This window comes from Oncorhynchus keta, chromosome 29 (assembly GCF_023373465.1).
Source record: "Oncorhynchus keta strain PuntledgeMale-10-30-2019 chromosome 29, Oket_V2, whole genome shotgun sequence".
In the NCBI taxonomy this organism is placed as follows: Eukaryota; Metazoa; Chordata; class Actinopteri; order Salmoniformes; family Salmonidae; genus Oncorhynchus; species Oncorhynchus keta.
Genome location: NC_068449.1, coordinates 9,825,352 through 9,896,442, shown reverse-complemented (window position 1 = coordinate 9,896,442; position 71,091 = coordinate 9,825,352). Strand labels below are relative to the sequence as shown.

The window sequence follows — 71,091 nt, the reverse complement described above, 5'->3', positions numbered from 1 at the left end:
CCGCTCATGGAACGCTTCACTGCGCACGCAGAGAACACCTCTGGGAAAATGCGCGCGCTCAACCATTCAAAAGACCGCTAAGCGGAAACCACTAGAGGTGGAGACAATAGACCAAACACGCTCACCGGCCAAATTATTCCCCGAATCAGTCTCAGCAGAGAAGGGTAACACAGACTAACACAAACGACTCAGAAGCACCTATCGACACTAAAGGTCAACGATCTGGGTCAATTGGGACTTTCACTGCTGGCGAAACGCAGTGATAGGAGTGAAGAGATGTGGGACCGGCGCTGCTCATGCTGTAGGCTTGGTTTAACTTTAGCGCAAGTACTGAATTTACCCTTAGCCCTGAGAACAGGACATTCATTTTTTCCAATGACCTGAACAATGACAGGAGTGGTATTTGACTTAAGTAAGCTTTACCACAGGAGCCAGGCTCAACCCTAGAGGAATGAAGCTCTGCCCGTAAACCAGAGGGTCTCAGTGGGCCAGGCCAAAATCTCTTGAACGTCCCCACTCCCTCCAAATACGGGGCTCTGCAAAGCCACTTGTGTGTCAAAACATACTCATCCGCCAAAACCACAGCTTCGGAGACAGTCTACATTTTTCGATCTTTAATATACGTGGCTATACGATCAGGGATTGTGTCCTTAAATTGCTCTAGCATAATCAGATCACACAGCCCCTGGAAAGTCGTAACCGCAGAGGCGGAACCCCACATTTAAACTGAAGATAACTCTTGCGCAAACTCAACATGTCTGTTTATCAGCCTTTTTTATAGTTCTAAATCGTTGACGTACGCCTCAGCCCCAATTCATAAATCTGTAACAGCCATTTTAACCTTATCATAGCTGACACTGTCAGAGATCAAGGAATAACAAAAATAGATTTATTAACTAAAGTAAACTATATACAATTAACAATGGTGAGTGGTTGCATGCATAGACAGTGCCAAAACAAACAAACCACAAAATTCCACAAACAAATATACAACGTCTGCATGGAATCTCCTCAAAGACTGGGGGAAAGGTGTACCTACACCACCCGATGTCACAGGAAGGGCATAAAGATCACCAAGGACAGCAACCACCCGAGCCACTGCCTGTTCACCCCGCTATCATCCAGAAGGCGAGGTCAGTACAGGTGCATCAAAGCTGGGACCGAGAGACTGAAAAACAGCTTCTATCTCAAGGCCATCAGACTGTTAAACAGCCATCACTAACATTGAGTGGCTGCTGCCAACACACTGACTCAACTCCAGCCACTTTAATAATGGGAATTGATGGGAAATTATGTAAAATATATCACTAGCCACTTTAAACAATGCTACCTAATATAATGTTTACATACCCTACATTATTCATCTCATATGTATACATATATACTGTACTCTATATCATCTACTATATCATCTACTCTTTCTACTGCATCCTTATGTAATACATGTATCACTAGCCACTTTAACTATGCCACTTTGTTTACATACTCATCTCATATGTATATACTGCACTCAATACATCTACTGTATCTTGCCTATGCTGCTCTGTACCATCACTCATTCATATATCTTTATGTACATACTCTTTATCCCCTTACATTTGTGTCTATAAGGTAGTAGTTTTGGAATTGTTCGCTAGATTACTTGTTGGTTATTACTGCATTGTCGGAACTAGAAGCACAAGCATTTCGCTACACTCGCACGAACATCTGCTAACCATGTGTATGTGACAAATAAGATTTGATTTGTTTATCCCCGGGACACGCCCGGGCCCAAGTGTGTCCCATTTCGCTGACGACCCTCCCGGCTCCGCCCACCGACATCCTGTGTCAAGTCTGAGTGTTCCTCACCTCAAATTCAACTGTCAGAGTCAGTTGGAGAGCCAGGGCGCACTGCCTTCCTATCATAGGCCTGCAGTAACTAAAGCTTAATAATAGTCACACCATACCTTCACAAATGTTTCTAAAATGTATTATGGTAATATCAAAAGTCAAGCTATTGTTTATAGGGAAAGTATGTGCAGAAGAGTGAATTTAAACCAGAGAAGAAAAAACCCACTACCCTCCCCTGTGCCGCTCCGCACAAAGACAACCTCCCCCCGCCAAAAAAAAGAAAACTCACCCCTATTTTGGAACACCCATGTCCTTTCATTACAATTCGAGCTGTCCCTTAGCGGAAGACTTGCTTATGTCAACAATGGCTTCCCCATGCATTCACGGTCTTTGTATTTCTGAATATCAATCATACACCCAACATGTGTTTTCGTCATCAAAACAACGGGATTCGGTCTTCGCCATGCTTGTCACCTCCGGTTCATTATGGGATCACGCAACATTGTTGGCCGTTATTTTTTTATAGCCTATGTAGACATCACCTATCATAACGATGAAGATACACAATATTCTAAAAGCAAAGCATATATTAATCTCTACAACGCACATTTCATGTTGCAGCAGGCTGACGACAAAACCGATGTGTCACTGCCAAGTACTGATCAACGTAATGATTCAATTGAAATCACAGGACAGTACACATGTGCCTCTGGTTGAAGAATCCCTGCATGAGAAAGTAGTGCTTACTGTGTTGTGTGAATCAGAAAGGATGTTACAATTCTATGCTATAATCAGTGCATAACTGAGATGGTTCAACAGAAAGTCATACAGAGAGTAAGACACAGATAGAAATCAAAAACTTTATTACAAAAATAAGTTACACTCACCTCCATTTTACAGTATAAAACAATTTATTTGCAGGAATGCAAAAAACGTTGTTGGCCACCAACAATGGTTTAAAACTGCTAACATCTTTTCAAAAGGTGGTTGTAATGATTTTATTGAGGGAGTTAACTGTGTACAAAACCGGATGAATAGTTCGGTATCCTTTTTGCTATACATGGAATACAAATCATAGCTGCAGTATCCCTTTGACCACAATGACAACGATCCCCCACCCCCCTGAAACAGCTACAGGCACACGGGCAATTCATTTCAATCAAGTGGCTTAACTAAATAGTAGCTGGCTTAGAGTTAGAGGGGGACTGTTCAAGATTTCACATGATTGGGACATTTCTTTTAAACTAAATGGGGGGGTGTAACTGACTGAACATAATTATGTTCTATTCTTTTATTTTTTTTAAATCCATTGGAGTGGCAAAGGGACACTGCAGGGCTTTTTCAAAGTCAGTTAATGCCTTCGTTGATGTTCAAGCCTTTACAAAAGTAACATTTTCCAAACTATACAACCAGTAACTACAATAATCTGAATAAGCAAGGCAGCTAATTCAGTTAAAAATAGGATAAAAGCAGGGCTTGTTCAGGCTCATCATATGCAATTATTTTGCACGGCCAGTTTGACTGTTTGCAGTGTCAGAACTGCAACAAAATTACTATATTACATTAAGTACTTTCGGTTGTTCTGCTGCTCTTGTGCATATTTTGTAGGAAACAAGCCCTGCTTTCATCAATATAGTTTCCCTATTTACAGTACAGGCAGGGTAGTTTAAACCTCTGTACTGAGGTAGTTAACCAACCCTTTAAAAGACAAGTTCTGAAAAGAACCACTTTCCTGGAATGCCTGACTTATCCATGCCTGGTGGTCACACCCAAAACCTGCAGATGTTCTCTTCAAACATCCAAATCAAACGATTAAGATTAACATGGATATTCCGACAATAAAAATTCCGATTAGCACAAAAATATACAATAGCATCAAGCTCCTTTGAGCCACTTCAAACTAAAACTTAAAAAGTGCAAATTCTTCAATAATTATCTAAAATGGCATTGGGGGAGGGGATGGGGGGGGTGTGTGAATATGTGTGTGTGTGTGTGTGTGTGTGTGTGTGTGTATCTAAATAATCTGGTGATTGTTTAGGTGGCAGTTTGGGGGAGATGCTTCTGTAAGGCTGGAATATTGGACCATTTCGCTGACTTATCCATCCGTATCCGTTGCCGCTTCTGGTGTAACCCAACACAGTAGGTCAGTCTTCATAGTGACAGGTCAGGATCGGCCTCGAGCCCTTTTCCCTGTTGGCCAAGCAACAGATACAGAATATAATCATCACTAATGACATTCAATCATTTAACATTATATAAAACTAGTTCAGGGTAATCCTAATATGCAGACTTAAATATATGCTAATCTAAATATACAGAGGAACAGACCTTTCAGAGTTGGTGCTCTGAAAGGTGACATCAGTCAAGGCAGTTGTCTTCAAATGTTGAGAATAAGCATACTTGCCCATCAATGGACACAAATCTGAGGAAGTCTTCTAGTCATGTATATAATAACCTAAAATGTCCAAAGTGTCCAATCAGATCTTAGCGGTAAACTATCAGCGTAACCAGAGTTACTCCAGGATAGAATATAAGTATTTCATCATTTGGACATAAAGCTAAAGACATTTGCGTACATTTTTTCAATTTAATGTGAGGGACATCTAGCCCAGCTTTCAAAAGTAAAAATGGGTCCATCTGTATGACTGATTCCTTACTTTTCTAGGCTTCTCACACACCTTGGGTCAATTTATGCCAAATAAGGAAGACAAATGCAGGTAAAAAATAATATTTGTATAAAAAGGTAATTCATGTTAAGGGGAAAAAAGTCCTGTCCAAATAGTATGTTTGCATTTAACATATAGCTGATGGCAAAGATTTGCTTTGACTATTAACACAGCTAGTCCCCATTTACCCAGTGCCCCTTTGGTCCCCTGCACACCTCTGCTTGATCCAGGGCCACTTCCTCCTCGCTGGGAGAAACCCCCTAGTCTGCCCCTGGGCGTGATGGCTCCACGGCCCCGGGAAGATAGGACACCACCACCACGGGCTCCGCCTCGGGATCGTCCTCGGCCGGGAGATTGGAAGTCCTCATAGCCATAGTAGGGGTCTTCATAGCCGCCCCGGTAGTTGTGGTAGTCGTAGCCATAGTAATCGTAGTAATCGTCATAGCCGTAGTAGTCAGGGGGGTAGGAATAGCCACCACGGCCACCGCCTCGTCCTCTGCCTCTTGTGGGAGGTGGCATCTGGGGTGGGCCGTAGAAATAGTAATCGTCATACCTGTGAAGAATGGGTAGGCGAGAGGATATACACTTGTTTAGTAACCATACAGGACACGAGAATTTTATGTATTTCATGTTTTAAACTTCTCTGTTCAGTCACTCAAGAGAACTCAATGATGAAAGGCCGCCCAACAATGTAACTATAATGAAGGTCTCGAATAACTGCAAATCAATGGTTTGCTTACATTTGCGTTTTAGCCGCTTGCCTCTGGGCTTTGCGTTCTTTCCTCTTCTGATCAGGTGGCTTGGCGAAGACTATTTCAATGTGCTCTCCCTCCAGGTCTTTCCCATTCAGGTCGGCCAAGGCCTGTCAAGATGCAAGTTTAATAACTTTTCCAAAAAAATTGCCATTTTTACCACAATTTCGTGATACTCTCATTAGAGAAATATAAAGACTCCAGCCTGTACCTTGACTGCTCCGTCTCTCTCCTCAAAGTGGATAAAGGCATAGTCCTTCAGCTTCTTCACCCGCTCCAACTTGCCAAACTGACTGAAGGCCTTTTCAAGTATTTCCTCCGTTACAGTACTCGCAAGGTTCCGGACAAACAGCACTTTCACCTGGGAGGGGAAAAGTAGTGGTGGGTTATCAATCCCGTAAATCCGTTTCTGGCTCTCAGACACGGGTGGTTACCTCTATTCTTACTCCTTGGTCAACAGCCTCCAACACTAATCAGTGTTCGTCTACAAGTTTATGGATAGACAGAACAAAGATCAAATCACAATTTATTCACAAGCTAAATGAGCCATGTTATCTTTGCATACCTTGGCCATGACTTCAGGATCAGGGTCTTCTATGGGGTCGGCCCACTCCACAGTCACCACATTCCCCCACACCTTGACCTTGCCACTCATCAGCCTGCGGCGGGCCTGAGCTGCAGTTTTGTGGTCTTCGTATTCCAAGAAGCAAAAGCCTCTGTTCTTTTTCTTGTCATCTGGCTGATGGTACAGTATGACATCGTTAAGACCCTCTGTTGAAAGAGGGGCAGAAGGGGAAAGGCATAAAGGGTATCCTAGCGGAACAGTGACCAGTGCACCAGACAGCTCGCACTAGCTCCTCCATATGCAATGCCAAGTCAAAAAATGGAACTCTGAGTACCTTACTGAAAAGCATACAACAGTTGGCACCAGAAGAGAATATTTCACATTCAAGACTTTATGCAATCAAAGAATGTTCCCTTCAGTTTACTCAAAACATTTAGTGTCTCCTTTATTTGACACAGCTGTTCTCTTTGGACATTAGTCTCGAGAGACTGTTGATTTGTGCCCAGTTAAGTGTCCAGTCAGATCTTAGCGGTAAACTATCAGCGTAAACAGATTTACTCCAGGGTAGAATATATGCATTTCATCATTTGGACACAGAACCATCATATTGGCAATGAACTATTACATTACAAAACATAGCCCTCACATAACTCTTAACTCAGAATAAACGCAATCTAACACACTAGTGCAGGCCTGCCAATCCTTGTCCTGGAGGGCCCAAGCACTGTTTTTCATCCTCTTCTAATCAGGGACAGATTCAGACCTGGGACACCAGGTGAGTGCAATTAACTGCCAGAAACAAACAAAAAAGGTGTTTTGGCCCTCCAGGACCAGGATTGGGCAGCCCTCTGCTTGAGTGCTTGATCATGATTGGTGCATTCAGTGATAGTAAGGCAACATCTACAGACAGTTGTCAAAGTTACTGCTAAGCCAAGGAAACGATCACTTTTGCCAAGACAACATGACTGGCCCTTCAAAATGTCCAGAGGATCATTCAACCTTACCTGTGACTTTAGCAAACTCTTCCACAATCTGATCTTTTGTTTTACTCTTGGGGATGGAACCAACAAACAGTCTATTATTGGCCACAGAGATGCACACGCCAATATGTTTGCCGGGTCGAATTTCATTGTTGTTACACTGTGGGGAGAGGATAAGAGAGTTCATGACATGGTTGGGTGGGCTTAAATTCTCCATTCCCACTGTTCTGTCAGGAGAGAAGTTTACCACAAGTGTTTCATACCAGCTTGACAGCCTCCTGTGCTGCCTCTTTAGTGCAGAAAGTGACAAAGGCGTAACCTCTGTTGAGGCCACTGAGTGGATCCATCATCAGACGCAGGTCCCAAATGGGCCCAGCTTTCTCAAACAGAGGTACCAGCTCATCCTCAAATAGATCTCTGGGGATCTTGCCAACAAAAATCTGAGATGATAGCAAAATGGAGGTTATCTTGGTGTGAAAGAAACATTGTTAAAATAAATCTCCAAAATACAGAATTAATGTGTCCAGTCAGATCTTAGCGGTAAACCATCAATGCAACTGAAGTCACTCCAGGAAAAAGTACACGATTTCATCATTTGGACACAGAATGCAGAAACACCATCCACACTGAGGAAAACTATTACACACTAATCGAACACTATTTAAATATTGTAGAGACATACCTCTGTACCGATCGTGGGCTGTGTCCCTGAGTGATCCGACTCCGGGGGAGGGCCTCCATACTTCCGCTGACCCGTTGTCACGTCAAGTGTGTAGCCAGTTCTCTCCAGCAGGGCCTGTTCATTTAAATAACATAATTCAGGTCAAACACCCTCCAAAGAACAACTGCACGTCATAAAATAATGATACCGTTATAAAATCTCTACGATCGCTTATTTCAAGAATATTTGTTAAAACCATACTTTGATTTTGGCCTCATCTGGTCCTTTGCTGGAGTCTGAGACTTTGGTCCCCTGTTTCTCCCTCTGTCTGTATGTCTTCATAACTCCACAAAGAAAGGCACTTTTGTTCTGTTGAGTAAAAAAATAACAAATTTAAATAAAAAAACAATAATCAATACATATACTTTATAGCAGTGTTTCCCAACCCTGGTCCTCAAGTACCCACAACAGTACATATTTTCATTGTAGCCTGGACAAACACCTCATTTAGCTCATTCAGGGCTTGATGATTAGTTGAGAAGTTGAATCAGGTATGCTACTTCAGGGTTACAATAAAAATGTGTACTGTTGGGGGTACTCAAGGACCAGGGTTGGGAAACACTGCTTTAGATGGTGAAATGGCAGCATTTCATTTAAAGACGCACAGTGCAGTCTAATCATTTACATTTGAGTCATTTAGCAGACGCCCTTAACCAGAGCGACACGGTAGTGAGCATACATTTTCATACTAATTATGCAGCTGACCCAACTTCTACTACGCCGCCCCCCTCCAAACATACCTGGACATGCGAGAGGTCGCTGTCCTTGAACTGCAACAGAACTTGCAGAGCACCTTCTTCGTTGAACTCTTTCAGAGCCTCGATCGCTCTATCATCTAAGTCACTGTGAGATACTAAACCTGAGGAGACACCAGAAAACATCCATTACTAGCAGGAACAGAACTACGGGATATCTTCTCAAAACGGATCTAGCCGCAATGCATGTTTGGAGGTATCAAAGTTCTTATTTTTGTGGCGATAACTGCGTTGGGGATCTCTGAAATTTTGAATAATGCAGTCATACTTCAGATAATATTGTCAGAATTTTTTTTTGACAAAGTGCATTGAGTAACAGCACCTTCAACCCTTGCAGAACTAATCACAACAGATGTGATGTAACAGTCCTCTGCGTTCCTAATGAGCGTGTCCACATTCTGCTCTTGGAAGACCCATCACCTGTCCCAGCCACCGACAGCTGCTGCCATTGTTCTTGCATGCGCCCATCTGGCTGAATTCTCTGCCTGAGACTGTACAGAGAGACCTCCGCCGAACTGTGGCCTAACTCGCCGCTCATCTGTGCTGATACACTTGAATTCTTAAACACAACACTGGCCGTGTCGCCAGTGGTCTCTGCCCGGATGTACCTCTAAGACAACGGAAATGTAGACATGACATTTATTTCACACCGATATTGGTGGTGTCCAAATTCTCTTTTTTCATAACACTGCAGTACCCATTTTGGTAGGAAACCACAAAAAGTTGCTTGAGGATCCCAATTCCCACATTCAAAATGTAATGTAATACATGACAGCACATGCAATAGCAAAATTTTAATTATGTATACAAATATGCTGGGTATTCAGTGTGCCTTACCTGCTATGTAAATTTCATCTAGTTTTTCAGCAACTTTCTGTGGTAAACCAGCTTCTAATAAAGTCTGGAAGTGTTCAGAATGGGTAACTGCAGCAGTGGTATCCATTGGTTCTTCTGGACCATTTCCATTAATATGTTCTGTGGCCATGTCTCCAGAAATCTGTGCAAATGCAATGAGCCAAATTAATGCTGGGTCAAGTGCAAGGCTGTTGAGAGCTTTTTGGGGATGTCATGTTCAACAGGCACACATGGGTCCATGTGGTCCCTTACAGTGGAATCAGGTCACATTTTAATTACAATATTTGATTTTGCATGTCTATCAAATTTGATAATGCTGACACTTATGAATACCATTATTATTATTTTAAAAGTTTAACTGCATACGTTAATTTCATTTCCATTTGTGAGGAGTTAGCTAGGCTACATTGAAAAACGTGTGTACACGCAATTACACATTTCCCGCCTTTGACTAGGTTTGAAGAACACATTTGCACAACACGCTAACTAACATTTACAAGGGCTTGGCCTGATTGATAAATTAGTCTAATGATTGCTGACTTCAGCACTAACTAACGTTATAGTTTGTACACGTGTTCCTTCGGCAGTGTAACTACCACCAGTTTCCGGTAGCTAGCAAGCCGGTCAACAAGCATGTGTACAGGAGTATACTACGTGGTCGACTAACTATTAACAATGGTTATAACAAATGTTTGATACGTTGTCTCAAGCCACTGACGCTGTATTAACTAGTAAGCAAACTTAGCGAGCATAAATGTAAGTCAAATTGAACTCCCGTTATTTCAGTTCATGCCAAGTCTTCATTGCAGCCAATATCTAACTAATCCATTTAGCTGGGTTGCTAAGTAGTTATCTATATCAACCAAAAACGCATAGTTAGCATTGTGGCCTAACGTTAGCCAACGTCAACTAGCTAGCTGCGTTATCCAAATACTGTATATAGCCCAACAACTCAACGTTAGCTAGCTAACCAACGTTAGCTAAATAATAGTATGCGGTACTAACTAGCTAATGATAGTCCTCACGCTGTCAAGTCGCAATAACAAACCTTACTAGCTAAGCATGCCAGTTTGCTACGTTGGCGGGATTAACTGAAATGTTTTATTAGCCAACATTGGTTAGCTGAAGAACTAGCTCGCGAGTTGCATTAAAACTGTGGCAGAAGGCAATCCTCTTGAAGTTTGCACGCTCACGCGTTACTGTTAGCTCCTTGGCAGGCTGGGTTAGCCCGTGACAATGAACATGTGTCATTCCTGATCTGTCAGAATTAGCTCACTTGGCTAAATGAGCTATCTAGCAACATTAAAAATACGATAGCTCATATGTAACTTGCTGGTTGACATAATTTGGCTCGAATGTCATAGGTTAATGTTACCAGCATCTTTGGTTTAACAGAGGCCTTCTTGTAGTATGCTAGCTAGCTTCGTGGTTTGTCAACGTGCCGCCACATAGGGAGAGTCCATTTTCAAAAAGCCGGTCTGTAGAACCCGTCCCAACCACCAGTTTACACATTGTTTGAAACACCACAAGCTCACAGACTTTAGCTATACATTGTACTATGATCACGTGACCAGTTAGTAGTATTCATCATACCTGCCGATGGATCACCAACTTGTATGGTGTTGATTGTTTCGGAAGGAAAATGTGAGAATTAAAAGAGGAAAAAGTGTAAAAACTCCCGGCACTGGTCCGGCTCCACTCATTCACTCTTGAGGATGTAAAATGGCTGCCACGTTCATGCGGTTTCTACTAGTTACCACAGCCACAAAGTAAACATGATTTAAAAATGGATTTCGTAAACATGAATTAAAACAAAAAACTGATTTTGGGGTTTAATTTAAGGTTAGGGTTAGACATCCGGTTAGCACTGTGGTTATGTTTAGGTTCAAAATAACATGTTAAGAATAATAATTATAGAACAAGGCGGGGTTTATGACTTTGTGGCAGTGGTAACTAGCGAATACCCGTTCACGCCGCGAGTTTTTTTTCTCATCGATGGGGTTTCTTAGACACCCATGCACGGGCTTGCCTAGTCGAGTAGCAGATGATCAAGGTTTTGTATGGAAGGCCATTCCCGCCACGATTTTTTAAAACGTCGATAGTATGTCAATGTTTAGACAGTAGCTAACTAAAAATTTAGAGATAGCTTCTTCATTTGTAGCATTATGTGGCGATTTCCATCTACCCATGCTGCAGAGATCAACATAGCAGGGCTGCCAGCAGACGAGCTGGCATATGCCCCAACACTTTGGATTCAGTTTAATACAACATATTGACAAGCGTTGGTTAAAAGGGACAAACGACTATTGAGATTGATTTGTCACATGATTTGCCAACTCGTGCACAATTAATATGTGATTCAGTTAATTAGGCTACTGAGAACAATCAAATCTGCAGGTAGGCAAGAAAATACTTTTCTCTCCAATTGCCTCTGCCCACTGTAAACAAAGCGGTAACATCAAATCAAATGTATTTATATAGCCATTCTTACATCAGCTGATATCTCAAAGTGCTGTACAGAAACCCAGCCTAAAACCCCAAACAGCAAGCAATGCAGGTGTAGAAGCACGGTGGCTAGGAAAAACTCCCTAGAAAGGCCAAAACCTAGGAAGAAACCGAGAGAGGAACCAGGCTATGTGGGGTGGCCAGTCCTCTTTTGGCTGTGCCGGGTGGAGATTATAACAGAACATGGCCAAGATGTTCAAATGTTCATAAATGACCAGCATGGTCGTATAATAATAAGGCAGAACAATTGAAACTGGAGCAGCAGCAGGGTCAGGTGGACTGGGGACAGCAAGGAGTCATCATGTCAGGTAGTCCTGGGGCATGGTCCTAGGGCTCAGGTCCTCCGGGAGAGAGAAAGAAAGAGAGAATTAGAGAGAGCATATGTGGGGTGGCCAGTCCTCTTCTGGCTGTGCCGGGTGGAGATTATAACAGAACATGGCCAAGATGTTCAAATGTTCATAAATGACCAGCATGGTAAAATAATAATAATCACAGGCAGAACAGTTGAAACTGGAGCTGTAGCACGGCCAGGTGGACTGGGGACAGCAAGGAGTCATCATGTCAGGTAGTCCTGAGGCATGGTCCTAGGGATCAGGTCCTCCGAGAGAGAGAAAGAAAGAGAGAATGAGAGAGCATACTTACATTCACACAGGACACCGGATAGGACAGGAGAAGTACTCCAGATATAACAAACAGATAACAAACTGACCCTAGCCCCCCGACACAAACTACTGCAGCATGTATTTATAGCCCAAACATGTATTTACAGCCTAAAATCGGCCCATTTATTTGTGTTAATAGAAAATGTGAATGTCATCCAATTTGGTTTTGTATTAAAATGTATCAATCCGGGGCCTAGTGTTTAGAGCGTTGGGCCAGTAACCGAAAGGTTGCTGTATCGAATCCCCGAGCTGACGATGTAAAAATCTATCGTTCTGCCCCTGAACAAGGCAGTTAACCCACTGTTCCCCGATAGGCCGTCATTGTAAATAAGAATTTTTCTTAACTGACTTACCTAGTTAAATAAAAGGTTCAATTATAAAAAATAAAAAAAATGATTGGAATTAAATAGACAAAATCGTGATGACATACTGTGTGAGCAACTTACAGCAACAAAGGCCTACAGGACTCTAACCTGCATAAAGCAAACTCCGCCATGTTAGTTCTATTTTCCAATCAGTTGTTGCCAAAAATGTTTTAAACAATATGACCTGGTCAGAAATAATCTGGTCCCATCATAGCCCATATAAAACTGGTTTACAGCTGATTTATTACTATATCATACCCTCCAACTAGGGTCCAGAGTTTTATCTGGTTAGGTTAGCCCAGTGGTTTTCAAATCTCTTCTAGGGACTTTCACAATTTCGTGTTAGATGTTCACCTGATTCACCTAATCAAGGGTTAGCTGACAAGTTGAATCAGGTGTGCTAGTTCTGGAATAAATCAAATACATGAACTGGCTGAGGATGCCTGAGGAGAGGTTTGAGAACCACTGGGTTAGCCTAGCAGACCAGGAAAAACTCTGAGCCCCCCTGTCTGCACAACACATATTGCAGGAACTATAAAATGTGAGATGATGTATCCTGACTGTTTATTGAAATACCCCCCTCCCCCACCATATCTTGGACCTGTGGTGCCACCTCTGAAATCACACAATGTTACAAATGAAGAAACATCCTATAAGTATGCTCTACCACCCTCAAATTCAACTCTGGACCTTGAAACCAGTTGTACCCCACTAATTAGGGACTGATTTAGACATGGGGCAACAGGTGGGTGCAATTCATTATCAGGTAAAACAGAAAACCTGCAGGCTCCGGCCCTGGCAGGGTAAGAGGTGAATACCCCTGCTTTACTCTCTCGAAAATGTCAACTTAGTATCTCAACATTTTGAGATAGTATCCCGAAATGTTTACTCGCGTATCTTAAAATTTCTACTTAGTATCTTGAAATTATGAGATTGTATTGACCTAAAAAAATGACATTAAAAAAAATGTGCTGGGAATGGGCTTCCATAGTTCTGTCTAAAAGGGATGCAGCTTTTGTCAAATTTGACTTTTCGTAGCAGTTTTAGGAGAACTTACACAGCAGGTTAGGAGAATTAGCGTAGCAGATTTGGTTAGGAAAGGGTTAGGGTTAGCTAAAAGCCCCCAAAAATCTATTTACAATGTCAATTTGACAAAATCTGTACCCCAAATCAAATCCAAATAAAATGTTATTTGTCACATGGTGTAGACAAAAAGTGTAATGCTTACTTACAATTCCTTTTCCAACAATGCAAAGTTAAATATACATATAGAAAAAAGTTGAACTAGTGAGACTAGGAATAAATACACAGTGAATAACAAATAAAAATAACGAGTAAAAATAACATGGCTACCGAGTCGATGTACAGGGCTACAAGGTAATTGAGTATGTGTAGATATGGGTAAAGTGACTAGGCAACACGATAGATAATACACAGTAGCAGCAGCATATATAGTGAGTGTGAAAGTGTGTGTGTGTCATCTAGACATGACCGAATTAACCTCAATCCTTTTCATTATCTTTTAAAAACTAGTTGGCTGTGTTTGATACTATTGGTATATGCTATTTTCAACTAAATTACAATGTATGTGTCAGTCAGGTTTTTAAGCTACACAGTTCAGATCCTATTGAAATTCACTCAATATTATTTTGAAGAATAATCAGACACTAATTCCTGCAAACCTCTGAGGTGTAGAGGCCAATATTATTGTCTCAGTCTAACTGTCCTGGTAATGCAGGGTTGTATTCACTAGTGCAAAACTTTAAATGTTTCGCAACAGAAAATAAAAACAATTGATTCTTATTGGACAAATTCAGGTAGATAACTCCTGGTTCCAGTCTGTTTTCATCTGTTTGGTGCTGTCACGCCTTGGTCATTGTATTTTGTGTTTTCGTTATATATTTGTTCAGGCCAGGGTGTGACATGGGTTTATTGTGTTGTCGTATTGGGGTTTTTGTAGGCATTGGGATTGTGGTTGATTAGGGGTGTGTCTAGTTTAGGCTTGGCTGCCTGAGGCGGTTCTTAATCAGAGTCAGGTGATTCTTGTTGTCTCTGATAGGGAACCGTATTTAGGTAGCCTGGGTTTCACTAAGGATTTCGTGGGTGATTGTTCCTGTCTCTGTGTAGTTGTTTCACCAGACAGGCTAGGCTGTATTAGGTTTTCACATTCTGTTTGTTGTTTTTGTATTTATTAAGTTATTTCATGTATCGTCATTTGTTTCATTAAAGACGTGAGTAACCACCACGCTGCATTTCGGTCCGACTCTCTTTCGACGAACGAACGCCGTTACAGGTGCCTAATGAATTACGATCCTGCTTCTAGGGAGGAGTTGAAATCATCCTTGGTTGACAGGAGAGAGAACCGTAGTTAAACACCCTTGACAATCCCCTTTTCCACCAAAGCATGTCACCCTCTTCATTGGCTTGTTCTCACAAACATCCGATGTAAACAAAGAAGTTCAACCAAACAAGCGATCAGGCAAACAGTGTTCATTCCAGAGACTGCCACTCTTATCACGAAATCCTGTATAGTTTGACTGTTTCATTCGATTTGTTGATAAATAGCTGTGATAGTCGTTGGCCCTAAAAAAGTTGGAAACAAAAGTTGCTATGCTTCTGACAACAGTCAATCAAGACAACTTGTGGTTTGGTTTTTTAAAGATTGTGCTGCTAAACCAGCACTTGTGAGCACACTTATGCTTTTAAATCCTCTTACTGAGACCTTTTCTCAGTAGTCTAATGGCTGGCTGTATCACATTTGTATCATAGCCTCTATATACTGTCATGATCACATGACATCCTCCACCACAAGCTGATCACAAACCATGAGAAGTTGACTTGAATGCCCAGAGAGTTACATATTTTGCCAGAACCATTTGAGCATGCCCTTTGCTTATTCATAAGGTGTGGAGCCTGAGCAAAGGGCATGACCAATGTCATTGTGCAGGGCCCTTGTCATTTATGAGCTCTAGGCTCACCATAAGACGGGACCCTAAGAATGATGGGTTTGTAACTAATTAATTCACTAGGCAGACGGAAGCCGGACATGCTGCATTAATTAAGCAAGCCATCTTTGTAAAATATGCTATTCTTTCTACATATGTCACCCATGGATGACTCATAATCAATTTGTGTAGCTTGAAGGGGTGGTTGGAAGAAGTTTCTGAACTTCCTAAATATTCACATATGGCCACTGTATGTCTCCACATCTCAGTGGTAAATTTATAGGCAGGGAAAGCTGACCTTGATAGTGACCTGACTCTACAACACACGTATCTATTCAATCTCCCATTCAAGGGTCTGATTTCCACTGTCCCTCGGGAATAGGGATCCTTGCACGAATGGAGCTAAACATATATGTTTGTACTACTTTAGTTATGTTTTATACTCTAGTTATTACAAAGCATTGGTACCTATGATCTAGTCAGTTGTGTAGAGAAAGTGAGAGATTAACTATTTTAAAGTATTGTAGGATAAGTAGATTTGATTAATATGTTTCACTCCAAAAATCATGATATTCTGTGTTATTAACTAGCTAGACCATTACTCTCCGTAACTTACAGTTTAGGCTGTGCATTTGTCATTTAAATGAAGATTTGGAAGAAGGGCTCTAGCTAGTTCTTTTGATTTCTTTTCAAGTGCCCTTCAATCTTTTACATTACATTCAAAAACATAGTAGCCTGAAAGTCAAAGAGCTCAGCTCTATTACATTGAATGAATGTGTTAGCTCTGATCAGTGGTGGAAAAAGTGCCCAAACGTCATACTTGAGTAAAGGTAAATATACCTTAATAGAAAATGACTCAAGTAAAAGTGAAAGTCACCCAGTAAAATACTAGTTGAGTAAAAGTCTAAAAGTATTTGGTTTTAAATATACTTCAGTATAAATGTAATTGCAAAAATATACTTAAGCATCAAAAGTTAAAAGTATAAAATAATTTGAAATTGCTCATATTTAGCCAATGAGACAGCACAATGGAGGGCACCCAGGACCCATTTCCCATCCTCAACGTACATACGGACAAGCAAGGCGAATGAACCCGCGCCAAGTCAGGTGGGCCCTTTTCTTCACCAGATTCGATTTCACACTGACATATCACCCAGGTTAAAAAAAAACAATATCAAAGCCGATGCCCTGTCCTGTCTCTACGATTCGGGAGAGGTTCCTGTCTTGAGTGCACCCATAATCCCGCCCTCTCGAGTCGTTGCCCCCGTGCTCTGGGATGTAGATATAGACATTCGCCAGGCCCTGGAGAGGGAATCCACCCCTGCCACTTGTCCTCCTGAGTGCACCTATGTTCCCACAGGGATAAGGGATAGGCCATTAACCTGGGCGCACACAGCTGTCATCGCTGGACATCAATGTAGACTCCAGCGCGCCGTCCGCCGTCAGAAAGAGCAGGCGGATTCCCACTGCAGTGAGGCTCCCGTGTTTCATCCTGGTGATTGCGTCTGGCTCTCCACCAGGAACCTCCCTCTCTTCTCCTGCCCTGTAAGAAGCTGAGTCCCTGGTTTGTGGGGCCGTTCAAAGTCCTCAGGAGGGTCAGCGAGGTAATTTACAGATAACTCCGGATCTTTCATGTTTCCCTCCTCAGGCCGGTGTTTGCTCAACCCCGACGACACCCCCGCACCTCCCTTGGACATCAAGGGGAGCCCCACCTATGCCATCAGATCACTCCTGGACTCCCGACGCCGTGGGGGTCGGCTCCAGAACCTGGTGGAATGGGAGGGGTACGGTCCAGAGGAGCGGTGTTGGGTTCTGGTGGACGACATTCTAGATCCCAACATCAGCCGAGATTTCCACCTTTGTCGTCCGGACCGGCCCGCTCCTCGCTCTCGGGCCCGTCCTCCTGGCCGGTGTCGTCTTGCGCCTGGAGCCGCTTGTCGGGTGGGGGGGGATACTGTCACGTCCACTCCTCCGCTCGACGTCGCCGGTCTACTAACCACCGGTCCTGGCAAGCCATCTTTACACACACCTGGCAACCGTCAGTCATCAGTCACACCTGGTCTTCATTAATCCCTTGTTTACCTACCCTTTATATTGCACTCTTTTGGTATCAATCATCACCTAGTATTGTATGTTTCCATGTCAGATGTGTAATGGAACAAGACAAAACAAATGGATATATGAGAAATGGAGTGGCGATAGCTAGAAAGCTGGTGATGTTGATCGCCGCCCGAACAAGGAGAGGAGCCGAGACATAGCCCCCCCCCCCCTTGACGCGCGGCTCCAGTGTTGCACGTCGACACCCACAGCAGTTCGGGGTCCAAAACATCCGCAACCTGAACCCAGCACCTCTCCTCCGGACCGTACCCCTCCCACTCCACGAGGTACTGAAGGCCCCCTGCCCGACACCTCGAATCCAGGATGGAACGAACGGAGTACGCTGGGCCCCCCTCGATGTCCAGAGATTCCTCAGATTCCTGGAGCGGACGAGCCTCCACCGGCCCGAGGAGAGACACATGGAATAAGTGGTTAATACGGTAATCAGAGGGAAGCTGTAATCTGTAACACACCTTGTTCTCCCTCCTCAGGAATTTTAATGGCCCCACAAACCGCGGATCCAGCTTCCAGCAGGGCAGGCGGAGGGGCAGGTTTCGGGTCGAAAGCCAGACCCAGTCCCCCGGTGCGAACACCGGGGTCTCACTCCGGGTGCCATCTCACCCCAGGGCACGAACGCCGCCCACTCCCCCGGCCGGTCCTGGCAATAGGACCGCAGAAACCTGCCCACATCCTGGTTGACTCTCTCTACCTGCCCGTTACTGTCGGGTTGAAAACCAGAGGTAAGGCTGATCGAGACCCCCAGACGTTTCATGAACACCTTCCAGACTCTCGACTTGAATTGGGAACCCCGATCAGACACTATATCTTCAGGCACCCCGTAGTGCCGGAAGACGTGAGTAATCAGGGCTTCCACAGTCTGTAGGGCCGTAGGAAGACCGGGCAGAGGGAGGAGACGACATGACTTAGAGAAACGATCCATAGTAGTGGATAGTAGTGTTTCCCTGTGAAAGAAGTAGATCGGTTAAAAAATTTCCAGACAGGTGTGACCAAGGTCGTTATGGAACGGGTAAGGGGTGTAGCTTACCTCTGGGCAGGTGTCTCGGAGCCTTATACTGGGCACACACCGAGCAGCAGGAAACATGAACCCTCACGTCCTTAGCCAAGGTGGGCCACCAGTACTTCCCAGTCAGACAGCGCACCGTCCGACCTATCCCCGGATGACCAGAGGAGGGTGACGTGTGGGCCCAATAGATCAACTGGTCACGGACAGCAGACGGAACGTACATATGCCCGACAAGACACTGGAGGGGAGCAGGCTCTGTATGCAACGCCTGCTCAATGTCCGCGTCCAGCTCCCACATGACCGGCGCTACCAGGCAAGAGGCCGGGAGTATGGGAGTCTGATCCACGGGACGCTCCTCTGTGTCATTCTTCGAGAAGAAAGCACAGGGGCGGAGTTTTGGTGGCGTACCCAAGCGCTGTGAGAGCACGCCTCCTATCCCAGCCTCGGACGTGTCCACCTCCACTATGAACGCCAAAGAGGGATCCGGATGGGCCAGCAAGGGAAACAGTAAGTAAACAGAGCTCTTAGCTGCCCAAAAGCTCTGTCCGCCTCAGCCGACCACTGTAACCGTACGGGACCCCCCCTTCAGCAGTGAGGTAATGGGAGCAGCCACCTGGCAAAAACCCCAAATAAATCTCCGGTAGTAATTGACAAACCCTAAAAATCGCTGCACCTCCTTTACCGTGGTGGGAGTCGGCCAATTACGCACGGCTGTAATGCAGTCACTCTCCATCTCCACCCCTGATGTGGAAATGCGATACCCTAGGAAGGAGACGACCTGCTGAAAGAACAGGCATTTCTCTGCCTTGACGTACAGGTCATGCTCCAACAGTCATCCAAGTACCTTGCGTACCAAGGACACATGCTCGGCGCGTGTAGCGGAGTATATCGGAATGTCATTGATATACACCACTACACCCTGCCCGTGCAGGTAACTGAAAATCTCATCTACAAAGGATTGGAAAACTGATGGAGGATTCATCACCCGTACGGCATGACTAAGTACTCATAATGCCCTGAGGTGGTACTAAACGCTGTCTTCCACTCGTCCCCCTCCTGGATACGCACCAGGTTATACGCACTCCTGAGATCCAGTTTCATGAAGAAGCGCGCCCCATGCATTGACTCAATCGCCGTGGCGATAAGAGGTAGCAGGTAACTGTACCTCACTGTGATTTGATTGAGACCTCTATAATCAATGCACTGGCATAGACCTCCATCCTTCTTCACAAAAAATAAACTTGAGGAGGCGGGTGAAGTGGAGGATCAAATACTGTAATCCTGGCGCAGGGATTCAGAGACATGTCTCCATAGCCACCGTCTCCGCTTGCGACAGGGGATACACATGACTCCATGGAAGCGCAGCGTCTTCCAGGAGATTTATCGCACAATCCCCCCGTCGATGAGGTGGTAATTGAGTCGCCTTCTTTTTACAGAAGGCGAGAGCCAAATCGGCATATTCAGGGGGGATGCGCACGGTGGAGATCTGGTCTGGACTTTCCACCGTGGTAGCACCAACGGAAACCCCTACACACCTCCCGAGCACTCTCACGACCACCCCGTGAGAGCCCTCTGTTGCCAGGAGATAGTGGGGTTATGCTGAGCTAACCAGGGAAGGGCTAGTACCACAGGAAACACAGGAGAGTCAATGAGGAAGAGACTGATTCTCTCCTCGTGACCCCCCTGCATCACCATGCCCAAGGAGATGGTGGCTTCCCTGATTAGCCCGTACCCTAATGGTCGACTATCCAGAGCGTGAACCGGGAAAGGTCTAACTACAGGAATAATGGGGATCCCTAAACTAAGGTCTAACGCTCTGTCGATAAAATTCCCAGCTGCGCCTGAATCGACGAGTGCCTTATGCTGGGGGAAAAAAATCTGGGAAACAAACAGGTACAAACAGGTGGTCAACAGAGGACTCTGGATGAGTGTGGTGCAGAAACACCTGCGGTGACGCCAGAGTGCCCTGCCTGTTGCCTCTACTCCCAGAGGAACCGTCACGACACCGACCAGCAGTGTGCCCTCTGCGGCCACAGATGGTGCACGTGATGGCTCCTCCTCCAGTCTCCCTACGCGCAGCCCCTCCCAACTCCATGGGCACCGGAGCAGGGTTGCTAGAAAATGGCACCGACAGAGCCCCCTTTGGACGTCCGCGAGTGACCAGCAGGTTATCCAACCGGATGGACAATTCCACCAGTTGTTGAAAGGAGATGGTGGCATCCCTGCAGGCCAGCTCACGTCGGACGTCCTCGCGCAGGCTTCACCGATAGTGGTCGATGAGGGCCCTGTCGTTCCAGCCTGCTCCGGCGGCCAAAGTCCAGTATTCCAGGGCGAATTCCAAAGCCCTCCTCGTCCCCTGCCTCAAATGAAAGAGCCGTTCCCCCGCCACTCTACCTTCGAGCGGATGGTCAAAGACGGCCCGGAAGCGACGGGTGAACTCCCCATGAGATGAGGGCAGACACTCTCTCCCTCTCCGAGGGAGCTGGGTGCACAGTGGCCAGGTAAAGGTCCAGTTGTAACAGGAATCCCTGGCACTGTGCTGCCGTCCCATCATACTCCCTGGGAAGGGAGAGATGCATCCCACTGGGACTGGTTCCGGACCAAACAGGAAGAGGTAACGCCGGTTGCGCTGGTCGAGGCACTGGGGAGACTTCCTGTCTCTCCCAGCAGTCCATAGTCTGGACAACGCGATCCATCATGGCACCAAGATGATGTTACATAGCCGAATGTTCCTGGACTCGCTCACAGACTCCTCTAAAACGGGGTCCCTGCTCCTGCTGACTCCATTGTTCGGTGTGTAATTCTGTCAGAGGTGTGTACGGGAGGTAAAGTCAGATGCAGGAGAGCAGAGTGTAATAAACAGGCAAACCTTAATTCCGGTCCAAAAATGACAGCATATAAGAACAATAACGTGCCAAAAACATGGAACATAGCAAAAGTATAGCGCCTGACAAAATGCACATAACAATAAACAATTACACACAAAGACATGGTGGGGAACAGAGGACTAAATACATGCAGAAATTATGGAATGAAAACCAGGTGTGTAATGGAACAAGACAAAACAAATGGATATATGAGAAATGGAGTGGCGATGGCTAGAAAGCTGGTGACGTTGATCGCCGAACGCTGCCCGAACAATGAGAGGAGCCGACTTCGGTGGAAGTCGTGAAACCCTGGTCCGTGGTCAATGATGCAAAGAACACCTCTTAAAAGAAGAGCTCTAACAGCGATCGAAGACATCAGGGTTTAGTTCCAGCAACTCCAAAAGCTCTGCCTACTGCTGGGCATATTAAGGGATGACAGAGCCTGTCCTGCTTCATACTGTCAGTACCTCACTGATCAAAGAAAGTCTTTGGAAGTCTGGGAGCCAGAAGCAGTGCTGTTGTCTCCATGTCAGGACCAGATGTTTACCCTTGCTAATGGCCAGTCCCAGGGGGGGCACTTGTGTAATCACAGGTGACCTTAGAATTTCTTCCCAGGTGACCTTCGAATGAAAGCTCCCGGTACTTTAATGTCGATGTAATGGCCAACTGCTATCCACTATTAAATGGCACCTGGCTTTACAGGTACGAACACAACTCAAATTAGATTTCATCAGGAACAGGCTGTTCCCGGCAAGGGAAGCATATTCCCTTCTTTATCTAAAGAGGCTCTCCATGTGCTGGCAGAATGATAGGCCACTTCATAACTCTATACTGTGTCTCCTCCACCAGTACTCAGATTTACTGGATAACATTTGGGATGTAGGGAACCATGTATTCAACAGAACGAAGCCAAACCAGATTCATTCATCTAGCATTACTTTCACACCTCTGATGATGTCCCTGTGAGTTGGGCTGGCTTTGTAACCTTCTCCAAGCACAACATTAGCAAGCAACATAGTTGAAGCATACCTTGTTTAGGAAAGCCTTTTTAAGATACAAGATTCGTGGTCGTGCTAATGTCCACTTCACAGTTATAGGATATAGAGAATTTGTTCTCCATGACTTTGGCAAAAATACCAATAATCCATACATGTAATTACTAATTTCATTCAGACCCAATGAGGTGAAACTTAAGTAGACACTATCATTGAGCTTAGTGAAAGCTGTGATGTAGAGGACAAAAGCTTCCCTTAATTGAATTAATCACAACTATACTTATCATCTGAAAGGACGTGTATGGAATTTGAGGCAAAGGCTGTTGAAACAGTTTGATGTATGAGATTTCGCATTTGAGTCCTCTACTCTCTGGCTGGAGGTGATGTAAAATTAGAGAGGTTAGCTATTTTCCCCTTACACTGACAGCCTCAATCCAGCATGGACAAGTACATGGACACGCTATGCAGTCAAAGCCTTGGAGACCTACAGATGTAGGATCTTAATTTGATTACTATTTTGTTTTTGGGAATTTCCCTGTAGTGCAGGAAATGGAGATTAGTAGTGTATTTGATCTTTAAAACGTTTTCTAAAAAGTTTGTAATTTCCACTATGAAATTTCAAACTTGAATTGCCGAAAAACGTTTGTTTGTTAATTATAATCCACATAATCATTCAAACTTCCTGTTGCTGCAGGATTATTTTCCTACTGTCACAAAATATCTCAAATTAAGATTCTACATATTAAGCCAATGAATGAGGCCTTGGGAGAAGATCTTTGGGAGGGGCAGGAGTAACCACAACATGATGTTGCAGAGAGACAGAGTTTTGTAATGTTCATCATCACAATTAGCCTCTTAGTAGGTGTTTATGACATGAAAGCAGACAGCTTTGAAAGTTCTCTATTTAGTCTGTTTGTTGATACTATTTATTTTCATTGAGAGGTTTATAGAACTGGGTCATTCTACAAATAGAGTGCCTTTTTGGTAGCCTAGTGTAAAAAATCTAGATCATAATACCGTAAGCCTCTCAGCTGCGGTAGGATCGATTGTCTTCATTTTAGGTTCAAAAGAAGCTCGTCGTCCTCTCACATGGTACTGGCAACTTTACATTCCACTGTGTTTTGTATAATTTTTTGTTGTTGTTGTTTTTGTGTTTTGGAATGTCCGGTATCCCTGGGATACCATGCTGTCACAAAGTAAGTGATGTAAAACACATCTGTAGAATGAGTTCATTACACCCATAATGCTCATTGACTGGACATTCCAAGTAACCTTAGGAATTATGCATCACAATCAGTGGAGGCTGATGAGGGGAGGACGGTTCACAATAATGGCTGGAACAGAGCAAATGGATTAGCACATGGAAACCATGTGTTTGTTGTATTTTATACCATTCCACCTATTCTACTCCAATCAAATTTCAATCAAATGTATTTATGAAGCCCCGTTTACATCAGCCGATGTCACAAAGTGCTGTCATGACGTTGGCCTGGGGGTAGGTTTATCACAGTCATAAACACCCCCCCCCCCTTTCCTCTCTCTACCCTACTGATGTGACATTTGAAAATCCCTTGGTTAACATAGAGATTCTGGGAACATCAGAAAGTGGGGGGAAATTAACCATATTTTTGTAATCCGACCAGTTGAACATATGCGTGGGTACTTAATGAATATGATGTCAGTTCGGTTGTCATCTGAGATATTCTCATCAATGATAGGGTGACAAACTCTACAGTGGAAAGTGTACACATTATAGTTATCGGATTCACATGGAATTATTGTTCAATTTAAATGTTAGAATATAAAATGATTGGTGAAAAGATTAAATGTAATTTTAGCTTCCAAATGAGAGATTTGGGTTTTCACAAGGTTAGGGCTCTGCTCAATCAGTGGCCCGCCCCTGTGAACAGACATGGGTTATAAAACTATGAAAACACACCCTTCTCCCTCCACTATATAAAGCCTTGACGAAAATGTAACCTCCTGTTCCGGGTACATTAGGATGACGATCCGATGTCAGAATGGTTCAGATAATAACTACAGAACGAAGCCAACCTCAGCGTGAGCTTTGGTTGCGAATGGTATGAACTTTGAACTCTTATTAACTACAGAAGTGATACCTCCTAGCCATTGAGTTAGCAACAACAGCTAAAAACGTGGGCTAGGAAAGGACAGACAGACTATCCCGTCTACCACCCAACGACGACACTACAACGTTTCCCATTCACCTCCAGAGACACTCTTCAAAGGACTGTTGGGCAACACGGCCATCCATCTACCACCAACCTTAAAATGGATCACCTTAAAATGAATCACTAATAACATTACATAAATAAGAATCTTCAGAAATTACTTTGTCAAAGCAACAAAATAACTAGGACTTTACAATGATGGTGAAAACATGGAAAAATGTTAGGGTTAAGTGGGTTAAAATCTTCCTAGAAGACACATAGCATGCACAGAAGGAAATGTCAAAATGCTGAATTGTGGCATTTTAGAAGTCTTTATTCATATTACAATCTGATTTACTGAATTTTCCATGTCTATATTAAAGGGAACTTAATTTAATATAACATGCTTTTAAAATTAAATATTTGTGCACAATTTCTACAAACAATATCAAAGGGACACTAAAGGCACTCATTTCGTGGAATGATCCATTAATAAGATTGATTAATGCGACAGACACTTAATGGTCCAATCAAAATGGACAATTTTCAAAAAGGCCCCACATTTAACTACTGTATCCTCCTAACCACCAATGAGACAAGAGAAAAATATGTTCAATAGATTGCATCATGTAAGGGGATGGATGTAATTATTTATCATCCTAGAGCATCTGATCGAAAACAAAGTAAAGGGTTTCAGACCCAGTGCTTATTTATTTTCGACCATATCAACATGTTAACTATTGCATTCTCTGTGACCTGACCACACACAAATCTCCCAGTGTTCATAAAAACTCTGGTCCTGTCCGTGGAAGTAAACTGGCATTCATCTGGCAAGGGAAAGTAACTACATGTAGAGGAATGATTGGGCATGCAAGACAAAAATGGCACCCTATCATGTTAGAGTGATGAATCACTAATCTCACTTGCCCTCTGGCTGTTTGTGCTTGTTTCGAGTTTCAATGTCACATGCACAAGTACAATGAAATGCCTTTCTTGCAAGCTCTAACCCCAACAATGACAGATTGTTAAAACATTGTTTTCAATAACAATGTAATACTAAAGATAACAAGGCAGAACAAAAACACACAAGATATAAAAATAAGAAGAACATGATAAAGTAAGTAAGCATACTATATACAGGGTCAGTCAGTTTCAGTACCATATTTACAATGTTCAGGAATACTGGAGTGATAAAGATAGATACACTATATATACAAAGGTATGTGGACACCCCTTCAAATGAGTGGATTCGCCTATTTCAGCCACACCCGTTGCTGACAGGTGTATAAAATCGAGCAATGACATTCTAGACAATTCTTTGCTTCCAACTTTGTGGCAACCATTTTAGTGAAGGCCCTTTCCTGTTTTAACATGGCAATGCCACCGTGCACAAAGCGAGGTCCATACCGAAATGGTTTGTCAAGATCGGTGTGGAAGAACTTGACTGGCCTGCACAGAGCCAGTCAAGAACGCAGACTGCAAGCCAGGCCTAATCGCCCAACATCAGTGCCAGACCTCACTAATGCTCGTGGCTGAATGGAAGCAGGTCCGCCCACCAATGTTCCAACATCTAGTGGACGCTGTTATAGCAGCAAACGGGGGACCAACTCCATATTAATACCCATGATTTTAGAATGAGATGTTCGACAAGTAGGTGTCCACATACATTTGGTCATGAAGTGTATGTCACTTTATATTTTATGATGACTTTTTTGGGTGGTGGTACCCCCTAAACCCCCTGGGCTCTGTACAGGGCACAAAACAACCACTCAGAGTTTAACAGGTTAAGAAGAGATGCTGGACTGTTCTGGAGTGGCCGTCGAAGAGTCTAGGTCTGAATCACTTCCATAACCTATGGCGAGATCTGAAAAAAGCATTTGGGGTAGGGAACCCCTGAAATATTGAAGAGCAGTTTGTGGCTGAAAAGTGGGTCAAATTGTCAGTAGAAAGATGCAGCAAGCTCATTGGTGGCTGTTTGTCTGCAGTTCTCTTGGCTAAAGGCTGTGCAACCAAGTACTAGCTCAGGGGTGCCAATAATTTCGTCCATGCAATTTGTCTTAAAATTTTTAACTCTGTTTAGACATTTTTTATTGGTGAAATCTTGAAAAATCCAATAACAAGGTGTGGTGCACAATTTTTTTATTTTTAAATTTCAACTTATTTTAGAAGAAATGGAGAAACTCTATTCATCAAATATCCTCAGAAAACCCACATAGCAAAGAATCCCACACAAGTAGGCTACTCATCCAGCGACAATTTATATCGCATTAGTGGTCGCCATATTCATTTAAACCGTAGGTTTGCAGTTGCACACTATTGACTGAAGAGGTTGAATCTCTTTACTACTGCTGGGAAATAGCCAATGTGTGTTTTCATCCGAATTAGCCTGTTGGGAGTCTTTGTATGGTCATTTCCATGCATGTGCGTGCACTGCGCATAGGAACACATAGGTTACTGTATTATGCATATACTTGTATGACATGGCGGGAAAGTTCCGTCTGTCCCCAATTCGCAAACGTTCCCATGTTGCTAACCTCCCACGCCATGGAGGAATGTCACCTTTAATTCTCCAGGAGAGAGAAAGCCTACTGTCACTCCAAACGATAAATTGCCTCCCTTATTGGGCAGCAATTGGACAGTGCCAAACTCCCACGGAGTGCGCACTCGTGCATTCCTCTGAAGTGATGGAGGTCCATCTGACCTGTCCTTAAGACGATATTGCTGACTTCAGACACATTTGAGAGTTCCATCACAAAAAAAACATTTATTTGGATACTTTCAAAGGATGAGACGAAATGTGTTGTGATGGATAAACGATGATTGAACCATTCAGAAGGTATGTGCCCACATTTATAGCTTGATATATGTTGGTTGCTCTTTCATTATTTTTGGTAGCTTACCATAGGCTATAACCTATTTTTTATGTGTTTTTTTTTAAGGATAGTTTCATTTTATCATACCGAGGCTATGATAGGCTATCATATTATCAAATAACATGTTGGTCATTAATAGGGACCAGCTTCCATTTTAATGCTTTTGTTTTGCTTCTTCCTCTAATCTTTGAATGCATTATGGCATTGCAAGAGGAAAATTGTAACTAATAACCTCTACAAAATTAGCTTCTTGAGTTTAATGAGAGATATCAGGACACCAGGTACAGGTGCTGCAGGTGTTGCAAAGTCTATAATTGAAAAACTTGGGGCCCCAAACGTAAACTTTAAGACTATAACAAGTCAAAACAACTGTATGTTCAATATGTGCAAATGAAAAATAGTTGAGGAAAGGTCAAATAACACCCAGCACAAAGATTTCATATTTATCAATGGGTGTGAGTGAGCAATGGAATAACGGACAACAGGATGAAGGGTGATGGCCTTGTATGACTGATCCCTTTAGCACAGGAATCGCTGAGTCACATGCCACTCACTTATGGACACAATGCTCCACAGAGTATGTGGCACAGTATTACCATTATTGTTATCCCACAGACAGGTTTTGATTGATTTCTAAACTTAAATAATGTTGGTGTATAACTCAGCTCAGCCACTACCTTGACAAAGCGAAAGTTTAAGCCACAGGATGTGATAACAGCACAGGTATGCTATTTCTAGTCAGCTGGGTGGCTAAACCTGAAGAGCCACTAGTTGAAATGACAAAGTTATAGAAAGACAACATTCAATTATTTGAAGAACCACTGATTGCATGTGACGGATATAAATACTTAATTTGAAAAGGAAATTGCTGAACATGAAACTATTTGAATTCTGTTCATATTAGGCTTCCTTCTCTCAATGGATGCACACACATCAGGCTAGACATTTACATTCAAGATATTTACATTTAGAAATGCTTATAATTGCCTTTCCAATTAAAAACTGTGACAGACCCATCCCCGTGTTGTGGTTTGAGCAGGGATGCCCATGGAAGTAATGAAAATAATGCTTTTTGTATTTCATCCCACGTACATTGTATGTCCGTTGTTCAAGCATGACAAAGCCATAATACCATTTGCATAAGTAATGTGATCTGCAGCCATATAAATAAGCCAGACTCCAGATATGTTTGTCAATTAAATTTTCTTTTCATAATTTTTTTTGTACCAACAGCTGTTTGGAAGTGTCACTGACTGAAATTGGTCCTTTTTAACATGGCCTTCATGAAAAACCAATTTGCCTCCGTATGCAAAACATCCAGCTACTCCCTAGTAGGCAGTAATAAAGTCCTGAGTGTTCCCTATGCTCCTAAATTGAATTTAGGGGCGAAAGGATTACATTTAGAGCTTCATGCTGAGTATTAACTTGACATTGATGTCATGGGGCTGCAATGACACAGTTAGAATACTATGCTGAGCATAACAGCCTCCAATATGACCGTGAATCACTGATTCCCTGATCATTTCTGCCACCGTGTGGAGAAGTGATCTACTCATCGAGAAAATGTGTGATTTTGAATACAAATAACCTGTATCATGTTATAATATACTCTAATCAATGTTTTGTCACACAAAAATAATAAACCAAATATTATGTTTTTTTTCCCCCCTTCGCAGTGGCTCCAAATATAAGGGAAGGCACAGTAGGGAAAGCATGGTAGTAAGAAAGAGAAAAGGATCTGGATTAGGGACACAGACACAGTAATGGAGAAGGAGGAGTATGGTAGATAGTTCTGGAGCCTATGAGTTTAAATAAACTGCATGTCAGGACCAGAAGGCTCCTTCAAAATGGAACCAAAGACTGATATTGTGTTGGTAGTGATCTTTCTCAGCATCGTGACCCTGATCACTGCCTTAATGAACAGTGCAGTCATATTGACGATCATTAACACAAAAAAACTCCACCTGCCCGCAAACTACCTGATCTGCTCTCTGGCTGTCACTGACTTCCTGGTGGCCATCTTGGTGATGCCCCTTAGCGTCATCTACATCGCCAAAAAGAAGTGGCTGCTGGGATGTGTCGTCTGTGAGGCATGGCTGAGCGTGGACATGACCTGCTGCACCTGCATCTGTGTGCCATCGCACTGGACCGCCACTGGGCCACCAACTGCCACCAACGCCCTGGAGTAGGCCTGCAAGAGAACCCCGCGCCACGTTGCCATCATGGTTACCATCACGTGGACCATCTCGGTCCTCATTTCAGTGCCGCCTCTGTTATGGAGGCCCAGCGGAGATGACAACTTCGGCAATTACACCAAGTGTCTCATCAAGCATGACCACATCGGCTACACCATCTATTCCACCTTCGGGGCCTTCTACATCCCAATGGCCATCATCCTCATCCTCTACTACCAGATCTTCATCGCAGCCGGACCTTGTACCACAAACAGAGCTTCTCGGAGAGCCAGCAGCCACAACTGCCTCAGCAGCTGTCGAACCAACGTCTCTCTGTGCGTCTGAGCAGTCTGCCTTGGACCCCACGCTAAACACTGAGCTAAATATACTAAATATACTCAAATATGACCGGGGGGGACCTGTGATGAGAGAGAAATGCTGCCCGCACACTGGGCCTCATCCTGAGGACTTTTATTGTATGCTAGCTGCCTTTCTTTGTTAAGGAGTTACTGGTGGGCCTCCGGGTGTTTCATGCCTCAGCACAGGTGTCAGACTTTCTCACTTGGCTAGGAATACGTTAACTCACTCATCCACCCCTTGCTCTACACCAGCTTCAATGAGGACTTCAAGCAGGCCTTTAGGAAACTGCTCCGATGTAACAAGTGCAAATATGACTGCTTTCTTGGATATGTCTGGGCTGATTGTTTTTTTTGTTTTTTTTTACCCCCTTTTTCTCCCCAATTTCGTAGTTTCCAATTATTAGTAGTTACTATCTTGTCTCATCGCTACAACTCAAACACAACCCAACCAAGCCGCACTGCTTCTTAACACAGCGCAGATCCAACCCGGAAGCCAGCCGCACCAATGTGTCGGAGGAAACACCGTGCACCTGGCGACCTTGGCTAGCGTGCACTGCGCCCGGCCCGCCACAGGAGTCGCTGGTGCAAGGATATCCCTACCGGGCAAACCCTCCCTAACCCGGACGACGCTAGGCCAATTGTGTGTCGCCCCACGGACCTCCCAGTCGCGGCCGGCTGCGACAGAGCATGGGCGCGAACCCAGTCTCTGGTGGCACACTGCGATGCAGTGCCCTAGACCACTGCGCCACCTGGGAGGCCCCCTGGGCTGATTGTTGATTGGCTGTAAACAATATATTAAAGAAGCCATATGTTTTATACATGAAGAATACATTTTCTTTTGGAATAAAATCTGGTTTCATTCTAACTGAGACAATTGTATTGCTCCTTTATCCAGAAGAGTTCGAAACAGATAATTTACAATAAGTATATACAGTGCATTTAGTTGACGATATGTTAATAAAAACAAAAGTAATAAAATACTAAAAGCAATTAGTCTTAATGCTTTACAGTAGCTTATAGAATTAACATTTTGAATCCAATAATACAATTACTGAGTGGAGTAAAGTTATGACTCATGACATTGTTGCTGAGCTAAGAAGAGCCTTTAATGCTCAGAGATTTCATGTGCCATCCTCCATGCTTATTGAGTTACATCTGCCAGGGCCTAGTGTCCAACGCAACCAAGGCCGGGAGACTTAAAAACACAGGTAAACGGAAAGATGAAGAGATACTTCCGCAACTTAAAGGGGCAATCTGCAATTTAAACAATAACAAAGCCCACCCCACCACTGTTTCGGCACAGCTAAAAGATGGTGCTGGAGAAATGTAACCACTCAAATTCATAAACAACAATAGATGCAATAGATACATGATCAACATTATAGTTTTATCTATGTTTTTAGGCCATAAAGTGTTTGTTTACAATTACATGGAGTATAACAATGGAGTACAACAAGCTTATATTTGGGGTTCTGAGGGGGTACGACAGTTGAGCTAAGCTCATGAGGCATGTATAAGTTATAGTCTTCCAAGAATCAATGGGTATATATAATTCATTTAAATGTCCACAATTATTTTCCCTTTGACATACATCCTTTACATTTCCAACATTCAGAGGTGGATAGATGGATATATTCCTGATTATTCTTCAAGCATTCATGAATTGTCATTACCTATTGTAATTACAGTTGAAGTCGGAAGTTTACATACACTTAGGTTGGAGGCATTAAAACTCGTTTTTCAACCACTCCACAAATTTCTTGTTAACAAACTATAGTTTCGGCCAGTCGGTTAGTATATCTACTTTGTGCATGACACAAGTAATTTTTCCAAGAATTGTTTACAGACAGATTATTTCACTTATAATTCACTGTATCACAATTCCAGTGGGTCAGAAGTTTACATACACTAAGTTGACTGTGCCTTTCAACAGCTTGGAAAATTCCAGAAAATGATGTCATGGCTTTAGAAGCTTCTGATAGGCTAATTTACATAATTTGAGTCAATTGAGGATTTGGCTCTCTGTGAGGGTAACATTATTTCACATACAGTATTTATTGCTTGCACACATGTTAGCACTGCCGCAGAGGATTCTACATCAGGGCCAGGGTCTAGCCCTCATGGTTTATTTTAGAAACCCAGTTTATTTAATGAGAAATCTTTCACTTTTGTGTGTACATATTTACTCATTTTGGGGGTTATAATCCACCATCGAAAGATTAATCAGATATTCAAAGTATTAAAAATGACCTTAATATTTTTTAATTTTTACCTTTATTTAACTAGGCAAGTCAGTTAAGAACAAATTCTTATTTTCAATGACGGCCTAGGAACAGTGGGTTAACTGCTTGTTCAGGGGCAGAACGACAGATTTGTACCTTGTCAGCTCGGGGATTTGAACTTGCAACCTTCCGGTTACTAGTCCAACACTCTAACCACTAGGCCTTTGTAATGATTTACAAAGCAAAAGACCATGAACATAAGGTAAACTAATGAACCAATGATCCCGCCTCGCCCCCAGTTGCATAACAACAGTTACCTAGTAACTTCCCATCTGTTTAAGGGATTAGAAGCGCCCATCCATAGTCAGGATGGAAGTTTGTTTTGTCTTTCGACTGCAGTGCAGTTCCTTTTTTCATTTCAAGGATTATGAGGCATGTGGCTAAGTGGCCAATGACTTGCACAAAGAGATCACTGATAAGGTTGGAGGGGTTTACCTAATCCTGGTTGAGCACATGGGCAGAGGGACAGCAGTATAAAAGTTCACGGTGGGAGCAGTATGCTCTTCACTGAGCACTGAACAGGCTTCCACCAAGAGAAACACACAACAGGTAATGTTTTTTCCATTCAGTATGTTGTTTCTCCAATGTATATTTTACAGTCTTTTTGCGTTGATCAGCTATCAACTTCTGATATGTTAATATGTTGGTTTTGAATGATTTGTTAATTTTTCTTGTCAGATTATTGCCACCCGCCACTATGATGTGCTTGTTGAAATCAATTGGAGTATCCCTCATCCTGTCCATACTTCTGTACATGGCAGACTCTTATCAAAACAGTGACATGACAAACGGTAAACTTTACGTTACAATACCGTGAAAGTACTGTTTTTGTCCAAATGACCAGTGAGTTGTTCTTGGAGATGGCCTACTGTTGTCATTAGAGAATATACATCGGTACATAACCTCCTTATTGCCAGTGTGTGTTTACAAGGATGAGAGACACACATTTGCGGTACAAGGTGAATAAAGTTCACAGATCAGATTGTTAATTCCATTTTCAATTAATTTATGTCTTCACTATATTCACAGTGGGCTGTGAGGAATGCAAACTGAAGGAGAACAAAGTATTCTCTAACCCGGGCGCCCCTGTCTACCAGTGTACAGGCTGCTGCTTTTCCAGAGCTTATCCAACCCCACTGCAGTCTAAGAAAGCCATGTTGGTCCCAAAGAACATCACCTCTGAAGCCACATGCTGTGTTGCAAAAGAAGGGGAAAGGGTAAGACAATATATTTTGCTAATTAAGTGTAGGAGTTGGGATTGATATCCTCAGTTTGATCATCTGACATGACGACATTCCTAGTGTCATGCACATAACGTGTAAATGTAACATTTAACAAGAACTAGAATGAACCAGAATGTGGTTTTTCAAACCATCTCTCTTTCTCTTGATTCTTCTTCTCCTTCTCCTCCTCTCTCAGGTGGTGGTGGATAACATCAAGCTGACAAACCACACAGAGTGTTGGTGCAACACCTGTTATCACCATAAGTCATAAACTGTCTGTGAGGCCAGAAATATCCTTATCGCAGAAGTAAAAGCTTGGCAACAGATACTAGGCATTTTGCACAACTTATTCCTTAAGTGTTTTAAGAGAAATCACATATTAAGAGATCATTGGCTGCATTTGAACAAGCAGCCCAATTCTGTTATTTTTTCCAGTAATTGGTATTTTGACCAAACACCTCAACTCTTCTCACATCAGATATTTTTCCAGGGTTGATCTGATTAATCAAAAGACCAATTAGTAAAACAAATATCAGAATTGGGCTGCCTGCATAAACCCAGCCAATGTCATCCACAAAAGGTGATAGTCTGCTGAGAATATTTATAGTGCTCTTAATATATTACTGTCACAATTATGAAGTTGTATTCCTGTAGCCTACTGTGTTGATCAAATGTAGACTTTACTATATGAATTGAATACTGATTAAAATGTTTTTCAGTATTTTACCACGTTGTGTCCTCTACTTCTTTTTTTGAGCAACTGATGCCTTGAAGTAAAACCAATGTTTATGGGTTTACGGAAAAAAAAGAAACAAAATATTTTCTCTCCCAAGCCACACCACACTCAATAGCCTATGGATCAAAACTCATGATTTTATCTTCACACAGCTGCCTCAGGTAGGCTTAGAAGGCTGTTACACAGGCAGCCCAATTCTGATATTATTTTGTATTATTAATTTTTTTTTTTTTTACCAATCAGATCAGCCCTGAAAAATATATGATGTGAAAAGATCTGATGTGATTGGTCAAAAGACAAAATTAGTGGGGGAAAAAAATAACAGAATTTGACTTTAACTGCTGTCTATTCTTCTTCTGTGGATTACCCCAACAAGAGAAGGTCACAAGTGTTTCCCTAAAAGCTGTCTGGGTTTAAACACCTTCTATTGTACAGAAAGTGAATTGCTTAATCAATTGATAGTGACAGAATTAGATTACTAGGTTATAGCTCAGCTTCTGAGTGTCAAAGAAACGAAACAATGATATCCTTGTTTCTAGCATAAAGCATAGTGGATCAAAGCACTGTTATAGGTCCCTTTATATAATCAGATCTGTTTAATTTTCTTCAAAATATTAAGCTAACAAGGGGTAAGTCTGTGTTTTCTGCCATTTTCTTGAATAAAGTGTAGACCAATGGCATACCATCTCTCAATTCGAGTTTTAATTTAACAGCCTTGACACAGAGGTAGGCTATTTAAAGAATGCATGGTGGGTGGAGGAATTGACTGCCAAATCTATGATTTTAACAGCCTATAGCCTAATTTTGTCTGTCAAACAGGTAGGCCTATCTCTTATTTCTTAAATAGGAAGAGAATGGCTCCACCACAAAGACCTCTTGTTGTTAGTAAAAACTAATTAAAATGGAGATGGTTGAAATGAATAATGCCGAATGGAATTTGACAAGTTTCAGCACCATGACCTGCCCATTTCTGATTGATTTTATTGCGGCTCCTGCTTCAAGATTGACCACCACCCGTGGCAGACTGTCATTCAGGGACGGTGGGGCAGACCCCCACCTGTTGTGAGCCCCACATTTTTAGCAATTGTTATTAATTTTTTTTTTTTTTAAAGGCCCACCGTCCCTGAATGACAGCCTGTCACTGGTGGTGGTCAATCTTGAAGCAGGAGCCGCAGCAAAATACATCAGAAATGGACTGTTCATGGTGCTGAAACTTGCCTGTTTGGCATGTTATTTTGACATGAATAAGTGCAATATATCAGTTCATTGGCCACAGATAAAATTACGTTAAATCACGTTATATATTCAGTAGCATTCAAAATCTTGGCTAGCAGTCATCATCATGAATCAAGGCGACAATCTACTGGCAAATCCCTTTTAATCCTTGTCATATGAAGAGAAATAATGAAGAGACATTATAGATAAAACGTATGCTCATGAACAATTGGACATAAATATTACACAAGTTGGAAATCTCAAATTCAATGAGTGGTTTGGAAGGAATCAGTGGCTAACTGCAAGCATTGCAAAGCAATCATTAGCCTGCTATTCAGTGGAGTGGCTGTGAGGTCCCAAATCTTAGATTAAGGATCTGTTTTCAACATTGGCCATGCTGTCACTGAAGCATGATTTGTGCTGTGCTCAAAACAACTGTTAATTCGGAACGGCAAAATCTGACTTTAGTGAGTTCAAGACATCTGGAAACTTAGGAAAAACGAGCTACGACTGGGAAAATAGATTTTGAACTTTCATCCAACTCGGAATTGTAAATCGGGAACTCGGGCCTCTTTCTTGAGCTACGACCTGAAGATCACTCACGTCATCATGATCCAACCTTTTTTCCCCCTGAGTTCCCAGTTGTCTTGAAAGCACCATAAATCCAGACAGACTGGAATGACAGACTTTGATAACAAAATTTGCCCACGAAGGACCGCCACGCCACCTTCCTGTTCACAACAATGCTGCATAAATGACGTAATATGCATACTGTAGCTAAGAAAGTAATATTATGTGTCTCACCCTAATAATTGGGTCTATTTTCACCTCTTAATTTCACCTACTGTTCTGACTTTTTTATTTAACAAGGCAAGTCAGTTAAGAACAAATTATTATTTACAATGACAGCCTATCAGGGAACAGTAGGTTAACTGCCTTGTTCAGGGGCAGAACAACATATGTTTTACCTCGGCAGCTCAGGGATTCAATCCAGCAACCTTTCGTTTACTGGCCCAACACTCTAACCACTAGGCTACCTGCTGCCCCAAACTTGGTGGTGCACATGTAGCCTATAACCCGCTTTTGAGAAACGTAATCATTGAATATTGTAAGAGCTTTCATTGTCTGCTTATATTCCCCCTTTATTTATCCTACGTCCGTCCTATCTCGCTCATTAATGTCTTAATAGAAATTACAGATGGCCTCTTATTCGCTTGTCGTCCCCTTATGCCAGGACTGGGCAATTATTTTCCATGGAGGGCCACGTTAGAATATATATTTGCCTTCGCGGGCCAGAATCATATTACAGGATTATACATCATGTGTATGACTGTGTTGACAGATATATCTACTGTAAATCCCATCCAGATATACTACTTATTTAACTTTTTTAACGTGGCAAGAAATGAACCACATCCATGTTCTCCTTTTGGTAGGTATTTTCATTATTAAACATTCAATGAACTACATGGAGGGAAAATTACACTGTGCATTCAGCACCATGGACAGACCTCTTGTTAATGGGTATGCACAAAAACACAAGAAAGCGAGAGAGCTCAACATCACATTTAATCTACGCCATCAGTGTGAGGAGTGAATTCTCTGATGGGCATTGACTAGAGCAGTGAAGTCAGGTATAGTTTCTGATGTCGCTATGCACAGAGAGAGGTGAGAGGTGAGAGGTGAGCGCCAGTAAGAGATGATCTGTGCCTTGACTTGTTATTTTTCATCACTGAAAATATTGATAATATGTTCACATACATAGGTTGACCCAAACAATACAAATATCTTCTGAGCATGACTCCTAATCTTTGGAAAGTTTTGTTCAAAAGATGCATAGAACCTCGTCAGTGACATTGTTTTGAATAGTTATCCAATTACTGCATCAGACTGAAGATCAATAAGCTCAATTTGCAGGTCATTGGGAGCATTATCTACATTGATGGTGAAAGGAGAGGAATCCAACAGCATGTCATTTTCCAACACATTGAAATGCTCAAAATGATGAGAAAACTCACCGTTCAAAGCACGCAGCAGCGATGTATACTTCTCCCGCTGGTCATCTGATAGGGAACAGACTAGGAGTGTCGGAAGGTGGGTGAGATGGCTTCTACTTGGTGGGTCAGGAGGAGTAATTTTGCCTTGAAGGCTTTGACAAGGATGTACATCCGATGTGCAAAAAGGCCCTTCCCTTGTAGTTTGGAATTCAGTTCATTCATGAGGGCCATGATGTCCATGGTGAAGGCAAAATCAGTCAATCATTCTTTATCTTGTAGTTGAGAGAAATCCAAATATTTTCCCTTCATTTGCAAAAACTCAGCAATATCCGACTTCAGGTCCCACACCCTTTTAAGTACCTTCCCCAAACTCAGCCTCTCACCACGTTTGTGTGGTAGGGGAGATCTGCATGACTCTGTCTCATCCAACAGTGAGACAGTGGTTTTAAGATTTTGCTCTTATGAAGTTTACCACTTTAGTGACTGTATCCACAATATGGCTCATTTTCAGAACACATTTACAGAGCACCTCCTGATGTATGATGCAATGCAGGAAAATAATTTTCTGATCTGGCTTCAGCTCAGCTACTTGATCTTGTATCCTTTTCAAAAGGCCACGTTTTTTCCTGTCAAGTTTGGGCACCCATCAGTGGTCACACTGGATAACTTTTCAAAACTCAGTCCCAGCTTTACCACACACTTAATAACCTCCTCCAATAAATCTTTCCCTGTGGTTGTGCTCTTCATTGACTGCACTGAAGCTCCTCTGTAATTTCAACGTCTGGGGTTATGTCTCGTCAGAATATCAACAACTGTGCTGTTTCGTGGGCATCACTGCTCTCATCCAGGGCCAAGGAGAAATAGGTTAAATCCTTTACCTTGTCTCTCAATTGCTGTTCCATATTCTCTGCGATGTCTCCAACATGCCGTGTCACTGTTCGTCTCGATAGGGAAACATTTTCAAACAGCTCTTTCTTGTCGGGGCAAAGTATTGCTGCAGAGTCAATTAAACATTCTTTAATGAATTCTCCCTCGGCGAATGGCTTGTTATGTTTAGAAATGTTGTGGGACAGTACATAGCTAGCTCTCACAATTCCGTTGTTTGTTGAATGCAGTTTTGTGAAATGTCCTTGCTGCTTTTGCAACTGAGAAAGCAACTCTTTCGATGCACTTGCCCTCTGCTCAGAAGACTTATTCCTATATTTCTCTGCATGCTTCGTCTGGAAATGGCTGGACAAGTTGTAGTCTTTCAAGACAGCAATGCTCTCTTTGCACACTAAGCACACAGCTTTCCATGATACCTTAATAAATACATATTTCGATGTCCACTCTTGCTGGAGGAACACCCTACATTCATTGTCTACTTTCCTTTTCTTTAAAATCTTTGAAAAACATTTTTTTTTGCGCAATTTCGAGCTAGCTACTATTTATAACTGTGACTGTGTCAGCCTGTCAGTCACTATCTGTCCTCGTGCAGTTGTTATTTATACGTGCCTTCAAAATAATTGTCCCCCAGGCGGTGGGAGTTAAATCATTGCATAAAGGCGAGTATTCATTGGGCTTTTAATTTGAATAACAAATACATTTTTTCAAAACTTTTCAATCTCAAATTCTTTATGTGATCTGAGCATAATTCCACAGGCCACATTGAATCAAGTCGCAGGCCACATATTGCCCCGGGCAGGCCTTTGCCCAGGCCTGCATAATGCCATAGTTTGTACATCTCAATTGTCAGTAGAAACCACATTTGTTTAAGCAAGTCAGCCATCTCAGCTATGTTTTTTTTTAGTAAATGTGGCTGAATGAACTGTTTCGCTGCCAGACAAGGCTCCGCTGCTCCGCTGATAGCCAGGTGTAGCAGTGGTAAAGTGTTGGGACTGCTGTTGGGCCCTAACAGTTTGTGGGCACCGTTTGTCATCTTTATAGTGCAATTAATGTATTGTTTAGTGTTGTGTGTAGTGGCTTTGCTGGCATGCATCTAACATATTATTTGTTTTGCCTCACAAAGATTTACATGCTAAAAATGCCACTGACCACCATAATGACAGTTACTTGAATCTGTCTTATTGTGAGGTCAATAACTCTGATAAATACATCATAGGCAATAAACATATTGTTTTTAATCAAATAAATTATAGTAGTAGCAAGCTATCAAAGTTGACATCCAGTCTTCAGCAGCATACCACCCTGCATCCCACTGCTAGCTTGCTTCTCAAGCTAAGCAGAGTTGGTCCTGGTTAGTCCCTGGATGGGAGTCTGATGGAAGTGGTGTTGTAGGGATGGTAAGAAGCAGTCTTTCATCTAGGCTAAAAAAATATCCCAATATCCTAGGGGAGTGATTGTGGACATGGCCCTGTGTTGGCAGCTGTCTTTTGGATGGGATGATAAACGGGTGTCCTGACATTTATCGTAAGAGTTAACCCCAGTGTCCTGGCTAAATTCCCAGTCTGGCCTTCATGGCCACCTAGCCATCCCCAGTTTACAAGTAGCTTATTCACCCTCCTGTAACTATTCCCCAGGTTGTTGCTGTAAATGAGAATGTGTTCTCGGTCAATTTACCTGGTAAAATAAGGGTAAAATAAAAAATAGCTTCATGCTCTCCTTCTCAAATTGAACAGAATATAGGCTCAAATCAAATCAAATTTTATTTGTCACATACACATGGTTAGCAGATGTTAATGCGAGTGTAGCGAAATGCTTGTGCTTCTAGTTCCGACAATGCAGTGATAACCAACAAGTAATCTAACTAACAATTCCAAAACTACTGTCTTATACACAGTGTAAGGGGATAAAGAATATGTACATAAGGATATATGAATGAGTGATGGTACAGAGCAGCATACAGTAGATGGTATCGAGTACAGTATATACATATGAGATGAGTATGTAGACAAAGTAAACAAAGTGGCATAGTTAAAGTGGCTAGTGATACATGTATTACATAAGGATGCAGTCGATGATGTAGAGTACAGTATATACGTATGCATATGAGATGAATAATGTAGGGTAAGTAACATTATATAAGGTAGCATTGTTTAAAGTGGCTAGTGATATATTTACATCATTTCCCATCAATTCCCATTATTAAAGTGGCTGGAGTTGGGTCAGTGTCAATGACAGTGTGTTGGCAGCTGCCACTCAATGTTAGTGGTGGCTGTTTAACAGTCTGATGGCCTTGAGATAGAAGCTGTTTTTCAGTCTCTCGGTCCCAGCTTTGATGCACCTGTACTGACCTCGCCTTCTGGATGATAGCAGGGTGAACAGGCAGTGGTTCGGGTGGTTGATGTCCTTGATGATCTTTATGGCCTTCCTGTAACATCGGGTGGTGTAGGTGTCCTGGAGGGCAGGTAGTTTGCCCCCGGTGATGCGTTGTGCAGACCTCACTACCCTCTGGAGAGCCTTACGGTTGAGGCCGGAGCAGTTGCCGTACCAGGCGGTGATACAGCCCGCCAGGATGCTCTCGATTGTGCATCTGTAGAAGTTTGTGAGTGCTTTTGGTGACAAGCCGAATTTCTTCAGCCTCCTGAGGTTGAAGAGGCGCTGCTGCGCCTTCTTCACGACGCTGTCAGTGTGAGTAGACCAATAGGCCACCGTAGACTACACAGTCAATGGTTAGGCAGAATACGACAACGTTATTGATCAGCAAGAGCAGAGCAGGCAGGGGCTCAGGGTTGGAACATCCATTGCAGTGTGTAATGCAGCCTAGGTGTATTTACCAGCCTCTATCCTGGAAATATAACTTTGCACTGTGCTTCTCCAAGCATGCACTTCGTAGCTTTAGGCTATGAATCACTTGATTGAGACCACACAAATCAATAGCCTATAGGCGCAATTGATATTGCGGCCCAGTACAGAATCAGAGGGGCAGCACCAGGCACACATCCATAGAAAGCCTAAAAGCAACTCATTGCAAACGCTGAGAAAAATCGACATTTCATCAATTACAAATTACATGACCCTCCCTTGGACTAGATTTAAAAAATAATAATACTAAACCCTCCCCTTGACTGAAAAGGAAAAAGCATGACCCTCCCCCATTTTCCTAACGGTAACCATTCGGTAAATTTCGATCCATCTCTTAGGGTTGGCGAAAAGTCACTTCGAAGTGGCGTGTTTTTAGGCAGACCCTCGCCTCTCCCTTCCCCCCCTTTGCGTGTGCGTGTGCGATTCTGGCAGCGTAACATCTGTGCGTACGCGGTCGTGATTGTGTTGTGAAGATGGCGGAGGGAGAGACAGAGAAGGAATATGCCACAAGAAAAGCTATCGAGCGGCTCCGAGAACGGTTCCAGGAATTGACTACAACACTTAAAGAAAGCCCGGAATCGCCGTCGGACGCCTCTTTGCGTTTCTGCCAGGAATTCTGCCAGGTCCGCATGTTTTTCCAACTACCCATCCTAGCTAGTTTGCAGCCTTCCATCCAGCTTCCTGGCTGATGATGCGCGTGTACGTTAGCTACAACAATGTAGCTAGCTAGCTAGCTCGCGCTAGCCACATCAGAACAGATATATAAACACACACCATTACTCCCTGTTTTACCGTTTGATTATTGTAGTTAGTAAAATGTATACATTCGTTTTTTCCGATATGTAGTTTAATATATTACTTTGGCATGATATCTTATCATCACTCATTTTCCCCTGCTAGTTGACGTTAGCTAGCTGCTAGATGAATGTTGGCTAGTTAGCTAGTTGATCAGGCTCCTTCATGCTGAGAAGAGCTAGCTTGGTTTTTGTGCGGATTTGCATTCAAATGCACCGGTGTTTTAGGTTTGCACGACACGAAACGAATTTCATCCATGTAAATGTGCATATTTAAAATAGAAATTAAGGCAAATTAACGTTTTTCCATTCGTCCATTGTGTTAGTGGATCAATATTGAGTGTGCCTGTAAAAGTATAATGTATAGGCCTGGCCTACCAAATACCTAGGTAGTATTTATTTTCATGCAACTCATAGGTTAACTACGTGTGTAAGGTTTTAATTGTTAGAAAAACAATATTAACTCGTCAGTTGGTAGGTTTATTCGGTTCTCTGTATTGTATGACAAACCTGCTGGGCCTTGTTTGAAACCCCTCCAGTGCGAAGTGATGAATTTATTGATTTATTTTACCAGGTAAGTTGACTGAGAACTCGTTCTTATTTACAGCAACGACATGGGGAATAGTTACGGGGGGATGAATGAGCCAATTGGAAGCTGGGGATGATTATGTTAGTGATGATTGATGTATGAAGCACAATCTCAAACTATCAGGTCAAATTTGGAGATAAAACTGCAATGGTGATTAATCATCTGACACAGATTAGTAACAATATACACATAAGATAGCCTTGTACCATATGTTTAATTACTAAGAAATGGTATTTAGACAGTTGCAGAAAAAATACTTAGTCACTTCAAGATTGTGTGTTATCAAGTGTTTTTATTTTTTATATTTTTTTACATGTGTTGTGCAATGCATTGAAATACCATGTTACATTTAGCCTACATTTAGCAATAGCCACACTTTGATGGCCTAGCTACAATTTGAAAGGGTGGTTATATGTGAATGCTTCCATACAGCTTATAGGTAGTTAATAAGCAGGGTTTCCCGAACTCGGTCCAGGGTTCTCACCTGGGTGCACGTTTTTTACCCTATCACTACACAGCTGATTAAAATAACCAACTCATTGTCAAGCTTTGATTATTTGAATCAGTTGCATAGTGCTAGGGTGAAAACTAAAACTTGCAGGACTGAGTTGGTGAAACCCTGATGTAAAGCATAGTACAGAGAATTTTGGACCAACCTTTGTGTGATACTTTCTCAATTCCCGACATGGAAGACAATACATATTCTAAAGTTATATATTTAGTTGCAGGGGCTTTGTTTTAAATTGAGAAAATTATTAAATTAAATAGATTTTTTTTTTTTTGCTCCATGAAGTAATCCAACAGCAATGTGTACGCCGCCATCGTGTCTATTTCAAATCTTCTCACATTGATTGAGACAGGTGGGTGTCCACCCCGAAGTGCTTCATGTCATGATTACATTTGTCTCTCTTGATCAATGAGAAGATTTTAAATAGACAATATGGCGGTGTACACATTGTTGGATTACTTCATGGAGCAAAAAATTCATTGAATTTAATAACGGAGCCTCTTCTAAATTCAAATTAACCCACTGCAACTAGACATGGACGTTTAGCAGACGTGTTGTCTTCCAAGTCAGGAAGTTAGAAAGTATTTTTTCTGCGCAAAGGTTGGTCAAATTCTCTGCTATGCTTTACACTATCTACCTTGTAACAACTGTATGGAAGCGTTCACATATCGCCACCTTTTCAAAGTCTAACTATAGAAGAGCCACACTCATTTGCGCAGAGATTAGGCTTCCCCTTGAATGGGAGAAGGGATGACGGACAAGGAAAAGGTTGTCAGTACTTGTAGTATTCAAGCTTGTCTCACTCAACTGTGAATATTAGGCCTGCATCTTACATGGTTAGCCTACTCACTACTCGGTGTGGTTTAGCCTATTATAGGCTACTGCATGGCTTCCAATTGGCCCTCACTATAGCCTTGATTCAGCAGCCCGACTTATAGAATTTAAAGCAGCATCCTGTATACTGCTCGTCGAGCAGTGGTGGAAAAGTACCCAATTATCATACTTGAGTAAATGTAAAGAAACCTTTAATAGAAAATGACTCAAGTAAAGGTCACTCAGTAAAATGTTACTTGAGTAAAAGTATTTGGTTTTAAATATACTTAAGTATCAAAAGTAACATTATAATAATTTCATATTCCTTCTATTAAGCAACCCAGACTGCACCATTTTCTCTTTTTATTTATTTTTTTTAATTTATGGATAGCCAGGGGCACACGTCAACATTCAGACATAATTTACAAACAAAGCATGTGTGTTTAGTGAGTCCGCCAGATCAGAGGCACGAGGGATGACCAGGGATGTTCTGTTGCAAAGTGCATGAATTGGACCATTTTCCTATCCTGCTAAGCATTCAAAATTTTACGAGTATTTTTGGGTGTCAAGCAAAATGTATGGAGTAAAAAGTACAATATTTTCTTAATGAATGTAGTAAAAGTAGTCAAACTACAGATACCCCCAAAAATAACTTAAGTAGTACTTTAAAGTGTTTTTTACTTACGTACTTTACACCATTGTCATCTAGCTATGTTGGTTCATCTTACTTTTTAAAATGTTTAAATCAGATATAAAGAGGTTGTTAGCAGTCCAACAGTCTTCATTACATTGGTGATTGACGTAAATATTCCTACCAGGAGACTGCACTAGGAATCGTATTATTAGCTGTTCTCAATTTTTATATTTTAATGGAATGTAGCGTATTTTACCTAGAAGGACTAATAATTAATGCAATTGTGCAATTACACTCGTTGTATGGTAATTGTTAAGGAGTTAGCTAGTTGAAGAAATACATTCATTTAATAGCAGGCACTAATCAGCTTGCCGTGCTTTTGTTTGCAGATCCTTGTGGAACATGCAGGTCGATGGAAGGCTGAGGAGGAGCCACTGCCTTTACTGGAGGTGTACACAGTGGCCATACTCAGTTATGCAAAGGCCATCACCTGTCTCTCCTCCGAATGTGAAAATGTGCCACTCGTACTTGAAAACCTAGGACTGTGAGTACTCAAAAGATAAAACGTCAAAATCTGATTTACATGCATGAATGCTTCATGGAACCAGCTGTGCAGTTTTTCAGATGGTAGTAGCCCTATGTTATTAAATGACAGTGAGCATTCCAGTTTTATTAGCGCTAGTGACCAATACAACTGTGCATTGCTCCACTAATTTAACAATATAAGTAAATTAGGCTTTGCGTATATGAGCTGCGGCAGAAGGGCGTAGTGCTTCTTTAATTTTAGTAATCTGCACACAACTGTAGCATCATTAGCATGAACCAAAACAAACTCATTGAATGACCCTGTTTTGCTTGCAGGAGCTGTGTGGAGCTCCTGCTCTCATTGCCTGAGAGTGTCCCTGGTGCCTTATGGGAGGAGTTCCAGTCCTGTGTCAAGGTTAGTCTCCAGTGCTGCTCTATTTTTCTTTTGCTCTTAGAACAGCAATGTTTGTAATGAGCCTATTATGCCAATTATCTTTTGAAAAATGACTAGGTGACCCAATCAAAGTAAAAAATATATATGTGCATGCATTGAAACATGCACATATCACCCTGTTTGACATAATTAGTTAATCTAGGCCTACGTTTTGAAAAGTTTCGTTTTTTTGTTTTGCATAGCTCTAAAGTATTAAGTTATATGCTCTCCTTTACAGTCGGCACACAGCCTTCTGCAAAAGCATGGGAACACACAGCTTCACATGCTATCAGCTATGGCACAGGAGTCTGGCGTGTGGACCAACACCACTCTGTGCAGCATTCTGTCTCATGAGATGCCTGAAATTGACAGAGGTTAGTTTTAGCCTACCTGTGTAGTTTTTTGTTGCAAGAACTTTGAACACATGAGATGACTGATTTTTAAATGTTGTGGTGACTGTTCAGTAGTGTTATTTGTAATCGTGTTCCCTTTTTCTACTCCCCAGTTCATGAGTTCCTGCAAATGGAAGGTCCCACACTCCTTAGTATGCGAATAAAGCACCTTATCAAACAGAATCGAGCAGAGAAAGCAGCTGTCTTAGCGAAGATGTGCTCAGAGTATCCAGAGTATGAAGGAAAGGGGAACTTCAAGCAGACGTACCTTGTTTGCCTGTGTATGACAAAAACACAAGAACAACTCATGCAAGAGGTGAGTGGATAGCATTCTTTTACATCAAGTTGTTTAACAGACTAGTTAGTGCATTCAAAAAAGGGGGTTGAACAAGGGCTTGTCTTTTTAAAAAAAAAAAAAAAAATGTATAAACATTTTAGTCATTTAGCAGACGCTCTTATCCAGAGTGACTTACAGTAGTGAGTGCATACATTTTTGTGCTGGTCCCCAGTGGGAATCGAACCCACAGCCCTGGTGTTTCGAGCCCCATACTCTACCAACTGAGCCAAACTGATGGAGTTTTGATGAAGGAATGAAATGACAAACTCCAGTTGGATAATGATGAATGAAAATAACCCTGATGGAAAATCATCAACTGTGGGTGACTGTAGAATACCATAATTATGACATGTTATCTCTGGGTCAGATCATGCAGGTAGACTGTAAGGATGGATTGGAGATGATTTGTAACCTGGAGTCGGATGGGGATGAAAAAGGAGCCCTTTGTTTGTGCTCTGCATTCCTTGAGCGGCAGCTTCTCCAGGGAGATGTGTATTGTGCCTGGTGAGTATTGCCGTCTAATTTCCATTTTCCACTTGCTTTGTTTAATGTGGATGTGACGTAATTTGTATTTATTTAGTTATTTTTTTCTGTGGGGTGGGGTGTAACCTGTACAATATACATTTCTCTAAATGTTTTTCTTGAAATTATATGAAAGGTACATACATACTAAGTATGGATCATTATGATCATATTACAGAGTTAGAAAAGTAATAATACATTTCGTTTGTAAAGGAGACAAAAATAAGTGAGCCAACCTCCTAATGGATGTCGTATGTCGACGACAACCTTATCTCTTGTAAAGCCCTTAATGTGTGACAGCCCTTCATGTGTGTTCACTTTTCTTTTTACAGGGAGCTCACACTATTCTGGAGCAAGCTTTTAATGCGGTCAGAGTCTTCAGCTGATGCATTTCTTGGTCAATGCAGAAAGTTGGTTCTGCTTTCCAGGAGCGTCTGTCATATCCTCTTCCTCATCAAGGTTATCCAATCGGAGGTGAAATTCTTGAATGTCTAAAATTGTATAGGTTACTGCTTGGATATACCATGTAACGATTTATACTCTCATGACTGACTTTGGCTTTATTTTTTTCTCAGGTTGGAGAAGTGGGACTGCCGGTGTGCATTGAAATGTGCATTCAAGCTCTACAAATGGCATCCAGTGAGAACACGGACAGCAGGACCACCATCTGCAAAACTATTTCCTGCCTTTTGCCCACTGATTTTGAGGTGAAACGGGCATGCCAACTAACAGAGTTCCTCTTTCAGCCAACTGTGGACTCATATTATGCTGTTGAAGCACTCTATAATGAACCTGATGAAAAGCTTGAGGACGAGAATCTTCCAGTACCCAACTCGCTACGCTGTGAGTTACTGTTGGCCTTGAAGACACAGTGGCCTTTTGATCCAGAGTTCTGGGACTGGAGAACCTTGAAGCGCAATTGTTTGGCATTGATGGGTGAGGAGGGATCCATTGTGTCATCTATCGACACTCTCAATGACGCAGATGAGGGACTTGAGGATGATGCAGCAGAAAAAGGTCCAGAATTCAAAGACCTTGAGGACTTTATTTTGAATACTACAAATGAATTGAATGAAATTGCAGATGAAAAAGAGAAAAATAGGGAAGCTAAGAAATTAAGGGAGAAAGGGTTTGTGTCTGCAAGATTTAGGAATTGGCGAGCCTATATGCAGTATTGTGTTCTATGTGATAAAGAGTTCCTTGGCCACAGGATAGTCCGCCATGCACAGAAGCATTTTAAAGATGGGGTCTACACCTGTCCAATTTGTGCTGACAGCTTTGACACTAAGGAGATTCTTGAGCCACATGTAGCATCCCACGTGAAGCAGTCTTGCAAAGAGCGACTTGCTGCTATGAAAGCAACAAGGAAATTGCCCAAGCCAACGCAATCTACCAGTAGTCATTGTAATAATTTTAAAGACGGCGCTGTGGTGAAGCTTGAGGCAGAGACCATTGTCAGTCCAAATGATGCTCATTCTCTGGATGGAAATTGCAACAGTGCTGAAACAGTCAAAGTCAGTCCTCCAAAGCCTGTACAAACTAAGGTCAGTCCTCAAAAGCCTGTACCAACTAGATATGAAGCAGAATTTACTGAGGATTGTGTCTGCCCTGTTACATACTGTCAGAAGGTATTCAAGTTTTTTCGGAGTCTTGTAACGCATGTAAAAGCCCACAAAAATGACGAGGAAGCAACACGTTTTCTGGAGATACAACGACAGAAGGTTGTGTGTCAGTATTGCCGTCGGCAGTTTGTGAATTCCAGACATCTCAATGATCATTTGCAAATGCACTGTGGCGCTAAGCCATACTATTGCATACAGCTGAATTGCACAGCCAGCTTTCACTGCAATTCGGAACTTCTCATGCACAAAAAACAACACACTGACTTTAAGTCACAGTGTATGTTTCCTAATTGTGGAAGGATTTTCAACGAGGCCTACCTGTTGTATGATCATGAGGCACAACATTACCTTACATTCACTTGCAAAATAGCTAATTGTGGGAATATTTTCTATTCACAGTCCCAGCTAAATTTGCATCAGCAGAACCATGACACTAATGAAATGCCCGTCGCAAGTGAGAACAATCCTATACCTGAAATAGAACCTTCCACCCAGTGCTCCGCTAGGCAAGAGGAAACTTGCTCTGCCTCTGTCAATCTAGATCAGAAGACGGCACAGGATTATGTGATGGAAGAAGTGGTTAAATCAGGTTCGTCAACAGTTCCTGAGAACCCAAAATGCCCAATGAAAATAAAACATTCAGTCGAGAGTATGTTGAGCAGTTCTGTTGTCAATCCCAGAAAGGAGTTTCGGAAGTGTTATGTTCCACTGATCAAAACTAAGTTGGGATTGGAGAATGCAAAACTATCTCCTGTCGTCCCACGCCAAGAAATGATAGCAAATCATGTGGATCCCCAATATCACTGTGGAACAAATCCTTTGAAAGGGTGCCCAAAAGAGGAGCAGAATAACAGACCAACTGAAGCTGTTCAGAAAGTGTTGCCACAGGCCTTTCCTCCACGAGAAATTAAGAGTGAACCCCCATTTATTCTACATCCATATCAAAACACTCCTGCAATAACTGGTAGAGATGAGGATGAGTATAGTTGTCCACTTGAAGCATGTGACCGCAAATACAGTACCTCCAAAAGTCTCTCCCGACATGTAAAGAAAAACCATCCAGACATTTTTGAAGACTGGAAACTGGCAAAGAAGTACAAGAAAGTTGTCAAAATAACATCGAGAAAGGTTCCATCAGTGAACAAGACTTCACAGGACCCAGAGAACAAAACATTACTTCATCAAGCACCACTATGCAGCAATAGTGGATTACAGCAGTTTGAATATCCGGTGGCATGTTCAAATTTACCTGCAATTTGCCCCGTTTGGGAAACCCCCCCAAACCAGACTGGTCTAATGCAGTCCGAGATGGGTGACTCATGGACATCTACATTGAACGATTGCTATGCAGAGGTCTTCCATCTGAATGAATACCCCAATAAGAGCATAACTCCTTGGCAATCAGAACCGTATCAACTGTTAGAAAGGGGCAGAGAACATACACCAGCAAATATGCATGATAGTGCCATCCAACCCATTAAATCAGAGTCAAGTCTGATGAATCAGATGTCGGAATATGTGTCAAGCTCTCTTATGCTGGATAATGGAGGACAACACTATGGGATAACTAATTCTGGGGATAATGTTGATGTTTCCCTAATGGGAAAAAACTATTCCAGTATGTCTGGCCAAGAAAGTAATAATTTGTCAGCTGGAGGTTCCCATGCTTCATATGTTCCAAATGAATATGTCCTTAATTCAAGGGCATCAATAGACATTCCAAGCAATGCAGTGAGCCATGATGGCCAAGTAGCAACAAGAAACACAGTGGAGATGACCAACATGGAGGACGTAACTCATCTTACATCACCCAATTATGAGAATCAGATGAGCAGCTCTGTAGATGAAATGCTTCTTAGTCCGCATGCTTCTATCCAAAAAGATGTATCGTACAATGAGGACACTCATGCAGAATCTGAAGCTATCCCTGCAGATGAGAAGATTGCTGATCATGAGACACAGAAAGTAAAACGCTGCAGACTCAGCAAGAGAACGAAATGGCCTGCTATCATAAAGGATGGCAAAGTCATCTGCCGAAGATGCTTTAGAGAATTCTCAAGCACAAAGTCTCTCGGAGGTCATCTTTCAAAACGCTCCCAGTGCAAGCCATTAGTTGAAATGGACTTAACGGCTGATTTGCCAATGTCATTTCTCGACTTTCTCAATGACCCAAACGTTCCTGAAACTGGATCAATATACAACATACTAAATGGTGAATTCCCACAGGAAGGTGTTGGTAATCCCTCCACGCCAAATCCTTCTAATTTGTCACAAAAGGAAACCCAAAAACCACTGGATTCTCAATCATCAAACACTTTTCCTTCAGTTTCGGCCGGTAGACAATCCAAACTCAGCCCAAATAAAACAGTGTGGATAGAATTGAAAGAGTCAAAGAATTATGCTGGCAGTCAGCAGGATGGGGAGTCAAAAGGCAGTCTTGCTGAAAAAAGGTCAAGTGCAACTTCCTTTGCGGCATGTCAAGATGACAAGGTTATAGAAATTCAAAATGCCCTACAAATGTTGGATTTAGTTGAAGCTGCACATGAGAAAAGTTTGCAGGAAACGTGTTCCTCAAAGTACAGTGGCAGCCAAAGCAATGCAATCTCAAGCTATAATGTCATGCAAAAAGATCATGTTCAAAACACGACAACAAAAACGATTGTCAAGAAGGAAGACCAGAATCGTGACAATGGCCCCAAGCCATTCAAGTGTGAAATGGGTTATTGTGAATATGGGTTCATGACAAAAGAGGCATTATTCAGACACCTTGGTAGAGTTCATGATTACACCATTGAGATGATTGAGGAACTCAAGAAAACCCCAGTCAAATTCTCTCCATATCCTTGTTACATTTGCCCCAAAACATTTACCAGAACCACAGGCCTAAGAATTCACTATGAAAAAGTCCACCACCTGACGCAGGCAGAGATGAACAAGTTAAAGGTCGGAAATCGCAAAAAAAGGTCAAGCAACCCCAATATTGAAACAGAGGTAGAGAGTAGTCATGGAACTGGATCTTCAGTTGTGACAACTTTCATCAAACAAGAGCCACTTGATATTGACACTGGCTGTTCAATTCAAAGCACAAATCAAGACGGTCATGCACAATCCTCTGAGATCATTACAGCTGGAGATGCAGTTCAAGAGGATTCCATGCATCAATTAACAGTTGAGAGAGTGCAATCACCACAAGATACCTTGGATGACTTGGACAAGTCATTTTACGAATTAGAATCACCATCAAAGACCAGATATACCAAGAATGAGACATTAATGACAGCCTCACAAATTAACCACACTCCAGTGTTAAAGCAAAAATTAGGTCAAGGTGACACTGCGGAGGGGCCAGCTGCAAGTTCCTATGCTAGATCTTTTAGCCATGCAACAGAGGTGGCATCCAGCCAGGCTGTGAAACCCTCACCAGAAAAAGCAAGTTGTTCAAAAAACACAATATCCAAAGATGAGGTTAATTTCCAAAGGAAAGAAAAGGTTCAGAAAAGGTTGGGGCTTCAACTGTGTGACGCTGACAATTCTTTTAGCCCATATAGGCCCTACCGTTGTGTTCATGAAGGATGCGCTGCAGCCTTTACCATCCAGCAAAATCTGATCCTTCACTCTAGGGCTATGCATCAGTCATCCCTTCCCCTGTCTTCAGGAGACCTTGATACTGTAAAGGCTGTCACTGGTGAACAAGCTGCTGAAGTTGAGAATAATGAAATCCGATGCCAAGTGAAAGACTGTTCAAGGATATTTCCAGGGATTACAACCTTGGTGCAGCATTACCTATTGCTTCATAAATTCACTCGAGATAAAACCACTGCTATGATGTCAAGCCTCAATATAGGGACATTCCAGTGTGACCGGTCAGAATGTACACTCTCCTTCACCTCTGTGGAGAAATACATTGACCACATAAAAAACTTTCACAAGGAAATAAACATCTCTGAGAGAGGCAGTGTAGATCAGACTTTTAAGTGTGGGTATGATGGCTGTGACCGGGTCTACACTACAAAGTCAAACCTTCTTCGTCATGAGATGAAAAAGCATGATTTAATTTATATTCCCAGAACACAACAACAGAGAACAACATGCGTCAAGCCCAACAATGGCAAAGAGAACATTGAAAACGCAGTCAAATTGAACAAGAAAAACACTAAGAAAGATGACGGATCGCTCGACCACTGGACTAACTTTGGAAAACCCTCTCTGAAATCTATGGATGAGGCATCTGCCATCTGCACCCAAAAATTATCTTTGCAATATCCGTGCATGATAAAAGGCTGCGACACGGTTGAACAGACTGAACGGAATATATTCAAACATTACACCACACATGGCCTCACCGAGAAATATATAGAGGATCAGAGAAGCCAGTTTATGTTCTGTAAAAAGTACCCACGCTCAAGAGTCAAAGATGCAAACAAATCCGAGGGTATGTCAACAGACTCCTCTGAGGAGACGGACCCTGACGAGGATGAGCCTGAGACTTCAGAGACCAACTGTCAGAGGCAAGAAGTGTTGGATGGTGATATTCAAGCAGAGGCTAAACTTTCAACTGATGAGATTTCTGAATCCCAGTTTTTTACTTCAGAGGTCAAAAAGAGGGGTTGCCCCCGAAAATCAGAGCGGAGAGCATTAGCTTGTCCGGACAGAAGGTTGACTCTGAGAAATCGGCCGGCAGATAAAGTTCACCAGTTGACAGAGGCTTCGGACCAGGGCTCCACTGCTTCTCAAGAGGAAGAAGGCAAGGGCGGTGTTGCACTGGACAGTTTCCCGAAGTTCCTGGATACTTCACCGTCGACCCACACTCCCAAAAGAAAAATTAGTGGAGGTTCAAGGAGTGAGTTGCCATTAAAACGGCAGCGTTCCCTTAAGCAGAAGACCGCTAATATTATGTCCGCAACACCCGATGAAGTTATTGGAGCATGTCAAAACCTTGTAGACTTCAGAAATCCTCAAAATCTTCAATCCGTGAACAATGTGAAGATTGTAATGGACAAAACCTTTTCCGATGGTGCTGATCTTTTGCTAAAGCAACTTCAAGATATGCGACCCATGGTTATAATACAAAAGTGGCTTTATAGTTGATGGATTGCTCACAGCCTGATGCTTTTATTTTCGACTAACTCAGGATTAGAAAAGTAACATGCTGCAAACAGATCTGTTAATATTGTATCAGATATCCTATGGTAAACCGTTTTGACCATTAGACAATTGAAGATGGAGTATTTTCTACTTATGACATGTTATTGTTGATTTTAAGTTTGGATAATGTATGTTACTCATATAAGAACCAGGTAATCTGTAGGGAACATAGACTTTAGAACATGTTTGTATTTATTAGGCTTCTAGTACTAAAATTGTTTTTTGCTAAATTGATAATTTTAAGGAAAAACAAAAGTTTTTATATATCCCTATGGGATTTTATTTTTTGTTTGTATTTATTTTATTTTTAAACACTATCTGTAATATTTACATGTCTTCCACAAAGTGTTCAATAAAATGTAACTGTTTGCTTTTATAAAAGTTGATGTACAGAACTTTGTTTTGCAAGTTATTTATTTACATTCAGTCATTATTATAAAGCAACTCTGTGGAGAGCCTATTTGGTGTCAAATGTAGCAGCTGGTTTTAAGACGCATCCAGTTCAAGACAGCCATAACCCTTACTGAATCCATAAGAGCTGACGTTTAATTTGTCATGGATGTATTTATTCAGTCACACCTGTATTAGTTTGAACCCTGACGCATTTTGGTGTAATTTTGTTATTTTACTATCCCCTCGTCTCGTAAACTAGCAGCCTCTACATGGTTTTCAGCGTGTTATTGTTAAGTTTGGGGCCAAATTGGTCTCCTTGCAACCTGTTCAAGTTCCGCAATATATTGCAACTCACTGTTGGAAAATTGCGAGCAACATATCCCGGCCGGCAGATGGCGCTTTTATTCATTTTACGTCTTGTCATCAATGGCAAACGATGTAAAATGAATAACACCGCCATCTGCCGGCCGGTTGGGATATGTTGCTCACAATTTACGCAGTTCCTTTGTTTGGTTTTTAAAACAAAATAACTCTTAGACATTTCACCCTTGTTTGTTGGCTTGTTTTACCGATGTCCGTTCACATGAATCTTAACACTCAGCCAAGAATAAAATTATAATTGAATGAACTCACGGTCTATACACATTCATAGACGTCACAACGGCGGGAAAATAGAGGAAGTGTGGAATGGTTACATCCGGCGAACAAAGTTTTTGTTTGTTTCCGTCAATCGTTTGGTAAAAGAAGAAATATATTTTAATGAAGAAAGTATATATGGGATTGTCACAGTTCTGCTGGAAATGACTTCATCGGTGTCAAAGGTAGGCTAACGACTGTAAATTGTTGAAATGCGATTTCCTTAGCGTATTTGGAGTGAGTGCTGCATTTGTAATTTTACCACGATGGAAGTCAGTTGGAGGGGCGATACAAGGATCCCTAATAGCAAATAACATAATTTAAGTATTTGCTGGCATGTTCATTTATTTTTTTCCTGTGATTGCGTCATCATAATCTGTATATTCCCCGTTTAGGGTTGCTTTGTGTTCAAGCCCAGTGCCAAAAAGAGAAGGACGACTCCAACAGTGGGTGAGTGATCTTACAGATAACTAGCTGGGTCGCTGGTCATACTTAATCATATCTATACTTTGAATATTCAGTTTCAAGAAATAAATTATCGGGTAGCATTGACTATCAGTATCGTGTGTTCTCCAGAGGATTATTTCACTCATGGCTGTGAGGACACGGAGAACAGCAAACTACGTTTCAGAAACTGTCAGACATTATGGGAGAAAATGAAGGCAGACACCGAGGTGAGTGTCCATCTGCACCTTGTTCATCATTCTCCCAACTTTGGGCATTGCCATCATTGTGCTCATGCCAGGATGCTACGGAATATTCAGACAGACCACCATATCGGTGTAATATAATTCTGTCTGTCATGCAGAATAGGGGATTGTGCTAGCTTTACTTGCAACATTTCTCTCTCTAACGTTGTGAACATTTCACTTCACCGAATACACCCCAGATCAAAGTTACGAGCTTTTGTCAGACATTACAGTTTACATTGTTTGCTTTCTACAGCTTCTGCAGGATGAGCTGAACAGGAAAATCTTAGACAGCCTCTTGGCGTTTATCAGAAAGAGTGTCTCCACTTTTCAGCGTGGCACGGATGACTGGGCGTCGCGTATGAGAGCCCACGAGATTCCGACAGCAGCCCTAGTGCTTGGTATGTGGCTCAAAAGACAATGCACATACAGAAATATTTTGGTATGACCTGGGCCCATGATATAGGCCTAAAGGAGTGTATTTTGATAAATGCCACAGTACAGACAGAGATTGCACTAGTATAGAGCGTTTTGGCTGGAGGAAAGAAAGTATGTAAGGCATATTTGTAACGTTCTCATACTTAATGAGGCAAGTCCGTTAAGAACAAACTCTTATTTACAATGAAGGCCTTAACTAAGTAACTCTACCTGTGTAGGAGTGAATGTACCAGATCATGATATGACCTTCCAGTGCCTCTCTGACCAGTTGCAGCAGTCGGTGACTCCCTTTGTGGTCTCTGTACAAGCCACAGAGTGTACAGGTCAGTCCTGTGTGTGTGGTACTTGAGAAATGTCCCTATTGTTATTAGCCTTTTTGTACTATGACACGTGGATACCTAACTCAAATAATAATATTTTAATTTGTTCTGTCCTCAGCCCTGAATCACATGCTGCAGAGGGTTCTAGAGAGACTGATGGGTACTAGTGTGTCTGTGGATAATGAGGAAGAGCCTGAGCAGCGCAGTACCAATGTAAACCAGAAGAGGGTGCACTGCTCCCTCATCACACTCTGTAACTGGTACAAGACTGTGACAAAGGTATGTAAGCTACTGCAAAGAAGTAAGGACTATTATGATGCTTTTATGTACAACTGTCAAATGTATAGATGTTGACCGTACAATGTCTGCATCGAAGTTACAAGCTTTTGTCATTACAAATCATGCATCCTGTGCAAATAATTTGCTCCTCTCAGAAAGCTGCCTCCGGCACCGCAAGAAAAAAGCGTACTTCCGTTGGCAAAGACATGCAACAGCATCCTCCTATTGTAGTGATCTTCAAAGACCTAGAGGCTTTCAACCCTAAAGTGCTGCAAGATTTCATACTCATCTGCAGGTAGGAGTTCTAACCTCCATCTCTGTTAGGGGCGGCAGGTAGCTTAGTAGTTAGAGCTTTGGGCCAGTAACTGAAAGGTTGCTAGATTGAATCCCCAAGCTGACAAGGTCAAAATCTGTCTTTCTGACCCTGAAAAAGGCAGTTGATCCACTGTTCCCCTTGGTAGGCTGTCATTGTAAACAAGAATTTGTTCTTAACTGACTTGCCTAGTTAAATTTAAAGAAAAATAATAATATTGATTGAATATATACATAATCTGAAAGTACACTCGTAGCTGTGTGATGGCACCTCACGTGAAAAGTGTTTATGCATTCCATGCTGCATCAGCTCCCCGTTCTCTTCAACAGTCTGTACGTTGAACAGCTTCCGCTGATGTTTGTTCTTGGCATTGCCACGTCTCCCAGCACCATTCAACACATGCTGCCCCACTCTGTGTCCTCACTGCTGGGCATCGAGCTCTTCCAGTCACTGTCCTGCACCCAGCACCTGGCTTCTGTCATAGACAAGGTAGGTACTTATAAACAAGTCTGGAGCCATCATGGATCCATCCATTCACTTTGTGAATGTAGTTGTATTGGACACATGGTGAGCATGCTTGTCTGTGCCCTTTTCCTAAAACCAAACATGGTTCTCAAGTTGCAGTTTGCAAATGTCAACGGACATTTTCACTCAAGACCCCCATTGATGATGACATGTCTTGAGTTACTCATGTTTATTTCAAGTTAGGATTCAGACTTTAGTTTGAGTATTGTTTTCCCTCTCTTTCTCCAGGTGATCCTAACTTCCCAGTTTCCCTTCAAGCCCAATGGCAAGGTGCTGCAAGTGCTGGTCAGCATCTTCCTCTACCACGACTTCTCTGTACGCAACTTCATCAAAGGCCTGCAGGTGAGGACTGCCCTCTGATTGTTGGGGTGACTGTCAAATGTGTTGAAAGGGCATTCTCCTTTTAACTGATCTTTAACCCACAATGTTGGTTGTGCTCTGTACCTGCTTTCAAAGACTAACTTTGAGATACGCTTGCTGGATGTATTCTGTTGGCCTGTGTATTCCTGTGAATTTGTGTGTTGATCTTGGTGGGCCCCCCTCAGTTGGCTCTGCTGGAGCACTTCCACAGCCAGCCTCTGAGCGTGCTGTGCTGTAAGAAGGAGGCGGCCCTGGTCCACGCCACTGAGCTCAGCCACAGGGATGTAGAGCGGCTCCAACAGCTGCCCTCCTTCATGAGGTGACTGTCACTCACACTCCTCTACCCATAGGATGGTGGAGAACGTTATCAGAATGTTGTGTGATTTGTCTGTTTAAAAACTTGTTGATGTTCGGTGTTTACCTCCCCTTTCACCCAGGTACGTAGAGGAACAGGGTCCCCAGGAGCAAGTGGAGCTGTTGACTAGTGATGACCATGTGAAGGTAAATATTGAGTGCTGTCGAGAGGTTCTGAACAGTATATTGACATGAATTATGAGCTTACCAAAAATGGTCTTGAGTGATTGCGTGTCCTTCCCATTATTTTAGGAAGTGTGTCAGAAACTACTGAAAGATCTTTGCAAATACCACAAGAACTACTACCCCACTCTGAGGTGTCTCCACATTCTGACGGCTTCTCTGCCCAAATACCCTCTGGGAAAACAGGTTGGAACATTTTGTCAAGGTTACCATTGAAATAATACATAGGAATGGAATTGTAGAGCATGGCACGGACTGTCTCACCTGTTCCACATATGCCTCTATTTTTTAGATAAGAGAGCTGCACATATCCTGTCTGGAGAAGAATGTGTGGGAGACTGATGAGTATGTGTGTGCCATGCAGCTTCTGAGGTGATAAAGGAGATTATAAATATATTAATTACAAAATCATTGATATAAAGGATAAACATTGCTTAGCAAAACAGTTTTATATTCAAGCTGTCATAACTTTATCTCAGCAGGTAAAAGAGTAAGTTTGTTTGCTCTCCTTTTGTCAACACTCAACTTTTCACTCCAGGATGATGGCTAAAGATGAGCTCACCTCAGTGCTGCAAAAGTGTGCTGAGATCCTGAAATCTGGCAAGACAAAGAAAATGAGGGCTGCACTGCTTCAACTGGACAATTTACTCTCCAAATTTGACCAGCCAGGCGGTAAGTAGTGTTGATGGCTGTAACAGTTTACCATTTCACCAAATGCTTTTCTGACCCATTGAAATGTGCTTCTTGCTTCTGCCCAATCAGATCTTGTTGAGAATGCAGCAGGGGAGGACCTCACTTCTCCAGGGAAAGGCCTCCAGAAGAAAACAGACTTGTTCCAACTGCAAAAGGTAACAACTTTCTGCTATAACGGATAGTTATTTTGCTCAAACGGTTTCATACACTTCTGATGTATAATGGATCTACTCCTCTCTCTAAAAAAATATATTGTATGTAGTGCTTGTGATATGAAGGGCCTCAGCATTTACTGTCCTCTCTGTTTAGACTCTATTGGAGATGAAGAAATCTCGAAGAACCAAGAACATGAGTCAGTTCGAGATACTCAGAGACCAAGCCCTGGAGTTCATTGACAGCCTTGTGAGGTGAAGTAGTATACAGTAATGATACAACCCAATCAATTGACTGACTCAACAGTGGCTGGATAGATTACGTTCATTCTTTTAGATGAGCTCGGTGTAAATGGATGGCACAGTATTTGATGGTGCTGCTCACCTTTGTGTGTTTTCAGGTCCCACCTGGCCCCACCCGAATCCCAACCACTGTACGAGGTATGCTACTACAGCTCCTCTGCTGTCCTGAGACGCCACCTCAACGCCACGCCACGCACCTCCATCCAGACCGCGCTCAGCAACCCCTACCACTACTTGAAAGTAAATGGCTACCACTGAGAGGCTGTCTCAAGTGTCTAGTGAACACTGTTCTTTGTATCCTAATCTGCACCAATCTGGAAAATTTGATGGGTGGGCTGCCATTATTGGCCTTTTACCCGTTCACAATTGTTTCAGATCAGTGCCGACGAAAGAGACTGACCGCATTCCCTGTCTTTAGACAACTCAGCCAAAGTTTATAGTGTTAAACAGTAGCTCATACTGATGCTAATCTGTGCTTCAGAATGAAGATCTGCGGGCCGAGGACGGGACAGTCTCCAATGCTGCTCCTGACATCTGCATTGTGTACAAGCTGCATCTGGAGTGTGGGAGAATCATCAACCTGTATGACTGGCTGGAGGTAGGTTTAATAAAGAATTAAGTGAAATACTATTGGTATCATATTCACTGCGTGTACAAAACATTACGAACACACCTGCCCCTTCCATGAGACTGACCAGGTGAAAGCTATGATCCTGTGTTGATGTCACTTATTAAATCCTCTTCAATCGGTGTAGATGAAGGGGAAAAGACAGGTTAAATCATATTTTTTTAAGCCTTGTGACATGGATTGTGTATGTGTGCCATTGAGGGTAAATGGGCAAGACAAAAGATTTGTCTTTGAACGGGGTAAGGTGCGCCTGCTGGGTTTTTCATGCTCAACAGTTTCTCGTGTGTATCAAGAATGGTCCACCACCCAAAGGACATCCAGTCAACTTGACACAACTGTGGGAAGCACTGGAGTCAACATGGGCCAGCATCCCTGTGGAATGCTTTCGACGCCTTGTAGAGTCCATGCCCTGATTTTATTTCAGCTTTTATTTCATCACATTCCCAGTGGGTCAGTTTACGTACACTCAATTAGTATTTGGTAGCATTGCCTTTTTAAATTGTTTAAACTTGGTTCAAATGTTTTGGGTAGCCTTCCACAAGCTTCCCACAATAAGTTGGGTGAATATTGGCCCATTCCTCCTGGTGTAAACTGTCAGGTTTGTAGGCCTCCTTGCTCGCACATGCTTTTTCAGTTCTGCCCACAACAGTTCTATAGGATTGAGGTCAGGGCTTTGTGATGTCCACTCCAATACCTTGACTTTGTTGTCCTTAAGTCATTTTGCCACAACTTTGGAAGTATGCTTGGGGTCGTTGTCCATTTGGAAGACCCATTTGCGACCAAGCTTTAACTTCTTGACTGATGTCTTGATGTTGCTTCAATATATCCACATTTTCCTGATGCCATCTATTTTGTGAAGTGCACCAGTCCCTCCTGCAGCAAAGCACCCCCAAAATATGATGCTGCCACCCCTGTGCGTCATGGTTGGGATGGTGTTCTTCGGCTTGCAAGCCTCTTCCTTTTTACTTCAAATATAACAATGGTCATTATGGCCAAACAATTCTTTTTTTTTTTTTCATCGGACCACAGGACATTTCGTCAAAAAGTACAATCTTTGTCCCCATGTGCAGTTGCAAACCGTAGTCTGGCTTTTTAATGGAGGTTTTGGAGCAGTGGCTTCTTCCTTCCTTTCAGGTTATATCAATATAGGACTTGTTTTAATGTGGATATAGATACTTTTGTACCTGTTTCTTCCAGCATCTTCACAAGGTCCTTTGCTGTGGTTCTGGGATTGATTTGCACTTTTTGCATCTCTAGGAGACAGAACGTGTCTCCTTCCTGAGCGGTATGACGGCTGCGTGGTCCCTTGGTGTTTATTATTGCGTACTATTGTTTGTACAGATGAACGTGGTACCTTCAGGTGTTTGGAAATTGCTCACAAGGATGAACCAGACTTGTGAAGGTCTACAGTTTCTTTCTGAGTTCTTGGCTGATTTTTCTTTTGATTTTCACATGATGCCAAGCAAAGAGGCACTGAGTTTGATGGTAGGCCTTGAAATACATCCACAGGTACACCGCCAATTGACTCAAATGATATGACTCAAATGATGTCAATTAGCCTATCAGAAGTTTCTAAAGCCATTACATTTTCTGGGATTTTCCAAGCTGTTTAAAGGCACAGTCAACTTAGTGTATGTACATTTCTGACCCACTGGAATTGTGATGCAGTGAAATAATCGGTCTGAAAACAGTTGTTGGAAAATGTACTTGTCATGCACAAAGTAGATGTCCTAACCGACTTGCCAAAACTATAGTTTGTTTACAAGAAATTTGTGTAGCGATTGAAAAACTAGTTTTAATGACTCGACCCTAAGTGTATGTAAACTTCCGACTTCAACTGTGTCTCTTTGGGTTTATACCTCTGTAGAAACATATGCCTTGATGCTGGTATATTGAATGAGAAACGAGTGTGTTAATTTTCATGTATCTGCAGGCTTATGCTACTGTGGTCTCGGCTGCAGAGGGTAAGGATCCTGACTCTGTGGACTTTGGCAAAGTGGATGAACTCAAACAGTATCCTTTAATTGTTGGATGTCTTAAAATGCTTCATGGTGACTACTTTTGAATATATGGTAAGATGTTTAATAAACAAGCACTGCATGGGGGCGGCAGATTTTTTGGGGGGGGGGGATTTTTCCCCTTGAGCAAGGCAATTAACCCTAATTGGATAAGAGCATCTGCTAAATGGCTAATGTAAAATACTCTGAATAGACAAGTATCCTATCATAAGCACTTTCAATTTAACTGGTATGCAAATTAATATTAGGAAGGTGTTAATGTTTTGTACAGTGCATTTTAACACACCAGACTATTCTCAATTTAATCTTATATTAGTAAAGACATACATTTATTTAGATTGTCCCGTTATGAAATTGGCAGGAACAGTGGCAGGGGGAAAAACACATGTCGTCCATATGCACTTGAATAGTGAATGGAGGCTGTGCCTTCCCGGTTCCTTTTTCAATCATGCCGTGTATGCTACTCTGGTTTTACAGTGGAGCAATGTGCTTAATTCACAGGACGGTTGAGCTAATGTGATTAGCATGAGGTTGTAAGTAACAAGAACATTTCCCAGGACATAGACATTTTATATTGGCAGAAAGCTTAAATTCTTGTTAATCTAACTGCACTGTCCAATTTACAGTAGCTATTACAGTGAAATAATGCCAATGTATTGAGTGCACAGTTTTGAATTTGAAAAGTTATTAATAAAACAATTACACATTTGGGCAGTTTTGATATAAAATTCTTTACATAAATGCAATGGTTCATTGGATCAGTCAAACATTTTGCTCATACACTGCTGTCATCTAGTGGCCAGAATCTAAATTGCACATGGGCTGGAATATTACATTACGGCCTTTTCTCTTGCATTTCAAAGGTACAAAAACATATATTTTTTCTTGGTATTATCTTTTACCGGATCTGTGTTAGTTTCCTACATTCCTTTCACATTTCCACAAACTTTCTTTAATTTCAAATGGTATCAAGAATATGCATATCCTTGCTTCAGGGCCTGAGCTACAGGCAGTTAGATTTGGGTATTTCATTTTAGGTGAAAATTGAAAAAAAGGGGCAGATTATTTTAGTAGCAGCTGAGAAATGAATATAGTAGCACCTGGGATACTTTTTTTAGTGGCAAGTTGCATGTAGAAATGTCTGGGCCTATAAGAACCCTTATTTCACTCCATGCATTAACCACTGTTTGAACAGCAGCCAGCCTCTTGTTGTGCGACAGGTGATATTCTGTATGCCATGGGCTCTCCAACCCTGTTCCTGCAGCTACCCAATGATTCGTTTTGGAAACCAAGTGAAATCTGTCCGTGAACATCAATAGTAACATGTTTTCACAAATTGTATTAAACTGACAGCCCCTCTGCTCGAGAAAGGAATAGAAATGTGTATGCATGTTTTGATAAATTAAATTAAAATATGCTTTTTCAGTTGTTCCTCAACTCCTACAAGTGCTCGTTTTATCCAGGCGGTATCTGAGCTGGAGTTCCTGGGATTCATCAAATCCACCAAGCAGAAGACGGACCATGTGTCACGACTGACCTGGGGAGGCTGCTGATGCACCGTCTGGGAGCTTGTGTTGTATAGTACATGTCAATTGTTTTTGAATAAAATGTGATTTCAATTGATGATGATTTGCTCATTGTGCTCTTAAAATGTGTGGAAAATGCAAGTGGTTAACTCTAGTAACAAACACTGAAAGAAGTGTATACAATATTATATGAAACACCACCAGTCTTATCAAGTAGCCAGGGGTACATTCATTTTAAAGATGCTGTGGGAACAGATGGGTCCTCATGGGTTACGACTGCTGCGAGGTGATTATTCCACCACTTCAGGGCTGTATCAAAGATCAAGTGTTAACTAGGACTTGGTAATGCCATAGTGCTGGCAGGGAGCCAAGTTGTGATGCAATGCCAGAAATGACTGAATTGACATCTCGATATTGTAGGTATTTTATCTACTTGATTACTCATTAGCTTAACATCAAATCAAACTTTATTTGCCACATGCGCTGAATAAAAGTGTAGACTACTGTGAAATGCTTACAAGACCTTAACCAACAGTGCAGTTCAAGAAGAAAATATTTACCAAGTAGGTTAAAATAATAAGTAACAAGAGTAACAACATACAGGGGGCACCAGTACCGAGTCAGGTGTACAGGCTAGTTGAGGTAATCTGTACATGTAGGTGGGGGCGAAGTGATTGTGCATGGGTAACAAACAGTAGCAGCAATGTACAAGAGGGGGGTCAATGTAAATTGTCCGGTGGTGATTTTTTAAAATGAATTGTTCAGCAGTCTTGCTGTGCGGTAGCAGAGAAAACAGTATAACTTGGGTGACTGGAATCTGACAATTTTATGGGCTTTCCTCTGACACCGCCTATTATATAGGTCCTGGGTGGCAGGAATCTTGGCCCCAGTGATGTACTGGGCAGTTTGCACTACCTTCTGTAGCGCCTTGCGGTCAGATGCCGAGCAGTTGCCATATCAGGCGGTGATGCAACCGATCAGGATGGCATAGCATAAGAACCTTTTGAGTATCTGTGGGCCCATGCCAAATCTTTTCAGTCTCCTGAGGGTGAAAAGGTTTTGTCGTATCCTCTTCACGACTGTCTTGGTATGTTTGGACCATGATAGTTTGTTGATGTGGACACCAAGGAACTTAACTCTCGAACCCGCTCCACTGCAGCCCCGTCGATGTTAATGGGGACCGGTTCTGCCCGCCTTTTCCTGTAGTCCACGATCAACTCCTTTGTCTTGCTCACATTGGGGGAGAGGTTGTTGTCCTGACACCACACTGCCAGTTATCTGACCTTCTCCCTATAGGCTGTCTCATCATTGTCGGTGAACAGGCCTACCACTGTTGTGTCGTCAGCAAACTTAATGAAGGTGTTGGAGTCGTGTTTGGCCTTGCAGTCGTGGGTGAACAAGGAATACAGGAGGGGACTAAGTACACCACCCGAGGGGCCCCAGTGTTAAGGATCAGCGTGGCAGACATGTTGTTGCCTACTCTTATCACCTGGGGGCGGCCCGTCAGGAAGTCCAGGAACCAGTTGCAGAGGGAAGTGTTTAGTCCCAGAGTCCTGAGCTTCGTGGGCACTATGGTGTTGAACGCTGAGCTGTTGTCGATGAACAGCATTCACACATAGGTGCTCCTTTTGTCCAGGTGAGAAAGGGCGGTGTGGAGTGCGGTTGAGATTGTGTCATCTGTGGATCTGTTGGGGCAGTATGTGATTTGGAGTGGGTCTAGGGTGTCCCGGAGGATGCTGTTGATGTGAGCCATGTCCAGCCCTTCTCACCAAAACTCCAAATTCTTGCTTGTTTTTCAAAAAACAAGCCTGAAACCTTGAATGAAGACTGTTGACATCTAGACGGATTTACATAGTAACAATTATAAGAGCCTGGGACCTCAAAAAAAAACAAAAAAAATTCTGGTTGGTTCTTCAGATCTTCGCCTGCCATATCAATTCTGTTCAACTTATTTTTCTATCCAATGCTACCAATTATATGCATATCCTGAGTAACAGGCAGTTTATTATGGGCACGTCAGTCAGGCAACTAGACCCTATCCCCAAGAAGTTTTAACAGTTGGTCCGCCATGCTTTGTGTACACGTCCTGGTAATCTGTCCGGCCCAGCGGCTTTGTGAATGTTGACGGTTTTTAAGGTTTTGTTCACATCGGCTACCGAGAGCGTTATCACAGTCATCAGGACAGCTAGTGCTCTCGTGCATGCTTCAGTGTTGCTTGCTTCGAAGCGAGCATAAAAGGCATTTAGCTTGTCTGGTAGGCTCGCGTCACTGGGCAGCTCGCGTCTGCGTTTCCCTTTGTAGTTTTCAAGCCCTGCAATGTCCGACGAGCGTTAGAGCCGGTGTAGTAGGATTCAATCTTAATCCTGTATTGACGCGTTGCTTGTTTGATGGTTCGTTTGATGGTTCATCTGAGGGCATAGCGGGATTTCTTATAAAAGTCTGCATTAGTCTCCCGCTCCTTGAAAGCGGCAGCTCTAGGCTTTCGCTCGATGCGTTGCCTGTAATCCATGGCTTCTGGTTGGGATAATGTACGTACAGTCACTGTGGGGACGACGTCATCGAAGCACTTATTGAAGAAGCCGATGACTGATGTGGTGTATTCCTCAATGTCATTGGATGAATCCTAGAACATATTCCAGTCTGTGCTAGCAAAACAGTCCTGTAGTGTAGCATCCGCGTCTTCTGACCACTTCCGTATTGAGCTAGTCACTGGTACTTCCTGCTTTAGTTTTTGCTTGTAAGCAGGAATCAGGAGGATAGAATTGTGGTCATATTTGCCAAATGAAGGGCAGGGGAGAGCTTTGTATGCATCTGGAGTAAAGGTGGTCTAGGATTTTTTGTGACATGTAACACATTAGTTAGCCAGTGTTTCCCCTAGGTGGCAAAGTTAATTGCAGTTTCAAATCTCATTTCCTGCAATTCTACACATTTTTCCATGGAGCAGAGAGAAAATATTCCGTTTTAAATAAAATTTCCTGCAATTATACACATTTTGCCTTGTTCTTATGCTATATTAGTGACTCAAACATAACAATCAATGGGGACCCCATGCCATTTTTTTGTGACTTTCAGTTCTCAAAAATGTTGTTCCATTTAAGAATAATTGCTCCATTATCTGTTCTACATATTTTATCTGGTTTTAGTCGTTTAAGTTTACACTGAAAACATTTTACCATCCTCAAAATGTTTTCTATAATTAAATGTTGCATTGCTTTGTCCTCTTTTCTTTAAAGAATCACTGCACATGTCGATTGGCGTGTTTTTCTGTGCTCATTAGAAAAAAACGAGATGTCAGTCTTGGAGGTGTGTTTCCTGACCGATTCCATGTTTGGTTAATGAGGTTTCAACTCAAATGTTGTTGGTCACACACATTTTTAGCAGATGTTATTGCGGGTGTAGTGAAATACTTGTGTTCCTAGCTCTAACAGTGCAGTAGTATCTAACAATTCACAACAATACACACATCTAAAAGTAAAGTAATGGAAATAAGAAATAATCAATAGTCAAAAATTTGGACACACCTACACATTCAACAGTTTTTCTTAATTTTGACTATTTTCAACATTGTAGAAGACAACACTATGAAATAACACATAGAATCATGTTGTTAAAAAAGGTTTAACAATTCAAAATATTTGATATTGTTAAAAGTAGCCACCCTTTTCCTTGATGACAGCTTTGCACACTCTTGGCATTCTCTCAACCAGTTTCATGAGGTAGTCACCTGGAATGCTTTTCCAACCGTCTTCGAGTTCCACATATGCTGAGAACTTGTTGGCTGCTTTTCCTTCGCTCTGCCGTTCAACTCATCCCGAACCATCTCAATTGGGTTGAGGTTTTGTGATTGTGGTTGCCAGGTCATCTGATGCAGCGCTCCATCACTCTCCTTCTTGGTCAAATAGCCCTTACACAGCCCGAAGGTGTGTTTTGGGGTCAATGTCCTGTTGAAAAACAAATTATAGTCCCACTAAGTGCAAACCAGATGGGATGGTGTATCGCTGCAGAATGCTGTGGTAGCCATGCTGGTTAAGTGTGCCTTGAATTCTAAATAAATCACTGAGAGTGTCACCAGCAAAGCACCATCACACCTCCATGCGTCACGGTGGGAGCCACATATGCAGAGATCATCTGTTCACCTACTCTGCGTCTCTAAAAGACACAGCCGTTGAACCAGAAATCTTACATTTTGACTCCTCAGACAAAAGGACAGATTTCCACCGGTCTAAGGTCCATTGCTCGTGTTTCTTATTGGTGTTCTTTAGTAGTGGTTTCTTTGCAGAAATTCGACCACGAAGTCCTGATTCACGCAGTCTCTGAACAGTTGATGTTGAGATGTGTCTGTTACTTGAACTCTGTGAAGCGTTTATTTGGGCTGCAATCTGAGGTACAGTTATTTGCTGATTTCTGAGGCTGGTAACTTACGAACTTATCCTCTGCAGCAGAGGTAACTCTGGGTCTTCCTTTACTGTGGCGGTCCTCATGAGAGCCAGTTTCATCATAACGCTTGATGGTTTTTGCAACTGCACTTGAAGAACTTGACATTTTATGGATTGACTGACCTTCATGACTCAAAGTAATGATGGACTGTCGTTTGTCTTTGCTTATTTGAACTGTTCTTGCCATAATATGGACTTGGTCTTTTACCAAATAGGGCTATCTTCCGTATAACACCCCTACCATGTCACAACACAACTGATTGGCTCAAACACATTAAGGAAAGAAATTCCACAAATTAACTATTAACAAGGCACACCGGTTAATTGGAATTAATTCCAGGTGACTACCTCATGAAGCTGGTTGAGAGAATGCCGAGAGTGTGCAAAGCTGACATCAAGGCAGAGGGTGGCTACATTGAATAATCTCAAATATATTTTGATTTGTTTAACACATTTTGGTTTACTACATGATTCCATATGTGTTATTTCATAGTTTTGAAGTCTTCAATATTATTCTACAATGTAGAAAATAGTACAAATAAAGAAAAACACTTGAATGAGTAGGTGTGTCCAAACTTTTGACCGATACTGTATATATTAGGACAAGCAATGTCGGAGTGGCATTGACTAAAATACAGTAGAATAGAATACAGTATATACATATGAGATGAGTAAAGTAGTATGTAAACATTATTAAAGTGACTAGTGTTACATTATTAAAGTGGCCATTGATTCCATGTCTATGTATATAGAGCAGCCTCTAAGGTGCAGGGTTGAGTGACCGGGTGGTAGCTGGCTAGTGTTGGCTATTTAAGTGTCTGATGACCTTGAGATAGAAGCTGTTTTTCAGTCTCTCCAGCTTTGATGCACCTGTACTAACTTTGCCTTCTGGATAATGGCAGAGTGAACAGGCTGTGGCTCAGGTGAGGGATGTCCTTGATGATCTTTTTGGCTTTCCTGAGACATTGGGTTCTGTAGGTGTCCTGGAGGGACAGTGTGCCATCGGTGATGCGTTGGGCAGACCGCATCACCCTCTGAAGAGCCCTGCAGTTGTGGGAAGTGCAGTTGCCCTACCAGTCTGTGATACAGCCTGACATGATGCTCTCAATTGTGCATCTGTTATAGTTCGTGAGGGTCTTAGGGGCCAAGACAAATTTCTTCACCCTCCCTGAGATTGAAGAGCCGCTGTTGCGCCTTCTTCACCACACTGTCTGTGTGGGTGGACCATTTCAGATGGTCAGTGATGTTTACGTTGAGGAACTTGGAAGCTTTCCACTTTCTCCACTGCAGTCCCGTCGATGTGGATAGGGGCGTGCTCCCTCTGCTGTTTCATGAAGTCAACGATCAGCGCCTTCATTTAGCTGACATTGAGTGAGAGGTTATTTTCCTGGTACCACTCCACCAGGGCCCTCACCTCCTCCCTGTAGGCGAACTCGTCATTGTTGGTAATCCGGCCTACTACTGTTGTGTCGTCTGCAAACTTGATGATTGAGTTGGAGGCGTGCGTGGCCAAGGAGTCTTGGGTGAACAGGGAGTACAGGAGGGGGCTCAGCATGTACACTTGTGGGGTTCCTGTGTTGAGGATCAGCGAAGTGGGTGTTGTTTTTTTACCTTCACCAGCTGGGGGCAGCCCATCAGGTAGTCCAGGACCCAGTTGCACAGGGCAGGGTTCAGATCCATTGCCCTCTAGCTTGGTGGATACTATGGTGTTGAAGACTGAGCTATATTAAATTAACTGCATTCTTACGTAGGTATTCCTCTTGTCCAGATGGGTGAGGGCAGTGTGATTGCATCGTCTGTGGAGCAGTAAGCAAATTGCAGTGGGTCTAGGGTGTCAGATAACGTAGAGGTGATATGATCCTTACTAGCCTCTTAAAGCACTTCATGGTGACAGAAGTGAGTGCTACGGAGCAATAGTCATTTAGTTCAGTTACCTTTGCTTTCTTGGGTACAGGAAAAATGGTGGACATCTTGAAGCAAGTGGGGACAGCAGACTGGGATAGGGTGATTGAATTTGTCTGTAAACACTCCAGCCAGATGGTCTGCGCATGCTCTGAGGACGCTGCTAGGGATGCCGTCTGCCTGGCGAGGGTTAACACGCTTAAAATGTCTTAGGTCGGCCACAGAGAATGAGAACCCACAGTCCTTGGGAGCAGGCTGCGTCAGTGGCACCGTGTTATCCTCAAAGCGGGCGAAGGAAGCAAAACGTCAGTGTCTGACCCCCAGAATGAATTTAAGAGAACTCAAAATCTGTAATTAATTTTGACATTTTAGTAGCACAATTTTACATTTAACAAGGGTGTTTGGTGCAGTATTTCTCAAGTAAAAAAAGTGTGCAACGTGTTGTCTTATGTAAACAGTTGGAGCTGCTGTGCAGGTCTTTCATATGGTCTATGCTATTGGATAGAGAGCCATTAACGCAACTGTTCACCCCATGTTAGTGGGCAAATAGACATCGTCAAATCAAAACCCAACCTTAATTTACCAAACTCACGTTTTAGACGAGACTTTATGACCAAACGATCCTATTTACACGTAGTCTTTGGATCTAGATCTAGGCTGGTGTGTTTACGGACATATTCAATCAATCCCTATCCCAGTCTGTTGTTCCCACATGCTTCAAGAGGGCCACCATTGTTCCTGTTCCCAAGAAAGCTAAGGTAACTGAGCTAAACGACTACCGCCCCGTAGCACTCACTTCCGTCATCATGAAGTGCTTTGAGAGACTAGTCAAGGACCATATCACCTCTACCCTACCTGACACCCGAGACTCACTCCAATTTGCTTACCGCCCAAATAGGTCCACAGACGATGCAATCTCAACCACACTGCACACTGCCCTAACCCATCTGGACAAGAGGAATACCTATGTGAGAATGCTGTTCATCGGCTACAGCTCGGCATTTAACACCATAGTACCCTCCAAGCTCGTCATCAAGCTCGAGACTCTGGGTCTCGACCCCGCCCTTTGCAACTGGGTACTGGACTTCCTGACGGGCCGCCCCCAGGTGGTGAGGGTAGGCAACAACATCTCCACCCCGCTGATCCTCAACACTGGGTCCCCACAAGGGTGCGTTCTGAGCCCTCTCCTGTACTCCCTGTTCACCCACGACTGCGTGGCCACGCACGCCTCCAACTCAATCATCAAGTTTGCGGACGACACAACAGTGGTA

At 42.5% G+C, this 71,091-nt stretch overlaps 4 protein-coding genes and 1 pseudogene across 7 annotated transcripts; 4 read left to right on the top strand and 1 right to left on the bottom strand.

The window, feature by feature from the left end:
• Window positions 1-2,676: 2,676 nt before the first annotated feature.
• Window positions 2,677-10,884, bottom strand: LOC118362299 (heterogeneous nuclear ribonucleoprotein Q-like). Of its 4 annotated transcripts, none has more exons than XM_035742518.2 (12): window positions 10,718-10,884; window positions 9,107-9,266; window positions 8,255-8,373; window positions 7,716-7,823; window positions 7,476-7,589; window positions 7,057-7,233; window positions 6,818-6,953; window positions 5,814-6,019; window positions 5,460-5,609; window positions 5,237-5,358; window positions 4,685-5,049; window positions 2,677-4,020 (listed from the first exon to the last, which is right to left on the bottom strand). In XM_035742518.2, exons 2-12 carry the CDS (start codon window positions 9,252-9,254, stop codon window positions 3,995-3,997), a joined length of 1,671 nt encoding a protein of 556 aa, XP_035598411.1. In that variant the 5' UTR covers window positions 9,255-9,266; window positions 10,718-10,884; the 3' UTR covers window positions 2,677-3,994. The 4 variants fall into 4 exon arrangements, with proteins under 4 accessions (XP_035598411.1, XP_035598410.1, XP_035598412.1 ...); XM_035742517.2 differs by lacking the exon at window positions 10,718-10,884 and adding an exon at window positions 10,500-10,648; XM_035742519.2 differs by lacking the exon at window positions 10,718-10,884 and adding an exon at window positions 10,500-10,646 and having other exon boundaries at window positions 4,712-5,049.
• A 16,363-nt stretch (window positions 10,885-27,247) lies between these two features.
• LOC118362023 (5-hydroxytryptamine receptor 1E-like) lies at window positions 27,248-32,696 on the top strand (annotated as a pseudogene).
• A 155-nt stretch (window positions 32,697-32,851) lies between these two features.
• LOC118362297 (glycoprotein hormones alpha chain 1-like) lies at window positions 32,852-34,392 on the top strand. The gene is made up of 4 exons (XM_035742516.2): window positions 32,852-32,992; window positions 33,122-33,234; window positions 33,473-33,660; window positions 33,863-34,392. The coding sequence occupies exons 2-4, from the start codon at window positions 33,141-33,143 to the stop codon at window positions 33,935-33,937; spliced, it is 357 nt and encodes a 118-aa protein (XP_035598409.1). The 5' UTR covers window positions 32,852-32,992; window positions 33,122-33,140; the 3' UTR covers window positions 33,938-34,392.
• A 7,078-nt stretch (window positions 34,393-41,470) lies between these two features.
• Window positions 41,471-54,067, top strand: znf292a (zinc finger protein 292a). Its single transcript, XM_035742514.2, has 8 exons — window positions 41,471-41,981; window positions 45,086-45,240; window positions 45,558-45,636; window positions 45,893-46,028; window positions 46,160-46,362; window positions 46,751-46,887; window positions 47,238-47,379; window positions 47,481-54,067. Exons 1-8 carry the CDS (start codon window positions 41,832-41,834, stop codon window positions 53,613-53,615), a joined length of 7,137 nt encoding a protein of 2,378 aa, XP_035598407.1. The 5' UTR covers window positions 41,471-41,831; the 3' UTR covers window positions 53,616-54,067.
• A 657-nt stretch (window positions 54,068-54,724) lies between these two features.
• On the top strand, window positions 54,725-63,579 carry orc3 (origin recognition complex, subunit 3). Its single transcript, XM_035742515.2, has 20 exons — window positions 54,725-54,886; window positions 55,097-55,151; window positions 55,278-55,375; window positions 55,647-55,791; window positions 56,047-56,151; window positions 56,267-56,427; window positions 56,583-56,722; window positions 57,070-57,229; window positions 57,494-57,607; window positions 57,811-57,944; window positions 58,063-58,126; window positions 58,232-58,348; window positions 58,455-58,534; window positions 58,701-58,834; window positions 58,925-59,010; window positions 59,165-59,262; window positions 59,409-59,550; window positions 59,792-59,908; window positions 61,872-61,951; window positions 63,404-63,579. The coding sequence occupies exons 1-20, from the start codon at window positions 54,866-54,868 to the stop codon at window positions 63,507-63,509; spliced, it is 2,157 nt and encodes a 718-aa protein (XP_035598408.1). The 5' UTR covers window positions 54,725-54,865; the 3' UTR covers window positions 63,510-63,579.
• Window positions 63,580-71,091: the final 7,512 nt, after the last annotated feature.

Bases quoted from the DNA above. Each gene is read 5' to 3' on its own strand.
- LOC118362299 (XM_035742517.2), bottom strand. The intron at 7,824-8,254 runs GTATGTTTGGAG...TTTACTCAACAG, and splicing joins GCGACCTCTCGCATGTCCAG to AACAAAAGTGCCTTTCTTTG. The intron at 6,020-6,817 runs GTAAGGTTGAAT...CTCTTTCAACAG, and splicing joins AGAGTTTGCTAAAGTCACAG to AGGGTCTTAACGATGTCATA.
- LOC118362297 (XM_035742516.2), top strand. From the start codon at position 33,141: ATGATGTGCTTGTTGAAATCAATTGGAGTATCCCTCATCCTGTCCATA. The intron at 33,235-33,472 runs GTAAACTTTACG...CTATATTCACAG, and splicing joins AAACAGTGACATGACAAACG to TGGGCTGTGAGGAATGCAAA. The intron at 33,661-33,862 runs GTAAGACAATAT...CTCCTCTCTCAG, and splicing joins TTGCAAAAGAAGGGGAAAGG to GTGGTGGTGGATAACATCAA.
- znf292a (XM_035742514.2), top strand. From the start codon at position 41,832: ATGGCGGAGGGAGAGACAGAGAAGGAATATGCCACAAGAAAAGCTATC. The intron at 41,982-45,085 runs GTCCGCATGTTT...TTTTGTTTGCAG, and splicing joins TCTGCCAGGAATTCTGCCAG to ATCCTTGTGGAACATGCAGG. The intron at 45,241-45,557 runs GTGAGTACTCAA...TTTTGCTTGCAG, and splicing joins GTACTTGAAAACCTAGGACT to GAGCTGTGTGGAGCTCCTGC.
- orc3 (XM_035742515.2), top strand. From the start codon at position 54,866: ATGACTTCATCGGTGTCAAAG. The intron at 54,887-55,096 runs GTAGGCTAACGA...TTCCCCGTTTAG, and splicing joins TGACTTCATCGGTGTCAAAG to GGTTGCTTTGTGTTCAAGCC. The intron at 55,376-55,646 runs GTGAGTGTCCAT...TGCTTTCTACAG, and splicing joins AAATGAAGGCAGACACCGAG to CTTCTGCAGGATGAGCTGAA.